At 38.8% G+C, this 58,034-nt stretch overlaps 5 protein-coding genes and 1 long non-coding RNA gene across 7 annotated transcripts; 2 read left to right on the top strand and 4 right to left on the bottom strand.

Moving 5' to 3' along the window:
• Positions 1–605: 605 nt before the first annotated feature.
• Positions 606–7,777, bottom strand: LOC135612487 (autophagy-related protein 13a-like). Its single transcript, XM_065108853.1, has 3 exons — positions 6,325–7,777; positions 3,568–3,743; positions 606–1,325 (listed from the first exon to the last, which is right to left on the bottom strand). Exons 1-3 carry the CDS (start codon positions 7,567–7,569, stop codon positions 1,016–1,018), a joined length of 1,731 nt encoding a protein of 576 aa, XP_064964925.1. The 5' UTR covers positions 7,570–7,777; the 3' UTR covers positions 606–1,015.
• Positions 7,778–9,766: 1,989 nt separating this feature from the next.
• LOC103985096 (RING-H2 finger protein ATL74-like) lies at positions 9,767–10,456 on the bottom strand. The gene has a single exon (XM_009402707.3). It carries the CDS (start codon positions 10,417–10,419, stop codon positions 9,928–9,930), a length of 492 nt encoding a protein of 163 aa, XP_009400982.2. The 5' UTR covers positions 10,420–10,456; the 3' UTR covers positions 9,767–9,927.
• Positions 10,457–29,720: 19,264 nt separating this feature from the next.
• Positions 29,721–33,447, bottom strand: LOC103985002 (protein CHAPERONE-LIKE PROTEIN OF POR1, chloroplastic). The gene is made up of 5 exons (XM_009402606.3): positions 33,308–33,447; positions 33,045–33,208; positions 32,853–32,956; positions 31,564–32,008; positions 29,721–30,117 (listed from the first exon to the last, which is right to left on the bottom strand). The coding sequence occupies exons 2-5, from the start codon at positions 33,194–33,196 to the stop codon at positions 29,967–29,969; spliced, it is 852 nt and encodes a 283-aa protein (XP_009400881.2). The 5' UTR covers positions 33,197–33,208; positions 33,308–33,447; the 3' UTR covers positions 29,721–29,966.
• A 1,702-nt stretch (positions 33,448–35,149) lies between these two features.
• On the top strand, positions 35,150–36,959 carry LOC135612485 (GATA transcription factor 6-like). The gene is made up of 3 exons (XM_065108849.1): positions 35,150–35,416; positions 35,604–35,956; positions 36,054–36,959. The coding sequence occupies exons 1-3, from the start codon at positions 35,266–35,268 to the stop codon at positions 36,807–36,809; spliced, it is 1,260 nt and encodes a 419-aa protein (XP_064964921.1). The 5' UTR covers positions 35,150–35,265; the 3' UTR covers positions 36,810–36,959.
• A 1,534-nt stretch (positions 36,960–38,493) lies between these two features.
• LOC103985000 (uncharacterized) lies at positions 38,494–47,859 on the top strand. Of its 2 annotated transcripts, XR_001977869.2 has the most exons (4): positions 38,494–38,572; positions 40,240–40,421; positions 46,000–46,443; positions 46,551–47,859. It is a non-coding gene; the product is annotated as an uncharacterized LOC103985000 (long non-coding RNA). The 2 variants fall into 2 exon arrangements; XR_001977868.2 differs by lacking the exon at positions 46,551–47,859 and having other exon boundaries at positions 46,000–46,518.
• Positions 47,860–48,138: 279 nt separating this feature from the next.
• Positions 48,139–49,607, bottom strand: LOC103985095 (salt tolerance receptor-like cytoplasmic kinase 1). Its single transcript, XM_009402706.3, has 2 exons — positions 49,084–49,607; positions 48,139–48,979 (listed from the first exon to the last, which is right to left on the bottom strand). Exons 1-2 carry the CDS (start codon positions 49,535–49,537, stop codon positions 48,288–48,290), a joined length of 1,146 nt encoding a protein of 381 aa, XP_009400981.3. The 5' UTR covers positions 49,538–49,607; the 3' UTR covers positions 48,139–48,287.
• Between the last annotated feature and the right edge of the window lie 8,427 nt (positions 49,608–58,034).

Below are 58,034 nucleotides of genomic sequence, written 5' to 3'. Positions count from 1 at the left end.
CCTCATGGACTTTTCGGGTTCAATGTTTCCTTCCCGTCTATCGTGTTTCGTTTGTCTGACGGACCACATGATTTTTTTGTCCAGGAAAAAAACCACTCGTTCGGAGAGAAAATGTGGCTGCGGAATCAGCTAATAATGTACGAAAACGTTTTAAGGGCGAGACCGCAAAAAACTGATTCAATATGCGTAGAGTGATTGATGGCGGTGAAACGTAACACCAAAGCCACACAACTCGTTATTTAAGTACAAAAAGATTTATGGTAGGGTATGGTACCGACAGACATAGTCGGATATGACATGGTATGGCATCGTGTGATTGGTATTGACATGGTATAGCATTTATAGGAGAATATGCACACGATGAATTATTACAGTATGGCACGTTACGATATGTAACGTTTCTTTGTGTACTAGCATTATTATAGAAGAAGAGAATACCGAGGAATGCTCGTACACGAGCTGAACTGATTTCACCCATCGGCATCGGCAAACATAGCAAGCACTACAAGAACAAAAATTCTAGCAATCGAAATAAACGAACAGCATGGGAAAGACCATGCCAACAGGTAACCACCACTATCAGCCATCACAATGGAACACATCAGTATTCTCAAGCAGTCATACGGTTTGCTATAATATATAACACACACACACACATACACACTTCCTGCCACAAGTTCCAGCAAACGGGAACATTACGAAGCAAGTATGCTCGCAGGGTTAAGTAGGTATGATGGTGATGACAAACTGGAAGTTTTTTTTAAGTTACACAAATGAACACATACCATTCGGCATGAGACGGTCTATTTACAGATAGAGAATAATCTTCTGTTATGTGAGAGGAAGGAAGAGTCGTCTCTAGGAGATATCTGATGCAAGCCTGTGATTCCGTTAAGAAGGCAAGGCAACCGAGACTCGACTGTTATGTACAAGGTTGGAGCCTCTGATAATGATCACTGTGCCTGCGACTTTGCACCTATGTATGATCAGCAACTGTTTGTCTATCGATCTTAGTTTAGGATAAGGTTTCACTACTCTCTTTTCTTTGTTTTACAGAGTCCTGTAATTTAGCTCCACTCTTAGAAAGTAGCAAGTTTTTCATCTCCTTGTAGCTTTGGAGCTCCTCCAACGCATCACATGCTTTCCTCGACATCACAGAACTGCTAATGCTAGCTTCTCCATTTGGTTCCAAAGACTGCATCGAGCAACTCTGATCTTGGCGCAGTGGTGCTGCGGTTTTCAACATGTGGACGAGAATGCCAACAGCTGCCTCTTGTGATTTATGAGAACCAGAATTTTCTGATGCTTCCTTACCATCAAGACTCCTGTCAGTGAAAAGAAAATGAACTTTTATAAAAACTGGATTATCAGCAAGTAGAAATATTGCACACAAAGCCATAGAGCAAAGGTCAGCATATGAGATAATAGCAAGGATCAAACATGAACGGAAGTAATGGCAAGGATCAAATGTACAACCACCTGAAGATTCTTGCCTAACGCATAAAGAACACATAGATCTTGTATCAGTTTTCTGCTAAATCTACAAGACATAAGACGCAAGAAGATGACAGGCTGTCTATCCATCCACTCAAGGCAAATGTAATATTGTCATTGATTATGAATTGCCACCAAGTTCTCCAATGCTAGATACAAACATGCGGATTTATCAGCCTGTGCGACAACTCTATTCTACAAAGTGGCTGGTTAAATTATGAAAAGTATCCCAACTTGTAGTGACTTTGGCGCACTGCATTCGGAAGGTCCTTGTTTGTCTACCTTCCCCTCCCAGTCCTCGAGTTATATATAGCCAAGGTTTTTAAACACCATGTGTCTTGCCTCTCCTATTCATTTCCATGATGTCAAATGGGTGATTCAAGGTATCTGTGATTTCTGGGTCTCTTAATCGGGTTCAAGAAACTATATGCAGCACTTTAGTTCAAATGATCTAATGGATATTTGCAACATTCCTACATGATTCATCGTACAGTTTCCTCATCTGCCCTGGACCTGCATTCAATAATCTAATGGATATTTGCACATTCCCATATGATTATTTGCACAGTTCAGCTATGTGTTCCGTTTATCTACTAATTTGGCATCTGGAAACCACTAATCATCCTCAGATATATATAAGCACACAAGTATGCTCGTGTCAAAATGCACAAAGTACTGCAGAGGTGGAGAGACAGCATTACATAATACTAAAAAAAATTTCTTCACTAAAGTTCCAGACTTGATTTTGCTCTCATTAAACAAGCTCAAAGCTTTCCAATTTGCACAGTATGTTACACACCCAAGTAAAATTTCTAACTCCATGTCAACTTCTTTTCATGTTATGCAGAAAGAAAGAAAAGCTCCAAGGCAGGTTTCAGAAGGTAGGGATCATATTGTAAGTTGTAACTATCAAGAAACAGTTCACTGTCTCACAGACATTGGTTTAAACACAGAACCTAACCCACCGAATGAATATTCACATAATTATCAACTTCTGGATGGAAGAGGGAATATAGTGAAATTCCATAAGAAGACATTAATAGTATGGGACAAAAATCATATGGCAGAAAAAGCAAAGGTAACAACTTAGAAGCCATCTACAATCCCACATAACCCAGCCAGAAGGGATGCCTCTCCCCTTCTGAGTTTGATCCCCCGTTTATGCAACTGCACATCAACAAATTGGTAGCCTAAATAAGGTCACACTGAACCATTAATAATAGCATATTTTTGTTCACTAACTTCAGTTTTTATTGTGTACAAAATAGATTAATTATCAGTAAAGAATCATTAACATTTGATTAAAAAATATGTTGCTAATTTTGCATATTATTTCTTCTGCATATCTAACTATAATCAGCAGAAGTTGCGCAGAAGGAAAAGGAAGTCAACTACAACACTTGTTGTGCCTCATATCACAAAATTGGACTGAGGATTCCACAGTGTTAAATCTAAAACGTTGAGCAGAAGTTTCTCAGTGGTTCAACTGACCAAATCAATTGCTCTTTTAACAAATAGGCCAAAACAGCTAATAAGAACTTCTACATAAATATATAACTCTAAAGTCAACCAATTTCAAAAATTCATAGCGTTATAGGCATTGTATGAGAAGGTACCATCGTAGAAATATCTAGTTCAAAATCTTCTTGAATCATTAAGGAAGCAAAATTGGAAAGAACCTAGTAAACGGATACAACACTCTTGCCTCCCATAAAAGCTCAGAACAGCTGATACTAAAACTAAACATCAGATGACTCTAGTTCTATATATTCTATCGGTCTTGTGTTAGATTGAGTTTTTTAGATAACCAAAACTACTAGCCCTCTGATACAGCAGAACAACTTTTTTTCTCCCTTTTAATAATTTCATGATGATGCAGTATCCCTGCAACATCCCAATCAATCTATAGAGAACATTTTCACCAGTTTATATTTGCTATGGGCATCAAATCAAAAGATAAGGAAAAGTTAGTCTATTAGGATGCAATAGTCAATAAAATGACTCATAATCTGTCTACTTCAGATAGGCTAAATCACCATAACAAACAAATCAGAAACAACAATAGAGATGTACCTTGTTTGAGAATCTGATGTGTCAACATCATCAAAAGCAAACGGATAAGAGAAATCTTCATCATCAAGATCATCCTGAATTGACTGTCGGCTTGAACTTGAAAAACCATACCCAGGTGAACCACCAGAAGACAAAGCAGAGAACCTTCCAGAATCATCCCGACCATCCTTGATTACCTAAAAGGAGACAAACAAATTTAAAATAAATAAATATTTAAACTTAACAAACTATCTAACTCAAGTAATTCTAGGCTGAGTACATTCAATCAAATTTACGAGGGTACAAAATATTACAGACCAGAATCTTCAAGGAGTAACAATTACAAGCCCATTTATAATAAGGTAGTCAACAAATTTGGGGTAATGCTCAAGTCACAATAGGAAAATTTGGCTATCAAAGACAAAAGATGCATCTTTTGTTAGGGATGTTCTAAATGTTAGTCTGCTAAATTGTTAGAGGAAGTTGGGTCGATAGCCTATGATTCTACTGAGATAATAGATATTTTATATCAAACTATCACCTTACTGCTCTCAGTTTATGCACAATAGACATGTATCATTGTATCCATGCAATTTCCTGGGGTATTTTGAATCTTTCTCTAGCAATTTCATATAGAGCTTAAAATATTGCACTAAAATGATGGTTTCATGTAGAACCTTTTGCTGACAAAAGCATTGCCACTACAACTAATCCTGCCCAATGGTATATCTGCTGCTGAAATAAATTCATATCTAGATCACATAGCTTTCATCAAGAAATCTGAGAGAATCTGTGTATAACTTGATGAGCTTGATAAAGACATACTAAAGCATAGTACAATTTTCTGTGCAATTGTGCACCGTTGTACCGAAAGTTTTAGTAAAAGATGTGATATAAAATAACAGATACCTAGGACTTGTTAAAAGCTATAAGATAAAAGTATGATTCTAGTGTAAAGACATGGCTTCCACGAATTAAAATATGCATACAGACACAAATATTGAGATTCAAGATGTATTTGCCTTTAGCTCTATAAGTTCCTCGTCGATGACACAATGGAACCCCACAATCTCAGCCCCCAGTCATCCTATCATTTAATCCTCAAAGAGAATACTGCCATCAAACAACAACATCATGTGATCCGCCAGCTAGATACTAAAAAATTATGGTCAAGATCTTATGCTCGTAGAAGGAATCAATGAGGTAAATTATGTTCAAATCAATCTTTCTTATGTTCCTCTGTTCGTTGTATTTTGGCCTTTGCCCAAAGTTGATGGTTTTGGCTAAAAAGGAGAAGAGGAATTGAGTCATTGTGTGCCAGCATATGGTATACATATTTGCAATATAATGTAAACATTAGGCCCATGGTAGAAGTGGTTTAATCTGGTAAATGCCATACATTACAATGATAAAACTGAATCTCAGTAACATGATTTATTGTAGCATATAATGTGGTGAAAGTCAAATTAGAACATGATATTAAATGGTGCCTCCAATGTAAAATTCATTTCTAAAAATTGTTTTGGGTACCTTGGACCAGCACAAGTATCTCACAACTCTCTTCAACTTTAGAAGTTACAAGAACACTTTGAGAAGTATTATTGATTGACTAGGAAAGCGCTGCTTAAGTATGATCTTATATCCTTCAGACGGCAATCAGTCAGTGATCTCTCGGTCAAGGCTCAATAAAATTGCCAGTTCTGATAACATACAATTTCCTAAAGAATAGGTGGAAACTTTTGTAGAAATGTTAGACTTAGATTGAATGAAATTGATCGTTCTAATTAGAAACTAGAAAGGTAGCAGTAGCACCTATTCCTGGAATAGGTAGTGATCTCTCAGTAAATGCCCAATAAATTTGCCAGTCCTGGTAACATACAATTTCCTCAAGGGGTAGAAGGCTCAAGAAACATTAGACTCAGAACGAAAGAAATTGATTGTTCTAAAAAGCTAATTAGAAGCTAGGAAGGAGCAGCAGCACCCATTCTTGGAATAGGTTGTGATCTCTCAGTCAATGCCCAATAAATTAGAAACCAGAAAGGTAGGTAGCAGTAGCACCTATTCCTGGAATAGGTAGTGATCTCTCAGTCAATTCCCAATAAATTTACCAGTCCTGATAACATACAATTTCCTCAAGAAGGCGTAGAAGGCTCAAGAAATGTTAGACTTGGAACGAAAGAAATTGATTGTTCTAAAAAGCTAATTAGAGGCTAGGAAGGAGCGGTAGCACCTATTCCTGGAATAGCGCCAGCTAACTCCACCATTACATACATCATAATAGCCAATTCCAAGATTTAGGGTCAAGGATAGGAACACCCTAGTATTTAGACCAACTTAGGAGTCCCCTTGCGCTGTAATATCAACATCAATCAAACCTATTGACCTTAGAGTATGAATAATTGTCAACGGACATCAATTGCTTCAGAAATTCTATGAAGTCTGAATTTCTAACCCATTTCCATGCAATTCAACAAAGCAAAACTATAATTATTTTCCTAAATTGAACTTGAACAAACACTGCTCCAAGTTTTACCATTCTGAATGAGAAAGAAATAATGGAAGGGAGTGCCTTATCTTCTTGGTTTTATTGTTTGACAATTTATAGCATCTAAATAATAGAAAATCGAGAGAACCCTCCATTAGTGGTCGCTAAAATTTCAAGCATCTTTCTGTGCATAATCTAAAGAGAGAGATTCAGCAACTTCAGGTAATAAACTTCCATTAAATTTGAAAAACACGTCATAGAAACAATGTAAAACATTTGAAGCTAGCATGTACCTTATAAGCAGCATGCATATGCAAGTTTGAGTGGATATCTCCTAGACTAAACCCGTCAGGTTTTCTGAAGGATATACTCTTAGAAGGAGACTCCCGAAAAGAGAGATCCGTCCTTGTGCTCCTTGGAGATGGAGGAGGGAAAAGGCTCTTGAATGGATCTGAGAAGTTGGGACTGCGGTGCATCTGGTTGTTCTCTGTCGCTGGCAATGGTATGCTCACTGGTGATGTCTCCGAATGCAGTCTAGACAGCTGGGAATTACCAACACGTGTTGGAGGAGAAGGGGAGGGCGACGTCGAGCACGGTGGGGAGAGCTTAAACTCGCCAAAACCTGAACTTCCCTTCCTCTCCATCGATGACCGCTGGTTTGGCACCAGATGCCCATAATGCCCAGGCAGTAGTTCAGAATCCGGAGGCCCAGGAGCCGAGCTCAGAGGATGGTGCACCATCGACGCACTGTTCCAGCTATGCGGGCGGTCGAATGATGGAGCCGCCACCGTCCGGATGCCTCTCGGCGGGTACTGATACACGATCGGGTGGGACATCCGATCGGGCAGGGAAGAAGGGAAAGGTCTCATGGGATCGGCAGCCGGGCTACCGACGTAATCCGTGATGATCAGCGGCGGTGTCGGCAAGGAGACCTCTAGATTGAAGTTGGTGAGGCTCGGCCGGTACTGCACCGACACGACGAGGTGGCCTAACATGGTTTCCACCGGCGCGAAGCTGTATTGTTTCAACTCCGCCTCTTGCGCCCTGGAGAAGGGCGCCGCAAAGGATAAGACCTTGTGGCAGAGGTCATAGTTGTAAGGTTGACTGGAGGAGCACAGCAGGCGGAAGATCCGGTGCACCGGGAGGAGCCGGAGCAGCGTGTAGATGGATCTGAGCAGAATTGTGCACTTCTTATAGGTCCTGCGGAGGAACGAGCCATCGTGGGGGTGGTGCGGGGACGCGGCGGACCAGGGGGCCGGGGGGACGCACCGAGCTGTCCAGCGCTCGACGATGACATCGGAGCAGCCGCGCCGGGTGAGGAGGATGTCGAAGACCAAGGGGTCCACGACGGCGCCATGGTGATCGGCGGGAGAGGAGTGGTCATCGAGGGCGAGGTGGAACCACCGGTCGTTTTTGGGGGAGGCGGGGCCGGCGGCGGCGTGGTGGAGGCGGGGGACGCGGGAGGCGACGACGGCGTGGAGGGTTTTGTGGAGGAACCTGGTGATGATCTTCCGATCGGATTCGGACGGCGACGCCATGAAGAGGGAAGGGCGACGGCGTTTCAGGCCAAGATTAGGTCATCCGGGAGGGGGCCGGCGGTCAAGATTCGGTCATCGGGTATCGGCGCAGCCGCGGGGGGGCAGCGCCAGGAGGACCGCATAATTATAGCAATACTAGTAACAGGAGGAGGAGAAGAAGAAGAGAGAAGGAGATGAGGATGATGGGGGAATGGGAATCGGGTGGAAGCGTCGTGTACGTGATTTATACATGTGCGTATAATATGTTGGAAACCATATTAATTTAGCTGAATACAAAGGAACAGAGAAGAGAGGAGGGGAAGACTGATTTGGAGTCTAATCTATCGTTTGATTGGCCCCCAAATTTGATTGGCAATGCATGGAATGATTGATTGGTGTGTGAGTCGTGTTATCGGGTCGGATTCAAGCAGACGGTTTCCAACTCGAATCCGATTATCTATAAGACCGGATAATGAAATTTGTCCCCTTAATTAGTGTGCGGATTTAATGTCATTTGATCCCAATTTACTGTTCGATATCCAAAATTCTTTGGCATTATTATCCATAAACCAAACCCCAATGTCAAGAAAGTGGTATATTCTTCTTCCGCTGGTCCTCTATTTTTGTATATTAGGCTCGATGATCCACTATCGACACAACAAGTACATTTAAATTATATATATATATATATATATATATATATATTGGACACTTATTTACTATGCTAATCCTCTATTTCTTAATCAAATAATCCCTTTTTCATTGAGGTTAAAAGTCATTCTCATATCAAAGAAATAATTGAATAATATCTAAATTATCTCCACGGACAGAATAAGAATAAGTTTCCATTAGCAAAAGGGCTAAGAGTAGTAAGAATCTATCAAAATTCATGCCAAAGATTAGACATAGCAACAGAGCCACAATTCTTAGTGAACAAAATACCTTGGTTGATGGTTGTTATTTCTTATCAGATTACCAAATAAATACTGTCATTACCAAAAACATGTCGTAATAAATATAAATTATAATTACCATACAAAATAAAATTATAAACATTATGTGGATCAAGAGAAGATCTCATTTTGAAAAATGTGGGTTTTAAAGATTGTGGAACATCAAAAAGTCAACTATCCAACAAAAAAAATATGTTAATGGGAGCACTAGAGGCTATGATATGAGTAAATCCACTAGCATGGTTGCTCATAGCATGAAGAAATAATCACCGACTCCTAACCTTTCTTTTTATTATTATTATTATTAGGAATGTTGCAAAGAGAAACAAAAAGCATACTTAGCTACAACCATATTAGTTCATAAACTCCCACTTTTAATGGGACATGAATGCATTCTTTTAGCATGTAGAGCACATTTAGTAGACTAAATTTCAGCATTCCCTTTGTGAGTAAATGGGGGAAGCTCTGTTGATTATGAGCTTATTGAATGTTTGTTTCATAAGTAATCAAATCATAGCACCAAAGTGCTTAAGTGGAAAATGCCTCTCCTTGATTGATATTTTTTAAAGATTTTCTAACATTAATTTTTTGATTGGTCAAGTTGGAAGATGTCAATAAGATGTTTATGAGTAAAATTTTATATTTATTTTAAATGATTTGTTTTTTTATTATTATTACAAGCATCATATCATTAAACAAAATACACAAATGAGGATATACAAATAGGGTGATATTGGATCTCATACCCTTATGGCCCTTGAAATATCTAGATTGACATGAATATTAGATAAAAGCTGAGGAGGAGAATAATGTGTGTGATTAGAGGAATTGTTCTTCCCATTAGCTAGCTGATCAACCGAGAAAGCTACACGAGGTTTCGAGTTTGGTGCGTCGATGGGTTGAAGAAAGACGATCACCGACATGCACGCTTTACAGTCACAATTAATGGCTACTATCTTTCCATGGGAGAGTGGCGATGTGGGTGACTGAGATGTGGAACCGGCCTCACAAGGTGTCTTCTCCTTCTCTTTCTTTAGTCTGCTTTTGGCTGGCTATATCAAGAACCAGAGTTGGTTTGATGGGGGAGCATGCGGAAACCTTTTCCCACCATCCAAAGGCCCAAAAGAGTTGACTTGCAGTAAAAGATCACAAAAAGTTGATGCCTTCCTCCATCCTTCATGAATTCCTCGCTGCGTACCCACTGACCTTCCCCCTGCCTGGAAAAGTAAGTGCCTGTGTGGTTTGATGCTGCAGGAGAGAAGAGATGATGATGATGCTGTTTATGATTCATTTCAGAGTTGGTTTCCATGCTAAACGCCGATTACATTAAACATCATATAAAACTCCTTCTAATTGATGGAGCTCTCGGTCGTGATACATAAAAGCTACTGCATGCCCGATCTCGATCTGTGCATGTGTGGCCATCTCACGGTTCCGGCGGCGGCGGCGGACGGCACTCGGTCCGGCAGGTGGGGCAGGAGGAGCGGCCGACGAACCACGTCTCGACGCACTGCGCGTGGAACCCGTGGTTGCAGGCCGGCAGAACGTGGACGCGGTCGCCCTCCACCAGCTCCGCAAGGCAGATGGCGCACTCCGGCGCGCCCGCCACCGCAGTCGACCTCACGGAGAACACCACGGGCCCCGGGAGGAGCTGCTGCGGTGCGGCCGTTGCCGTCCCGGGCTTGTCCGCTTGGGCGGCAGACCGGGGGAGGCAGCGGCGGCGCAGGAGGCGGAAGGCGGCGTGGAGGGCGAAGGAGAGCGCCGCCGCGCACACGAGCACGACGAGGATGCTAGCCATGTTGGCGTCGAAGTCCTTGGCGCCAGAGTACGGCCCCCAATTGTTAGGCGGCGGAGGTGGTGGGGGGAGAGGATGAGGAGAAAGAGTGGTGGCGGTGCTGTTCTGCACCGGAGAAGACATGGTGAATTGGAGAGAAGACGAGCAGGTAATTGGTTTGGTGGGGACAACTATATATAGGATGAGGACTGCGACACATGACAATGCATCGAGTGCATGTCAAAACGTACATCCGTTCCCACGCATCGGGATGTGCGTCGTCTACGTCTCTGTTGGTGAGATCCGTGAAGGAAGCTGCCTTGTTCAGAAAGGGCCACAAAAGTTCTCCGAGATGTAACTCCGCTCTCTGTTTACGGGAGCTCAACGTGTTGCGGAAAGAAAAGAGAGATGGCAGCATCAATGGACTGTGCACTCTCTCTGCACATGGAGGATGATCATCTCCGGCTTCTCGTTTTAGGAAGGCTTGCGTTGGTGCGTGCGTTCGTGCGCTGTTGCTCTCTTCAGTGCCGATGGAAGCTTCTTCCATTTCTATTCGTGGTGGTCCTCTGCAGTTGCCTTCGGTCTCCACTTTTAACTCGGAGCAGTGCACCACAGCCCACAGGATTAATTCATAGCAGTGCAGGATTAATTCTAGATTATGTTTGATGATCATTCAGAAATGGATAAATCATATTATGTTTGGAATCTCATTTTACCATCTATCTGTTTGATATGAAATTCAGAACTGACCTAGCACTTGAAATGACAGAATGAAATGGCTCGAGCAGGAAAGAACTATCCGTGGATGGAGTCGAGAACTCATCATAGCATGGAGTAATATCGATCTTCATTCATAAGTCCATGAATTTATACTTCTCAATATTGTTCTTCCTGATATATCACGTTAGAAGATGCTCTCATTAGAAATATCGATCTTGGGCTGAGTAAAAAAAATTACTAGTAAGAAAAATGCTTTATAATAATATTTATAAATTGATTAAAAGATAAGACATGAGAGATGCATAGTTGACTCTTATTATGAACAAAATAAAAATTAAAAGTTATATGTTTCATTTGAAAGTGAAATATTATATATATATATATATATATATATATATATATATATATATATATATATATATATATATATATATATGATCTAACAAATGATTTCTATAGCAATCATTTAATCCAACAAAATTCAATAATTATAAAAACAATGACCCAATATTCAACATTCATAAAAGATCTCGTAATAGAGCATTTTTCTTGAAACTCTAAAAGATTAAATTGTCACAAAATAAAATATAGCATAAATACTTATAAATGTTATGTCATCTTTATTACCTACTCAATTGACATAAAAAATAATAATAAAGTAATAAAGAAAGTCTTTTTGAAGAAATAAGTTATAATCAATAATGCCCTTTAAATATCCAAGAAGAGCTCGATAGCTATCCAATGATTGAAAGTAGACTTATATATAAATTAAGATAACTTATTTATTATATTATAAAATGTTTGAACTAATGAATATCGAATACTATAGACTACCAACAACTTGATGATACTCAATGGTGTCATTAGAATTAGCTCCATCAAATGAGGTAAGTGGAATACTTATAGATATTAGCATAGTGATAATATTGATCGTACGTATTTTGGTATGATTAAAAAGGTCATGAATATACTTATATTGAAAAAGAAATAGACCATCTTCAAGAAAATTCTTGTTTCCAAGCCACAGATCTATAGGTTGATCTGATTCGATTTGGGTATCGTGGTTTGAATTAGATTATCTCAAGTCAAGTCTGGTAGCAATCGATCAAGTCAAACCTTATTGAATTTATGAATGAATATAACCTAAGTGTAATACAAGTGTAAAGTCAATCGAAACTTCTTCACTATTAGCACATGATTCTAGGTTATTTAGTATCATTTTTTAACTTCTTATGATTTTAGGATGAATAAATTTTTATATAGGGTATTTTTGGGTTGAATTGGTGATAAGTATAACTTATTAATTTTTTTATCAATCTATCCAAATTTCTTCCAAACTACTACAATAAAATAATAATATGTTTAGTATAATTTTTTTTATCTTTTTATAAATTTAAAATAATTAATTTTTAAAGTAAAATATTTTTGGGTTGAAGTTATAAGCAAGTGTAACTCAAGTATAATCTTTTGAATTTTCATTAAACATATTTAAAGTTCTCTAGAACTACTAGAGTGAGATATTAATATGTTTAGTATCATTTTTTTCTATTTTTGTATGAATTTATGATGATTAATTTTTTAAATAAGATATTTATGTGTTGAAGCTACGATGGAGTATAACTCGAGTATAGTTCGAGTTAATTTTCATCAAACTAATCTAAATTTCTCTAGACTTATTAGCATATTATTATAAGATATTTTATATCATTTTTCAAACATAGATCCATGGGCTGGTTTAGTCCGGTCTAAGCATCATGGTTCGGGTTAGGTCAAGTCAAATCGGATCGGATCGAGTCCGATCACAATGGATTGAGTCAAACTTTGATGAATCTATGAATGAGTGTAATATGAGTGTAACTAGAGTATAATTAAAGTATTTTCATCAAACTGATTCAAACTTTTCCGGAACTACTAACACATGATTCTAAGAGATTTAGTATTTTTTATGATTTTAGGGTGAATAAATTTTAAAATAGGATATTTTTCAATTGAATCGGTGATCACATGTAACTTGTTATTTTTTTTATCAAATCTATCTAAATTTCTCTAAAATTACTGGGGTGAGATGATAGTATGTTCAATATTATTTTTTATTTTTTTTATGAATTTAGGATGATCAATTTTTGAAATATGATATTTTTGGGTAGAATTTGTGATAGAGTATAACTTGAGTATAATTTTTTCGGAGCTATTATGGTGAGAAGTTAATATGTTTAATATCACTTTTTTTTATTTTTGTATGAATGTAAGATGATTAATTTTTTAAATTGGGTAGTTTTGTATTGAATATGTAATCAAGTGTAATTCGAGTTAATTTTTATTAAATTAATCTAAACTTCTCTAAAACTATTATCATATGATTCTAAGATATATAGCATTATTTTTCTCAATTTCTTATGAGTTTAGGGTGATTAAATTTCTAAATTGAGTATTTTTAGATTAAATATTTAATCGAATGTAACTCGAGTTAATTTCAAACAAACTAATCCGAACTTCTTTTGAATTATTAATACATTATTATAAGATATTTAACATTATATTTTTTTTAATCAATTTAAGATGATTAAAATTTTTAAATAAGGTATTAACCCGTAGATAGTACCACTGCAAGTCTAAGCGATATTGATACCGATTGGTATTGATATGGACCAGTTTAGTCGGACCGATACATATCATACGTATTGTAATATATCGGTATTTGAAATTAAAATTAAATAACAAATGTTAGTGTCTTATCCGAGTACAGGAAGATGCATTCCGTACGAGAATCCAACATCATACCGACCGAAAGGAGTTGAAATGCGAGTAAGAGAGAGAGAGAGAGAGAGAGAGAGAGAGAGAGAAAGAGAGAAAGAAAGATAGGCGATGGACGCTGAGGTTTTCGAAATTTGATTCTTTATATGCTACCCTTAATACATTCTTAAATGTGTGCTGCAAAGTGTACGTATGCCGGCTGGTCCCGTTGGCTTGTAGAGGTATTCCCATTTACTTCAACCAGAACTCTTAATAGCATCAGTACGTGTTATAAATTGTTCAAATTATTTGAAAAGGTGTTTTCTTTTATTTTTTGATAGTTATTTTTCAAAGGTCATGTCTTTTGAGAAAATAGTTATAATTTTCAAAGGTCGTGTCTTTTGAGAAAATAGTTAATTTTCAAAGGTTGTGTCTTTTGAGAAAATATCTATAAATAGCTATTTGGGGGTAAATTACAGATACAACTCTTTCATGCTCTTTTCTTTATTCTCCAAGTGATTGAGTTAGACATTCTCCAATTCCTCTCTGAAGATTCTTTATTGTTTGCTCAATACAGATCTTCTAAAGGCTTGTCATATCCACTAAAACTATTTGCATCAAACCCAGAGCAATCTTATTGAGAAGAGGGTGCAAATATCGTTTTTAGGAAAGTGTTTATACACGTTTCAAGTCTAAATATCTTTCCTAAAGTATTCTTGATCTTGTGTTTGTTATTTGTTTCCATAGTGGGTTTTATCCTCTTCTTTGTCGTACCTCTTTTTTCCAACAATCTAAAAACGATATCTTGTGAGTTTATTCAAATTCACTATGGAGGCTACAAATACCATCAAATTATTGAATCAAGATTTTGTTCGTTTGGATCGTTTTGATGGAACGAATTTTACCCGTTGGCAAGACAAGATGAAGTTCATGTTGACTGCTTTGAAGATCTTCTATGTGCTTGATCCAAATCTTCAACCAATTCCTGATCCAACCGACGATGACACCGATGAAATCAAGGCTGAACAAAAGAAAAGAAATGAAGATGAAGTCATGTGTAGAGGACACATTCTCAATGCTCTTTCGGACCGGCTTTATGATCTTTATACGGTGGAACCATCTGCAAAAGCAATTTGGAATGCTTTGGAATTCAAATATCATGCCGAGGAAGAAGGTACAAAGAAATTTTTAATTTCTAAATATTTTGATTACAAGTTTGTGGATGGCAAGCCAATCTCGGCACAAGTACATGAGTTGCAAGTCATTGTTAATCAATTGAAGGCTGAAAAAATTGAACTTCCTGAACCTTTTCAAGTAGGGGCTGTAATAGCCAAGTTGCCTTCATCTTGGAAAGGGTATAGGAAGAAGATTTTGCATGACTCCAAGGATATCACTTTGGAGCAAATTCAAAAACATCTTCGAATCGAGGAGGAATCGAGGATGAGAGATAAGAGTGAGAACTCTTTTTGCAATATAAAAGCAAATGTTGTGAATCAGCCTAAGAATTCCAACAAAAGCAAACAAAACAAGGAGAATCATTTTGGCCCTAAAAGGGATCAAAGAAAATTTAAGAAGCCACGGAGTGGAGGCTGTTTTGTTTGTGGAAAACCTGGTCATTTTGCTAGGGATTGCAGATTTAAAAAAGGCCAGAAACCAAGAGTCAACTCCGTTGAGGGAGATGATAATATAATCGCTACGGTGAGCGAAGTGAATGCCATATTTGGCAAGGTTTCTAGTTGGTGGTACGATACTTGTGCTACCGTCCATGTTTGCTATGATAAGGGACTCTTCAAGACTTACAAAGAAATCACAGAAGGGCAAGAGATTCAAATGGGAAATGAAGTTCGTTCTAAGGTGATTGGGAAGGGAAATGTGGAACTCACTTTCACTTCAGGTAAGAAAGTCACTCTTACTAATGTTCTTCATGTACCGGATATGAGTAGAAATTTAGTGAGTGGGAATCTCCTTAGCAAACCTGAAATTAAATCTGTATTTGAATCCGGGAAGTTAATTCTATCCCGTAATGGAACTTTTGTTGGAAAAGGCTATTCCGCTGAGGGAATGGTCAAATTATCTATTGTTAACAATGATTCTAAAGTTAATAAAAATGTTGCTTCTATTTATATTGTTGATTCTTATTCATTATGGCATGATAGATTAGCACATATTGGAATTAGCATGATTAGAAGAATGGTTAAGTGTGGCTTAATAAATTGTCATTTTGATGATCTTAATAAATGTGAAATTTGTGTTAAATCAAAGATGATGAAGAAACCCTTCAAAAGTGTTGAAAGATATACTAATTTGTTAGATTTAATACATTCTGATATATGTGAATTAAATGGCATATTAACGAGAGGAGGTAATAGATATTTTATTACTTTTATAGATGATATGTCTAGATTCACATATGTGTACTTATTGAAACATAAAAATGATGCTTTTAATGCTTTTAAGGCATATAAAGCAGAAGTTGAAAATCAATTGGGGAAGAAAATTAAAGCTTTAAGAAGTGATAGAGGAGGAGAATACTTTCCTAATGAATTTAACTTGTTTTGTGAACAACATGGCATAATTCATGAATGTTCAGCACCTAGAACACCTGAGCAAAATGGATTAGCAGAAAGAAAAAATAGAACTTATCTAGAGATGATTAATGCTATGTTGTTGCATGCTAAATTATCTTATAATTTTAGGGGAGAAGCTTTATTGGCTGCATGTCATATCTTAAATAGAATTCCCTCTAAAAAGAATAAGATCTCTCCATATGAGTTATGGAAAGGAAGACAACCTAACATTGATTATTTTAAAGTGTGGGGGTGTCTTGCATATTATAAGAATAATGATCCTCAAAGGACAAAATTGGGACCTAGAGGAATCAAATGTGCATTTATAGGCTATGCCTCAAATAGCAAAGCATATAGACTTCTTAATTTAGAGTCTAATATCATAATAGAATCTCGAGATGTGGAGTTCTTTGAACATTTATTGATTTCTAGTAATAATGTTCATCCTCCAACTAGTGAAGAGTCACTAGTGAAGAAATCTCAAAAGATTGGTGAGCAACCTAAAATTCCTTTGATTGGACATCAATCAAGTTCACAAGAGGTTGGAGAGCAATCTTATGAATTAAGGAGAAGCACTCGTGTACGAAAAGCAAAAACATTAAGATCGGATGAGATTGATTCTCAAAGTATTTCTTTTTACCTTGTAGAAGGAACTAATGAGAGAGTATTAAAAACAATTCCTCTTGTTTTACAAGTGGAAGATGATCCTAAAACATTTAAAGAAGCTATGGCTTCTCGTGATGCTGCTTTTTGGAAAGATGCGATTAATGATGAGATGGATTCTATTATGTCAAACCATACTTGGGAACTTGTCGATTTACCTTTTGCCTCAAAACCTATTAGTTGTAGATGGATATTTTGTAGGAAGTATCATACAAATGGTACTCTCCAAACGTTCAAAGCAAGGTTAGTTGCTAAAGGATTTCGACAAAAGGAAGGAATAGATTATTTTGACACATATGCTCCTGTGGCTAGGATCACATCTATTAGAATTATTTTTGCTTTAGCATCAATTTTTGATCTTTATGTTCATCAAATGGATGTCAAAACGGCATTTCTAAATGGAGACCTCGATGAGGAGGTATATATGGAACAACCCGAAGGTTTTGTTCTACCGGGAAATGAACATAAAGTGTGTAAACTTATTAAGTCATTGTATGGTTTAAAGCAGGCTCCAAAACAATGGCATGAGAAATTTGATGCAATAATTCTTTCTAATGGATTTGTTCATAATATTACAGATAAATGTGTTTATCTCAAAACTTGTGATAACTATATGGTGATAGTTTGCCTTTATCTTGATGATATGCTAATAGTGAGCAACAACATAAAAGGTATTGTAGAAACAAAGAGGTTTCTATCTTCAACATTTAAGATGAAAGATCTTGGGCAAGTTGATACTATACTAGGTATCAAGGTAAAAAGAAATAGTGGGGGATATGTTTTGAGTCAAACTCATTACATAGAGAAAGTACTAGAGAAATTCAGTCACTTAAAAATCAAAGATGCAAATACCCCATTTGACCCAAGTATCAAATTAGTCAAGAATGTTGGAAGAACAGTGGCTCAATTAGAATATTCAAGTGCTATAGGAAGTCTTATGTATGCAACGCAGTGCACAAGACCTGATATAGCATTTGTAGTTAGTAAATTGAGTAGATTTACTAGCAATCCAAATATAGAGCATTGGAAGGCTATTGAAAGAGTTCTTGGGTACCTTAAACGAACCAAAGATTATGGCCTACAATACTCAAAATTTCCTGCTATTTTAGAAGGATATACTGACGCAAGTTGGATATCGAGTTTTGGAGAGAACAAATCCACTACTGGTTGGGTGTTCACCTTGGGAGGTGGCGCTATTTCTTGGAAGAGCAAGAAACAAACATGTATAACTCACTCAACTATGGAATCGGAATTTGTTGCTTTAGCCGATGCAGGAAAGGAGGTTGAATGGTTGAGGGACTTTCTATTAGAAATTCCATTGACTTCTAAGAGTGTGAATTCAATTTCTATACTTTGTGATAGTCAAGCCACTTTAGCTCGTGCATATCGTGAAATATATAATGGAAAGTCAAGACATATAAGTCTTAGACATGATTATGTGAGGAAATTAATCAAGAGTGGGATTATTTCACTCACATTTGTGAAAACAAGTGAGAATTTGGCTGATCCATTCACCAAACCTCTTACAAGAGAAGTTGTAAGATCAACATCAAAATGGATGGGGCTAAAACTCCTTGAATAAAAGATCCACCAATGATAGCAACCCTACTCAACATTATGAAATGAGTAATGAAGAGTTCAAAGGGTAAGAACAAGTCATTGATATGTGGAGTGGTTCAGCACTTTGAAATATTTTATGAGTCCCATCTAAAGATGTTAAAGTGCTGGTTGTCACCGAATGAGGGTTGAGTTAATTATACTCTTAATGAAGTTCAGTCAAGTTAGGACAAGTATCTCAAAGAGTGACAAAGATACTATAAGAACTTCACCTATATGAACTTAGAAGTAGTGCCGCTTCGATTGAGAGTTGGAGTTTCTCTCATAAAAGTTCATGAACTTGGATGAGCCCAAGGCCATATTAGGGCTAAGCGAGATTTTATGAGGAATACAAGAATGTTGTATTTATGTGTGTAGTATCACTGGTGTTGTCATGAGGAATAACAAATTCAAAGCTTTTATGCTATTTGGGATTTCGACTTCACTTTGTGATGCTTACACTAAGGTAATATTCAAATCGAAAGATATATTACTTTATTCATAAATACTATTTAATCACTTGGAGAAAATTTTAAATTTGAACAAGTGGGGGATTGTTATAAATTGTTCAAATTATTTGAAAAGGTGTTTTCTTTTATTTTTTGGTAGTTATTTTTCAAAGGTCGTGTCTTTTGAGAAAATAGTTATAATTTTCAAAGGTCGTGTCTTTTGAGAAAATAGTTAATTTTCAAAGGTTGTGTCTTTTGAGAAAATATCTATAAATAGCTATTTGGGGGTAAATTACAGATACAACTCTTTCATGCTCTTTTCTTTATTCTCCAAGTGATTGAGTTAGACATTCTCCAATTCCTCTCTGAAGATTCTTTATTGTTTGCTCAATACAGATCTTCTAAAGGCTTGTCATATCAACTAAAACTATTTGCATCAAACCCAGAGCAATCTTATTGAGAAGAGGGTGCAAATATCGTTTTTAGGAAAGTGTTTATACTTGCATCAAACCCAGAGCAATCTTATTGAGAAGAGGGTGCAAATATCGTTTTTAGGAAAGTGTTTATACACGTTTCAAGTCTAAATATCTTTCCTAAAGTATTCTTGATCTTGTGTTTGTTATTTGTTTCCATAGTGGGTTTTATCCTCTTCTTTGTCGTACCTCTTTTTTCCAACAGTACGTGCAATTGTATTCTGATATATTGCTTCTTTCCAGCTTCACTCGACTTACACAAGTCATTTTCTTCTTCTCGTAGTGCCGGAGCGCATCTCTACGGTGCGGTGGTGTGCGACATCTGAAAGCATAAAAATCTATAATATATTATATTAAAATATAAAAATAATTTTTATGTCAGGATTGAAAATCAAATACTTAAATCTAGTTTAACAATGCGTACCTTTTAATGTCATATGTTCAAAAATTTCTGTTTGATCTGCAAAGCACCGTCTTTAATCCAAAATCAAAATCAATGAGAAACTAGATTCTTTCTCATTTCTTCTTATAAAAAAAGATTAACTATAGGTCCTATCTATTTATAAGTGAGAGCAGGGGGTTTAGGATAAGATATTAGGATATTTTCTCTCATCAAAATTATCTCATAACGAATTATACTTTAAGTGAATTTTTATTATATTGACTAAAATATTTCAACAAAATCTTATTAGTTATATTATATATCTTATTCAATTATAAAGGATCATAAAAATCTAAATACATCTTAATGTGCCGAGTGTCTTCTGAATTTGGAGGGTTGAAATCTGGATAGAGAAGAGAAGGAAAAGAAAGCGTGCTCTAATTACCGAGGAGACTAAGATAATACTGATGCAGTGCAGTATCACAGAGAAAAAATAATAATAATAATAAATTAAATATTGACAACTAAATTGGATCGACGAATACCTGTTTGTATCTACTGATGTAATTGAAATTTGATTCCTTGCATATGCACGTCTGTGTATAATTGAATGTACACACTTACATGTGTACCTATAAATGTGTTCCATTATATAGCTTTATACGCATGTCGTTGTCGTATGAGCTTGTTTTGACTAATTGAAATAAGAAATATGGGTTTGAGTGACATTCAATCTTTTTAAGGACTAAGTTTGAGCCATACATAGATTTTTTTTTTTAATGTTTGAAATATTAATTTTATTTTATAAAATAATAAAATATTCATATTTCATGTGTTATAAAATCTACTGTGGTTAATTATTAATTAATATTGTGCAAAAGTAAGTTATGATTTAGTGTCTTTTTAATTTTTATTTTTTACTAGACATACATTTATTGAGTTATTTGAGTATGATGTATCGTATATTTAAAGTATAAATTTTATTTTATTTGACACGTCCTACGATGAATTTTATTTTATATGACTTGTGTTATGAGATATAGTCAAATAATCAATTATTTAATTTTATTTCTTGTATCAAAAATTATGAATCATATTTTTGGTTTCCTTATAGATGTATAATGATACATTGCTGACATGAGACTTATGTGATTGAGCATTTATATTTATTATATATCATTTTAATTTTAAATTAAGTTCTTGATAGTTCTCTTATCATAGGCGAATACACTATTATAGATTTAGCAAACTTTTAGATCAACGAATGAGTGACATTTTAAGTCCACCGAGGCAAAGACAAGACAAGAATATGTTTTATCTGGTGGTATCCTTTGTAAGAGAATTAGAAAAAAATACTTTTTGCTAAAATAGTTTTAGTTTCATTAATATTATGTGAAAAATAATGTGCTATCATTTTGTGAGAAATATATCCTTTGCATAGTAAACTCGTGACTCGACATGTGAAATAATATTTAAATCCATCAAAAATGTTATCCATAAGGTGGGGTTAGTTTAACATGTTTTTGAGTTTCATAAGTATTTTATTTTTTAAATAAATAAACATTATTATATATATACATATATATATGTATATATAATATGACATGTGATATAAAAAGAAGATGGAAGATTAAAAATAAAAAAAAGCATGATGTATGATATGAATTTGACCCTTCTTATGTGATGTGCAATAATATGATGTGTTCTTTATTATTTGACATTTTGACATGTAATTAGAATAAATGTTTGAATAATTATGTGTTATGTATGATTGATATGATTGCTTTTTTTTTTGGCATCAACTTATGATCAAATAATTATGAATCATTTTGTGTCATAAAAAAATTATAATTTTGTTTAAAGATAGCATAGTATCGGGAGTGAGAGCTAGAGGATTGTTAAGGTGAAGATAAGTTTGATAATGATAAATATATTATTTTTGAATAAAAATATATAGATCTATAAAAAAATTATCTTAATTAATGCACTAACTAATCTTCTCATAACATCAGTAAAATTGATGAAATCATTTTGTAACAAGTTTTACTTTATGTTTGAAGCATAAAATTTATTTGCACTCGATAAGGTTTTGATTTGAATGACACTAGACTAAGTCTCATGTATCATTTTGTAACAATACATTATATTATTTAGATATTACTGCTAATCATTTAAAAAAATTTTAAGGCATGGTTAACAATAGAAGGCTCAAAAATAAATTTCTATAAATGCTTTATGTAAAGAAAAAATATTTATTTTATTTGAAAACTTGATTTTTGGATCTAGTAAATATAAGATGAATTGGTGTAGGGATAGTGAATCTCTAGAACATATTGGACATGAAAAATTTAGTATGAGTACTCTGGATGCGTGACACTCTAATGCACTCCGATGCAGAAGTTAGATGTATGAGATAATTTATGATTGATCGAGCACCATTGAGGAAGGACCTAAGCTAAAGAGAGTAAATAGAACCCAAATTAGTGGGTTCTCAATGTTAAATCTTGGATTTTGAAGATGAAACTAATTAATAGTATTTATGATTTGATCTATGTTTTGAGTGACGTAGGTAGCTTCGATCAGGGAGAGACAATTAAAGCAGGAAGAATCATGTTGGGTCGGAGAAAAACATGTCAAAAGATTGGATGTCGAGCCGAACGATCGGTCGATGTATCGGAAGAAGACTTCGGGGCATGGGTTCGGGCATCGGGCCAAGAAGAGCGGAAATTGTACTAAGAAAATCAGAATTGTGGAGGTCAATTGGTCGATTTGACAATAGACCGCAAGAGAGGACGATGCGCCTAAGAATCGGACGAAGCGTCGATGAACCAATGACATGTCGGACAACATGATTCAAGCTTTGTAATAATTGTCTAAGATCGAAGTAGGTTTTAATTGTGCAGGATTAACTACGATAGTGATCAAGGCATAAAGCAAAATGAAGTCCCGGAGTCAAGAATGAGATTTCATTGGGAGTTCGAGAGTTCGTCGAAAGTCCGGACGTTCATCAAAAGTTCTGTTGGAATTGAACGTGAAGTCCAAGAGCTTGCCAAAAAAGCTTCTCTGAACTCGCCAAGAAGATCGTCATAAAGTCCAAGAGCTTGCCGAGAGTCCATCGGAACATTGCTAAGAGATCGTCAGAAGTTCGTCGGAAGATCACTAGAAGAAACATAGACTTACCAGACTTATTTAGCTTATTGTATGCCTTAAATTTCGTAGTTAGCATATAATTAGGAAGAAATTGAGCCAACCCAATTAAGGGTTAGTTGGGGCCAAGTTTGGGCTATGTTGGGCTAAGTTAAAGGCCCAAACAAGGACCTAACAGGTGGCACCATCATGGCACAGCCTCCGAGACTCGTCAAACGGTGGTACTGCTAGTCTGGGCAGTGGTACCTCCTAGACACAGTCTTCTATGCGGTGGTACAGCCCAGTGCAGGCGGTGGTACCGCCCGCACCCTAAAATTTTAGGGATTGAATTTAGGCTCTAAGATTTGAAGCTGTTAGGATCAAGAGCACTAAGAGGGGGGGGGGGGGGGGGGGGGGGTGGGGGTGAATTAGTGCAGCGGAAAACTTTTGACGATTAAAACTACATTCGTACGATAAGAGCGATTTCGATAGAAAAGCCGATTCGTAAATCGCTTTAACTTGTGATCAAGCAAGATGTAGTTAAAGTAAGTCTATGAAGGCAGTTTGCAGTTATGATGGAAATCAGAATGTAAGCGTAAACTGAAATATGATGTTCGTACGATAAAACTGATTTACGTCTAAACACCGATTCAGAAATACTGAACTTTGAAACACGATCGTAAATACGCAAAAGGCAGTAAGCTATTGAGGAGGTTTGTAGTAAAGATAATATGCTCAAAGTAAATGCAAACCGAGATTTAGAGTGGTTCGATCAATCTTGACCTACATCCACTTTTGCCTTCCTCCACCGACGAGGTCATCGACGTCCACTAGAAGCCTTCCTCCAATAGGCGAAGGCCAACCACATTTTTACGGTTTCACTCCTTTTGACGGGCTTAGGAGACAACCCTTACAGAATTTTCTTTCCTCTCTTGATAGATCAAACCTTGGAAGAAAAGAGGAAGGAGAACTTTTAACTCATACAACACTTTTGAGCTCTAAAAATCATAGAGTAAGATCAGGATTTCAGTTGCTTTTGGTTGCACTTTCATTGTTGAAAGAGTGGGGTATTTATAGGCCCCAAACCACTTTGAATTCCGAGCTCAAAACTGTCATCTCTCGGAATTCCGGGGTTTGGCAGTTGCACCGCCTGGTAGAGCTCGGAGACTGAGCCTCTAGGCGGTGCCACCGCTTGTCAAGGGCGGTTGCACCTCCTACCAGAGCTCGGAGACCAAGCTCAGGTGGTGCCACCGCCTGACTGGGGCGGTTGCACCGCCCAGCCAGAGCTCGGAGACTAGACTAAGCCCTGGGCAGTGCCACCGCCGACCCAAGCGGTGCCACCTCTGGCCAAGTAATTTGGGTCCGAATGGGCTGATCCATTTGGCCCAATTTGGGTATGTCAAGAGCCCAATTGCCCCAAGATTAAGTTAATGGGATTACCTCCTATTTCTAACTTAATCATCGTGCTAACTATGAATTTCTTAAGACATTTACTGCAACTTGCTCCAGTGCGTCAATCGCTTCTTCTGGCGAGCTTCCGGCGAGCTTCCATCGATCATCCGATGAACCTTCGGTGATGCTCCTGCGGACTTCCGACAAACTCCTGGACTTGCGACGATCCACTTGGCAAGTTCCAACGAGCTTCTTTTGGCAAGCTCCTGGACTTCTCGGATTTGTTCCCGTAGAACCTCCAACAGCCGTCCGGACTTTCGTCGAGATCTCGAACTCCCAACGTGATCATAGTCTTGACTCCGGCGTAACTCCTACTGCATGTCTTTCTTTCATCATAGTTAATCCTGCACACTTAAAACAAAACTTCGATCGAGACAATTATTCCTAAGCAATTAACCAAGTTGTCCGGCATGTCATTGGTCCCTCAACGCTTCGTCCGATTATTCGGCGCATCGTCCTCTCTTGCAGTCTATTGCCTAATCGGCTAGTTGACTCAGCAACTCCGATATCCTTGGCACAATACCCGCTCTTCTTGGCCCGTTGCCCGAGTCCACGACCCAAAGCCTTTTGTCGATACGTCGACCGATCCACCGGCCCGACGTCCAATCTTCTGACATGTTCCTCCGGCACAACAAGATTTTTCCTGCTTTAATTGTCTCATCCATATCGAAGTATCCTATATCACTCAAAACGCAGATTAAAACATAAACACAATTATCAATTGATTTCATCATCAAAATACGAGATTCAACAGAAGCCACTTGGGGTCTATAAATGCCCTAGTTATTCCTGCATGGAGTAATAGGAAAAGTGAAGAAAAACTCTATGTTTTTAGAGTTGAAATCTCTTGTAAAGTATAAAGTTCCTCCTCGTAAAGTTTAGAGACTATTCTAAAAGAGAGTGTGAGGGAAGCTTTGTAAAAAGGGGGTGTAAAGGTTTTCTCCCGAGCCTACAAAAGGAGAATAGAGTTTTAAGAAGGAGGTTGATCTTCATCTATTAAAGGAAGATCGTTAGTGGATGTCGGTGGCCTCGACAGAAGATGAATCAATGGAGTAAATGTAGATCATGACGACTGAACCACTATAACTCGGTTTGTATTCACTTCTTACAATTTATATTTACTGCAAACTGACATTCTTTACTTATTTTACATCCACTACACTTTTTCGTATGCTTTCAAGTTAACATCTTCCGAAACGGGTTTAATTGCAATGAGATTTTAAACTGATGTAATTTTTATCGCTATACTAATTCACCCCCCTCTTCATAGTACCGACTCGTTCTTAACACTCAATGGATAAAATATATGGATTTATGGGTGGGGTTGATATTTTAACGAATAATAATATAAAGTGGCTCATGAATTTAGGGAACCTAATCAATAAAATTGTTGGAGGGTAATACATAAGACTAAAGTGATTTATAAGGAAAAATATATTTAACAAAATCAACATGACAACACATAAAAATTGTTTTAGATCAAAACATTTAAAGACACTTTGATTAGTTAAAATCCAAGAAAAACACATGATTTTGATTTTGACAGTTTATTATTGTTTTAATCATTGATAACTTATATACTTAATAACACATAATTTACTATAGTAAAACTATATCCAAATAGTTTATAAAATAGTAAAATCATATTAAGAATTAGAGTGAGCATGTGATTAATAAGATAAGTTGATGTAACAAATATATGAAACTAAAATTGAAGATATAAATAAACTTGAGTAAGGAGTATGAGATAGTGTTTGGATGATGTATTAACGATAACATTCTATAATCCCATTACAATCTGGAGTATCTTGAGGGGTGAGAAAATAAAAGATTTTATTGGTTTCAAGAAAATTATGAAGCATTTGAAATTCACCATCGTTATGGAAAAAAAAAGAAATAATAGATCATTCAAAGAACTTTTCAATAATAAGCTTGAATTTAGAAAAAAAATACTTTAGATTTTTCCTTCATGGGAAATAATCACATATATTTTATGAAATGGAAGTAGTTAAATGAATCATTATATTATATTGGTGAAGGACCCTATATATTAGAATATATAAGTTCAAAAGGTGAATTACTTGTGAGAGATAATAAGAGATTATATAGAAAATATAATTTTATATATTTTATTATATTTATATGAATGATATGAAAACGGATAACAAGAGGATAATAATAAAAGTAAAATATAAGAATGAACAATATGATTTAAAACCTTAAAAAGGAAGGATGCCCTAATCGTTTAGGTCAAAATCGATCCTTGATGGGGATTAAAGTAAAGATGGATTTGGATAAAGATGGTACAATAATTGGTCACTTATAAATTTCATCTCTGTACCCTTGCATGAGATGTGTCTTTATATTGAGATTCTTCGTAATAAAAGAGTTAGAACTTAATAAAAAAATTATTAGAACATAATTTAGAGATAAATATTATATTCTTTATATCAAGTGCAAAAAGACTTAAAAGGAAGAGGAAGGTCTGTAGAACAACTTATTTTGAGACTTTTATCATTACCTCTCATGATATTATCTAAACTATCATAATCTTCAGATAAATTATTCAAATCAAACATAACAAGCTTTAAAATCAACAAGTCAATTTAATGGGGTTGAAAAGAATTGAATAATAGAGTAAGCACATGATGGTAGTAATAAAAACTGAGTAGGATATGTAGAAGAATATTTAGAATAAGATGGATATTAAGACTAAAATATCTATGAAATAATAACTTACAAGGAACAATATTTTTTAGCAACATCGACTTGCATGTTACCTTGAGAATGATTATTTGGACAGTTGTTTTACTAGTTGTGGATCTTTCTTTTATTGTTAGAATTAACTTTATTAGCAAAATCGATGATGATAAAAGCAATATCAAAAGATGGTGACCATCGCTTATGATAAGCCTAGATTTTTATGAAAGTATATTAATAAATTCTTTAAAAGATATAAAACTATTACAAGTACAAATCATAGTCATGATTAACATATATTGTTGTAAGTTTTGACTTATACTTCGTGAGAGTGTTTTATAGAGGCAACATATAAAATGACTTGAGGAGAGATAGAACAATGATAGTACTCCTAGAAATATGATATTAATGGATTAAAAAATATATATTTATGACTGACAGCTTAAAGATTATTCTTTTTAATAGTATGTGGATGGCAAATGATAATATCATTTATATAATTCATAAGATCATCTAACCAATTAAAAGAGAATAAAATTAATTATGCCATGAGGTGTAATTTATGAGCGTGACAGGAGGTTGGGTTCCAATGTTAATGAAGACATGAAGACAAAAGCATTTAGTGTTTGGAATTACGTAAGATAGCATATGCAAAGCATCTCCATCTTACGCACGTCATTATATTTCATTCGTAAAAATGTTAACTTGAAAAGCATATGCAAACAAATTTAATCCCCCCAAAAATAAATTTTATTTTCCTTCATCGAGCTCCAAAACACGCTGCGAAATGACGAAGGCGGTGACGGTGGCGGCCGGCGGCGCCGCCTTGATCGCTGTGTATGACGTCGCTCACGTGGCGGAAGTGGTCGACGCCACAGGGGATGGCGATGGGCCCCTTCTGGTTGAATCCGTACTCCTGGGCCGCCGTGTCGAGGAGCTCCGCGAAGAGGGGGTGGTCGAGGTACGCCACCGGCACCACGAATCGCCGCTGCTCCTCGCCCTCCTGCCCCACCCTGACCGCCATGCACCCCTTGGGCGGCATCTCCGCGGCCGCCTTCACCTTGGCAGCACCGAGGCGCGGCATGCGAGGCTGCAGGAAGCCCAGCGAGCGAGGACGGCGATGGCCTCTGATCTCCTAGTTGGTGTTGCCCTGGAAGAGAGACGAGCGAAGGCTAGAGGGAGAAGGGCCAAGGATCGGAGCTGGAGATGGCGAGGCGGAAGAGGGTGAGGGAGGAATCACGGAGAGAGTTGGGAACGTTGGACATAGTCAGATGTTCAACAATACTTCGAGGAATGACGACGTTGTTGCAGCTGCTCGGCAAAGAGAGAGGCTAACGAGTATTTAAGATGGAGAGAGAGAAGGGGGGACGCAGAGGAATAGTTCCTCGTGTGGTTTTGGTGGAGAGGAAGGGCTTCGTTTCCTTCGCCACCAAGCGTCGAGGTGGCAACGGGATGAGAAGCTGCCGACCCCTACGAAGTCAAAACGGTTGGTTTTTCCGCGTCTTCGACTCCGTCGTCGGCGCCGGATAAATCCCAATGCATGAACTGAGGCGTGAGGTCAGCGCCAAGCCAAGCTTAGTAGTATACGTTTGCGCTGCACGTGCGGTGTGGTCAGCGATTAGACCTGGCTCTCTGGAACAAAGAAGAAGAAAGGCATCGGCTGCCGCACTTGGTATTGTTCTTTTCTCACTGAACATTAGGATAAGAAATAACAGAATAAATTCCTTTCCCTCATTGATTCTCGACTAGCTTTATTAATTAATATACAAATAATTTATTTAAATAGAGAAGCGTGCGGGTGAATTCAGGCCACACAACAGCCGCTAAAAGTCAACGCTTTTGATTCTTTTCCATTATCAACTTCCAAAGACAAATATTAAATAAGGGCAACAATATATATATATATATATATATATATATATATATATATATATATATATATATATATATATATATATATATATATATATATATAATGAAGACGTTGCTAGCGAATAGTAGGTGTGAGAAACGGTATTTAAATGCAGATTCTAACTCCATCTAATCCATCCAATTCTGATTCAAATATAGGATCCAAAAATAAAAAACATATGGTTTTTTAAATCTTATATTCTGATTTCTTGTTCTTTTGAATATGTCAAGGATTTTGTCTTGAAGTGTTCTAAAAGAGCCATGTTTTAAAGGACGATGAAACCATCAAGATCTGACATTACATTCAATTGCTTGTAATTACAAAAAAAGAATAGGAAAAATGTTAAATAACACATTTCAAAAGAGACAGAAGAGTTTCACAAAACAAATCCAAGTTAAGTTTCAGAACTCATCTACTAGCAAAGGAACCAACACCACCATGAGAAAACAAACGAAACCTCATCATAGCTTGCACCCGAAAACTTCTGTCGCTCAATTATGGCAAAACTAAGTCAAGCAAATCAAACCCTCAGATAAACTACGAAATATTTCAGTCTTTAAGGAACTTACGAAGATTGGTCATCTTAAAGATGAGAACACCATTTTCTAATTTCCTTCTTCCATGCAGAAAGAGAAACAAAAGTGAAACAAAGTCGTTGGATACCTATGGCAGTAACGCAAAGGCATGGAGGACGCATTTTGATAACTCATAGAAACAAGGAGGTAAATGTACATATCTAAGACCAACTACAACAAAAACAGCTGACATGCTAATCATGTTTAAGAGTATGCTAGGAGCAAAAACCACATTTATAGATAGCCAAAACAGCCAAAATTAAATGAGCACACTGCATGTGCAGAACCGCATGATGGTATATTTACTCACTTCCCTAGGAGTAAAAGGATGCCAATGACATAATTACCTGAGATAAGTCGAAGAAACCCAGAGAAGAATGTAACTCAACAGAGAAGTGCTCACCTCCAAACTCCTAGGGCCCTGAAGTAATGGTGGCATTACAGAGACCATCAAGAATGTGCCCAATAGCCATGAAGCAAAGAAAGCTCCAATCCTGCATGACTAAAACAGTCAGCATTAATGGGAGAGAGAAACTTTGTACTAGTAGGTGGATAAATGTGCAAAACATCCAATATCATGAAAGTTACGTCTACAACAAATGTGGCAGATAGCACTAGTTGAGTAGAAAAATGTCACCACACAACAATATATAGAGAATATACCATATAATAGAATTATTACACTTGTCTAAACCTCCAGCATGGCAAAGAGATTTTGGAAAAGGGAGGACAGATAGGAGAACATCACATCTGAAAGATATGTCTTATGAGAGCAAAATTTTTCAAAGGAGGTTTACCTCAAAAACCCAAAGGTCAATTTCTCTTATACCTATACAACTTGAAGAGGCCTACAAGCATATTTCAAACTATCACTAATTTATTATACGTTAATCAATTTACACAACATATCTATGAAGAAGTAAACAAACCAACAATGGATGTTTCTTAATGTTTAAAATATTTTGCTAGTACCTATACTAGATCCTTATCAGACCAGTACATACATATGGCACAACACATCTTTATACATCAAAAAGAAAATTAATTATTTATAATAAGCTGGTTACCAATAATACCTCGATATTTCAAACCATGGTGTCTATAATGACGGAGAATTTGTGCTTTGATTTTACATATTTCTCCCCAAGAAAACACTATTTTTTTCCAGATGTCCAAAATATTACACGATCCACATCTCCATGCTTAACTTACCATCTAATAAATGTTATGGAGAGTCATATTAATAATTTAATCAACAGATCCATTTAGTACAAAAGAAAATGCTTTTTCAACAAAAAACATCGAACAAGGAACTTTCTGCAAGATGAAAATTGTTTTTATTAAAAGCAAACATTTTGAATGCAAATGTTGATATTTGCTTTTATAATAGAAATATATCCTATTAAACACTCGCATAAAGACATTATCCCTCCAAGAAAGTGGAAAAGAAAAAAGAGCTTGTTACTCGAATAAATGGACAAGAGATCATAGCGTACCTAACACTGAAACTTAACAATGCATTTACTTGTCATAAATTTGTCACACTCGATATATATAAAAGGTTTAAGCCATAATATTCAGTATTTCAGCTGGTGATTTACCACCAAAACAATCTATAAGGTAATGCATGTGCCAAGAGAGATTTCTTTCCAAATAAACGATAGTGCACATAGACATCTCTATTGGATACATGCTGAAGAGTGACATAATGAAGTGTCACAAAACTACTATGTCAAATCTAAAAAGTCAAGAGCAGAAACACTATATAATTCCTGCAACTAACATAAAAACAAACAGATCTTCTCATCTAAGTTTATGAACAAGTTATAGATAGAAGAAAGGTACTAAAGAGACTGTCACCAAACAGTTGATTTTTAAGACTATTATATATCATGCTATGCAGAATCCACAAAAGTTCAATAATGAAACTGAAAACAGACCCATATAAGAATGCTCGCAAGCCGTTCTTAAGCCTGTCATATATGAAATATATGGATGCTATGAGCGAAATGGCCACTTGAAGTGTTGGCCCTTCTTCCGTTGGAAAGAGAACAGTGAGTACTCCAAGAACAATGAATGCAGCCGCGGTCTTCAAGATGATTTTCATGGATGGAGCTTCAAATCTACTTGTGACAGCCTTGACAACACGTGATTGTGTAACCTCCCTTACTTTCTTCTTCAAATTTATTTTTGGACTCCTTCTATCATATAAGCTCTGCATAATTATCCTGTCATGGGCTGATTCAATTGCATCGACACTTGGCTTATGTCCAGCATATTTTTTCACTAAAAAGTTTCTAGCAGCCTGAATTTCTTCTTCAGATGCTTCTCTGCTTATTCCCAGCCGCTTATATGGGTCTTTTACATGAATCCTAGGGAAGACAGCTGCAGAAAGAGATAATTAGACGTTGGTTAAAGAGCATAAGACCACTCAACCGGAACTACAGATTAAATGAGTGATGTACACAAGATAATAGACCACAAATCTATGATTTATACTTCTGGCACCAGGTTCTCACAGTCCATATCAGCTACAAATGTCTCCTTTCTTTGAAAGCTTTAGGAAGGAAAATAAGCTTTACACACCTATTTTATCAGTGCTAGATACTGACCAAGGGATTGATACTGGTGTTAACAAATCAAATATCCACATTGTTGTGGCTTGTCCATAACGTTCACGTTGGAAACTAGGCAACCTAACTACTTCAATAAAATCGAGCTACTACATATTGAACAGAGGATTGATAGTAGTGTTTAAAACGATGAAATATCCACATAGTCCAATATAGTCATATTGGAAACTAGGCAACACTTGCATAAAATGGAACAATCACAGCTGGTTAAATCATCCTACAGCAGATAATGCGTTAGAGCAGTTATCTAACACTGTTTCAACACAGTAACAATTACAAGATAGCACACATAAAGCTACTCACAATTAAGCAGATAAAGTCATAAAGATTCAGGAAGGCTACCAATTACAAGATACCATTTATGAGAAGCTGGATGTTTTCTGCGTCACTCGCAATATGCTGCCACCATGTGGAATTCATGTTCACAAAGTAAGAATTACAAATTAAAAATATCAAGCTATTCATGATAGAATAGACAAGCCTACTTAGGACAAGCATAATGATTTCTGCATTACTCATGACATATTCCCACATGTCGAATTCAAGCCAAAAAGGAACCGTAAAGCAACAAAGGAAGAAAGGTAAAGACATCTTACAAGGTGAATCTTCAGCCATATCACCAAAAGATGCATGCACCAATTTTTTGGTTATGCGAGGCCTTCTCAAAATGTACACTTCAGTTAGAGAAGTTCCATACTTGCTGGCGCAAAAGATGGCATCTTTAAGAAATCTACTCGAATAATTGAAATTAATGGCTCCCAAAAAATAGAAAATCATTCATGCATTACCTGTCCTTGGAGGACAAAAGTGTAATCCTGTCTTTAAATCTTAGATTGCAGGGCAATGGTGAAGCTGACCGACAAAAGGAATTTGATGCTCTTATAGGCGTCACGCAACAGGAAATCCTCGACGGATTAGAAGACAAACAAGACACGACCATATCTGCCAATTGCTGTAACAGAAGTCCTAGAATGAGATTTCAAAGACGAACAAAAGGCATACGCTTTGGCATCGACGGCGAAAGCGGCGCTGGAAGAGGGAGAGTAAGCACCTAGGGGAGGCTGCTTCTGAAGTTGACGGCCTGGCGCTGATGCCGAAGGACCAGGGGAGGCGGCGATGCGCAAGGTAAGACGCCGAGCGCGTTGCGAGGAATCCCTAGGCCGGCGCCTGAGGATAATTTTGATACTGGACCCGGAGTGGAATTTGAACGACCATCCAACGGATCCAAATCCGAAACCCGTTATATTTCGGATCCCGGCTCCGGGTATCTGGATCCGCGCAGAGGCTCCATGTCCACAAACCTTCGGATTATATTTAGGCGTTGTACATATTATATATTACGAGGATTTTTTTTTCCAAACTATTTCAAAATTAACATACATACATACATATATATATATATATATATATATATATATATATATATATATATATATATATATATATATATATATATATATATATATATATGTGAATCATCAAATATATCCTTCTCTTAAATATATGCTACTATTTTAATCGATTGCGAAAAGCTTGACACGAGGCAACATGTGAAAAGGAGTTGGGAAGAGGTGCATGTGAGATTTGGTCTCTGAATCCTTTTCCAATATTTGTTTAGGGTTTGGTTCAATTTTAATTTCCACCGCCCCTCACGTGAATTGGGCCACTTTGCCACTAATTTGGGCGGCGTCTGGTCCACCTGCCCGGGCAACGGTCGCGTGACGCGCGCTCGGCCCGAGCTCGGGGTAACTAAACGGACTAGACACGTGTCTGGCTGTTGCGTGGAGTCTACGTCTCGAGTCACGACGTCACCGTACGTAGGATGCGACGCTGATGATGCTTGGCGCATCAAGATTGGTGATAAACTATAAGCCCATTTTGCAGGATGAACTTCAAAACTTGGTATGTTTTTTAGATAAGAGATAAATGATAATGATGAGATTTAAACTCAAGATTTTACGAGAATTTATTAACATATTTATTAGCTAAATTAATAAAATAAGATAATATTATCTTCTGGCGCTGCACGTGTCTACACGTGAGCCTACTGCTGATGACGTTTAAATTTCGAACACCTGCGGTCCTTCGAGAGGGTCGACGCTGGCGTGGGTGGACCAAATGGAGCCGCCGGTTCCGAAATCGACTCGGACCGCCCACCACGTGACACTTTGTTTGACTCGGCATAAGCCGCCCGGTTCAAAGTTATTCTCATTCTTATCCGAAATGACCTGCCTGCCCCGTCTAAAGGACCCTCGTCCCAAAGGAATTCCGTCGAAGTGAAGTGGTAATGGAGTAAAATTACTGGAGGAAAGCCGAGTCAAAACGATATGACGAGTAAAGTGCCAGCCGTCGCGCCAGCAAAACGCGTCATCGAAGGAGATTTATTCAAAAAGGAAAAGAAAAGAAAAATCATGTATAGAAGTTTCAAAAAGGAGAAACGAGATGTCCTTACTAAGATGCCCTCGAAATTGGAACAAAATTACTGGATGGGGGGGGGGCTGGGTGTGGAAAAGAACAAGGTAGGGGTAATGAAGAGCTGCAGGAGTACGAATGGAGTCCCATCACCGCAGCAGACGCTCGAAAGGATGAAGACAGCCTCGGGGCGCAACGCTGGGCTTCTTCTTCGCTTCCGCATTTGATTCCTTCTCTCTCCTCTTTTGTCCGGATAATAATATACACGGTTCGTAGATGACACCAATCCACCATTGGCAGTGGCACTCCCGTGGTTTAGGTGAAGAAGGATGGGTAGAATTGAACATCGAACGCTAATCTTGATGAACTACAGGTCACATTTGAATCAAGTCTCACCGCTCGTCACTGGATTTCAATAGAAACATTAGAATTAGCAGTAGTTTCTGAGACAAGAGCGGGTGAAACATAAAGAAGCAAGCGCGTCCTGGAATTTTGAGTTGGCCATTAAACTGAGAGAAAAGTAGTAGTAGAAAGGGTAAACGGGGACGAGGAGGAACAGGGCACTGGTTCCGCCCACGGACTTGTGGCAGCCATTCAATGCACCGCCGAACGCTCATCCCTTGTTCATCCAGCTTCGAGGCGGCCTCGTCTCTCTTCTTTGGCCCTTGTTCCTTCGATACGCTGCCCCTTCGCGCTCCCCGGCCCGCGCCTGTCCCGCCCTCCGCTTGCTCCCACTCCTCTGAGGTAGGTTGAAACCGGAGGAAACATGATAAAAATCTCATCTTTGCTGGAATTGATGGTAAAGATGGACTCTTTCTTCTTTTATTTTCCATCTCTGCTAAATTTCATCCTAGAGTCCGAACCTCTCGTGTTTTATTCTTCTTTTCGGCGTTTAAGAATGGAGGTTTTAGGAAAGTTTGGTGGGTTGCAGGTAGAGGAGGGAACCGACATGGAAGCTCTGAAGCCTAGTTTAAGGATGGAGAATATGTACGCAGCGCAGCAGCTGCTGCAGGACCAAGGGGTTTTGAGCGAAGAGGCATGTTGGGTTGTCGAGCGGGGGAACTATTTGGGCGAGGGTTTCGCGGTCGACGACCTCCTCAACCTTGGAGAGTTCGCGGAGGACGAGATGAAAGCGGAGGAAGCCGAAGTGGGCGGGAAATTCGAAACGGAAGCCGGAGCTCAGCAGACGGAGCCGGAGCGCTGCAGCTCGTATTCGTCCCCTCCTTCCTCCTCTTCGGCTCTCTCCTTCGAGCTACCGCCGCCGCCGCCTCTTTCAGATATCTTTCCAGTGAGTCTTCTCCTTCGGAAGGGTTCAAAGTTGGGATTTTTATATTGAGGGACAGATTGTTGATGCATTCTGAGTGCTGCTGTTTTGCCGTCTGCAGGCGCATGACGCTGAAGAGCTGGAATGGGTTTCTTACATCATAGACGACTCCATCACGGAGTTCCCCCCGCCGTGCTCTGGGGTTGCACCCCTCGCCCGGCATGAGAACCGGCACCCCCGCACCGCCGCACCGCAATGTCAACGGCCCTTCCTTCTGGGCCCCAGCGTCTGCGCCCTCTCTACGGAAGCCATGGGCATAGTGAAGGCCAAGCGGAGCAAGCGCTCGCGCAGCGCCACCGCCGCCTGGTCAAAATCCGGCCCTGTCCCCTTCGCCGACACCTCCTCGTTCTCCTCCGCCGACAACAGTACCACCACCTCCGCCGCCTCTTGCTCTTCTACCTCATCATCCTCCCCTCTCCTCGTGCACGACCAGCCCGCTGGCGGCTTCGACCAAAGCTTCCTCATTTACGGCCACCACCCGCCGCCGCGCATGAAGCAGACACCGAAGAAGCGCGGCCGAAAGCCCAAGGTCCCGCCGTCCGCCGCACCCGCCGCCATCGGCGAGCGGCGATGCAGCCACTGCGGTGCCCAGAAGACGCCGCAGTGGCGGGCCGGCCCCCTCGGCTCCAAGACCCTGTGCAACGCCTGCGGCGTCCGGTTCAAGTCCGGCCGCCTCCTCCCGGAGTATCGACCGGCTTGCAGCCCCACTTTCGTCAGCCACATGCACTCCAACAGCCACCGCAAGGTCCTCGAGATGCGCCGGAAGAAGGAAGAGGACCCCATCACCGCAGCCGCGCCCCCCGTGGTTTCCTTCTGATTCCGGTTCGAGTCTATATGTCGGACTCCTACTTCCGTAACAGTTTGTCTGTAACGGCTTGTTTATTGGTAGCGGTTTAGATGCTTTGGGTTGTATGTTTCTTTAGCTTCTGTAGCTTTGGATTTACTATTAGCATCTTTCTTCCTTTTATTGGGCTATACACAGTGAAACTATTAACTAAAATTTCTACGTTAAAATTCATTTGGAGCTCATTAATCCACCATAAAAGAGTCACCTCATGAGCAGTAAAGATGATATCACAACTCATTTTGCATGTGATAGCACGGTAACTCTAAAACTACCTCCTTACTGCAGACCGACGCAGATTCCATCGTCTAGCTTCTCCACCAGATTACATTTGTTTGCGTACTTCAACTATTCCCAGTTTCTCCACCAGAGTGTAGCAGAAGAGGGTGATGCTTGACCTGCAGCTCGGAGGAAAGCTCATGGTGTGATGATGATTCCTGGATGGCGAGCAATGTGCAGCAGCAGGTGGGGGGGTCTTACCACCATCTTCTACCTGAAAAGCTTCGAATGGACAGCGAGACTGCCTGCTGCTTACCAGGTGATGGATGATTCGTCTCAAACACACTGATCCAAGAGCTCTTTTGGCCCTTCCCTGTCGACTGCTTTTGATGATGGAGATGTAGCACAGCCTAGACGTCGCATTTGCTACAGCTTGTTCTATATATATATATATATATATATATATATATATATATATATATATATCTGTGTTCTCCTCTTCAGTAACTTGCAGCTCTACTAGCTGCAATGATCATAGGGAGGTGTGCTATGAGTCACACAAAGGCTGATGTGCCGAAAGATGGCGTACGGCGTGGGTGATGGTGTTCACCTTTTCTTTGTATTGGTTTCCCTTTAATTTCTTTTCCTTTTCTTTTGATACAATTACAATTTTCGTATTTGCACCTCCAAATCTAAGTTTAGTGTGACAGACTTCGATTGAATGCTTTACCGGCAAACATCAAGAACATATGCAACCTCATCCTCCAATAGGATGTATCCTTTACTGCCTTTGTCTGTATTCTGCTCGTCCCTGTACGAGTCATTGCTGCAATGCCAATATTCCTCTCACAAGAGATTGAGAGGCTGTGGACTCTTGCAATGATTGCATGCACCATCGTCCAAAGCAAGTCGTCCACTCAGGACACTTAAATCTAAATAACACTTTCCTCAACTTATTATGTTGGCATTAAGGAGTCACAAAACACTGTTGATAAAGCTACAATGATGCATTCACCAAAGAGAGAAAAAAAAAAGATATTAAGTTCGAGGGGAGGGAAGAACAAAAGGAAGTGGAAAGAGCAGCAAACTAAAGTGAACCAAATGATGTTGTCACACTGGATTCAATTAATTGGATATATTCTACATTGTTATATCATAAACTAATACAATTTTGTTAGTATTTCTTATCCTAAACAAACTTCTGTAGTGGAAATAATGCATCAGTTGACAAAAAAGGTCAATAATACATCAATGGAAATGCTTCATAAGGCAGACGTTAATACCAATATTCCACGTGTTGTTGAATTATTGGGTATATTCGGCTTCTCTATGTTTGTGCTAAATAGCCGATCCACGGAGTAGCATTATCAAACGAGAGAATAATTATGGGCCGTCGGATTGCGAATTCCATAGATCATAAAGGAGTTTTGTGGGGTAGTGGAGATTGATCGTGAGGGTTCGATGCCGACCCCCATCCTCTTCTCCTGCTTCTTTCCAATCGTCTGCGTCTTTCTCAGGTACGAAAACTCTCGCCCTGAATTTGGAAGCCTTTGAGTCTTACCTGTTCAGCGGATCTGTTCCTTACGGTGGAAATGTGGATCGGCAGTCGTGGATAGATTGATCAAGGTATCCGAGATTTCATTGCGAGGAAATTGATTAGAAATATGGGGTTTTTCTGGGGATTCATTGCTCCGTGTGATCATTAGGCGCTTCTCTCGGTGATAGACATGGAGGCTTTATATCACATTTTGGTTATGGATGATCAACGGACCATCCTTAACACACCCCGGTCCTCAAAATCGGATTTTTGAGTGTTGGCTAATATGAGACCAGGTGGAGTTTGTGAGTTTGGGGGTTTCGGGTGTTAGCATGGTCAGGGCTTTCATCCAACTCAATTTAATTTAATTAGGTTGTGGCCTTGCAATTGATGTCGTAATTAGGGAGGATAAATGATATGAGTGCTCCAGGATCTCCATATGCTCATGTAGTGGACTTGTCTTCCATTGGCTTCTAAGTTTCAAATGGTATATATTGAGGTTTTTGTATCAGTCCTTGCCAATACAGATTGATCATTTGGATCAGGTCCCAGAATCAGATATCATCTAAGTTTCAGTTCTATCCAGGATGAACATTTTTTGTTAAAACCATTGGGAATCACTGGTACAGATTGATTTAAACAATAAAAACCACTGGGAGCATCAAAATATATCCTGATTATTTTTTGCCACTAAAAATTTTTATTATTTAGTGGCATCTTTTAATTAAAAATTATCAGTCCCAGTTCAAATTGCCAAAACCATTAAAAACTGGATTTAGCCCAAACTTGCAAAACCACCAAAGTTGTTGGAACTGTCACTTTATAAATTTATATATCTTGGTCTCCTAGGTTTGAATTGCTTGCAAATTTTGAAAAGATGGCCTAATATCAACAAGTTTCGAGTGTCGACATTGTTCTAGCAGTAGATAACATGAGGTTACTATTTCGGGTGCTTTTTAACTTGGGCATAAAGAATCTATGCAAGGCAGCCAAATGTCTGAAAAATATAAGGTATTGGTGTAGGAGCAATGCTGATGGAGGCTATTATCAACTAGAGAATTTCAAATTTTATTTAGACTTGAAGGAATGCCCAAATTAATGCTTCTTGAAATTTTTGCCCTATCAAGCTTGTTGGTCCCTGGTAACATAAATAGAGATTTTCAGTCCATTGGCAATGCTGATGAACATGCCTAAGGTGCAAGGCCCACTGAGGCTGTAATCTTCTGCCTCACCTAAACTAAGCCTCAATGACTTTGAGAAGGCATATGCGCCTCATAATAAAAAAGCAGACCTATGGTTCTGATGATACTTAGAATTGGATTTTCTTTGTAAGGACAAGATACTTATTTATTCTGTTAGGATTTTCCAAGAGTTGAAAATAAGAGAAACTCACAAAGGGACAGTTTGCCTTCCACTTCTTTTAGCTAGAAGGCAAGAAACTCATCTTATTATGTTGTTGCTACTCAGCCGTTTTTTTTCATTAGCTTTTTTTTACTACTATTAATTAGTTTGATAGCTTCTTAGCCATCCCTCCTGATTTTTAACCTTTTGTTTTAATTGTCATATTTGCTTATGTTTGCAATTCTGAAGAACAGATTTTATTCAAATAGCAGTTGGACTAATATGAATCAATTACATGATGGACAGTGGATGCTTTTTCTACTGCTATATTTTGAGAAATCCTAGTGAACTAGAAAGAACTCAAGCCTAAGGATCTTGCAGATGTCATAAAGACTTGATCAATGAGCTTCGGTTACCTGTTTCTGATTGAGATAACAAGTGGATCGTTGTATACTTGGACAGCAGCATGAACTTGCTTGGTTATTGCAGTAAGCTCTAAACTGTCCTGATTCTATCAATCCTAACTTCTGCTTTAGTATGTGCTGCATCTTGTGAACATCTCAACCAGTTATCTTTCACCTGAACATCTGGCGCAGGCTCATTTATAAAATTCATGAACGAATTTAATGCATCAAGCATAAGATACCTAAAGTAGGAAATCTCCTTCCACCATATCAAGTTGATTTAGAACAGAAAGAGAGAAGTAGAGAAAGATAGAGAGAGAGAGAGAGAGAGTAAGAGAGGAGTTAGATTAGTTTAAGATGTCTAAAGTAGGAAATCTCCTTCCACCATAGTAAGTTGATTTAGAACAGAAAGAGAGAAGTAGAGAGAGAGAGTAAGAGAGGAGTGAGATTAGAGATTAGAGAGGAATGAAAGAAGTTAGAAGAGAGAGGATATAATTTTTTTTCATTTCAAATCTGAAGTGTCTTATTCATTGACAAGCTCCGGTAGGGGCTTAGGAGTCTTAGTACAATCAATGTAAGCAATGATTCCCAAGAGTAACCTCTTAGGTAACATATACGTCTCTTAGAAACTCAAAATGTGATTTCGATGAGACCTAAATAGCTTTAAGATAATTTATTACAGCTGAGAAGAAAAAGAGTGCACTTAGTACAGATGTAGAGTTCCAAGGTTAGCACATAGAAAGAGCAAAAAACTCTTTAATTTTTCACACAACTCTTAGAGTTTATAGGTCAACTAATTAATAATTTTTTAGTTGATTCTTTTTTGTAGAATAAACTCTTATGAAATCCTTTATAAAGGTATATGGTTCTCCGTCATTCTCTCCATGTAGAAAAGAACTCGATCTCGACGAGTGATCTTGCAAGATACTGGTTCAATAAGTTTGACACAAAGTTACGAAGTTCTTTCAAAGTAATTCAAGTAGCATCAGAAGCTAGACAATCATGTCACTTAACAAAAGTGTTGTGTGATGATAGTAGCAGACATAACTAGGTGGTCATAAAAAATAACCTCCATGTTATCCTTGTGTCATGGGAGAGTCGGTGCTTTCGGAGGATTATCACCTGCAAGAAAGGTTTTTAATCTCGTACCATATTAACGTATCGAACCTTGCTCAGTACAGTACAGTATGGTATCGGAGTACCAAGTGGTATGCCAAGGCGTACCGAGCGATATGCTAAGATTCTAGCGATCGGATGCAGGTTGGTTCAACCATAGCGACCATCAGATGTGGGTTAGTTGACTTGACACAATCGGTTAGGACCCGTGACCCGCAAGGTGCTGTAAGACATGGGATCGGCCCCGTCCAACCCTTGGGCCGCGTCGATGCTCTCCATCACCTTCCATGTTGATACCTACCGCTTGGTTGCCCTCCTTCGTCGTTGTCGCGTCCCTCCCAGCGAACTCCGTCACCCTCCCACGCACATGTCCGGCCTCGAGACGCACAACCCCATCCCTCTCCATCACTTTCTCCTTTCTTCTCTCTCTCTCTCTCTCTCTCTCTCTCTCTCTCTCTCTCTCTCTCTCTCTCTCTCTCTCTCCTCCCATCACCTTCCGCATCGACGCCCAATGCTTAGTCTCCCTCCTTCATTGCCGCCACGTCCCTCCCAACAAGCTCTGTTGCCCACCCACGCACCTATCCCATCCCTCCCCCTCGCTTTCTCCTTCCCCCCACCCCTCTCTCTCTCTCTCCTACTCCTCCCATCACCTTTCGCGTCGAAGCCAGTCGTTTAGTCACCCTCCTTTGTCGCCACCGCATCCCTCCCAGCGAGCTCCGCTACCCTCCCACGCACCTATCCGGCCTCGAGACACACAATCCCACCCCTCCCCCTCGTTTTCTCCTTTCCTCTCTCTCTCTCTCCTGCTCCTGCTCCTCTCTTATGATCGAAATGATGGGTTCTGCACCCTGACTCCGAGATCTAGGAAGAAGAATTGTATTGGTAGCGAGCGGTCCACATGCCGATAGGCTGGTGAACCGGTACATCTCACTTGTATCGGGTTGCACGGTGCGAAATAAAAAACGTTGCTTACAAGAACACTGGTAGACAAAGGAGGCTCAAAATTATCATGATATGGAATTCAATCCTCCACATTGAGAAATGGACTAATATTTAAGTCAAAAGGCAAATCAAGCATATATGCATTAGATCTCAGTTTTTAAATAATGGGGAAAGGATCAATGGCTCAGGCATGCAACTTCTTAAGTGAATTTTTGGGGAATCTTTTAGGGTGAATGTGAACCAAGACATATAATCACCAACTTGAAACTCTTGACTCTTATAATATGCATTGACAACAAGTTTGTAATTTGAATTGCTCAAAGCAATTTGATGTTGAATCTTATTATGATATGTTAAGTAAAGGAGTGAGCTAATTCTAGGACAACATCAATGGTACATTGGATTTTCTATAAGGGTGGCAGTTTAGGAGGTAATTCCAAAGATATGACATCAAAAAATTCATTTAACAAACATTTAACTTCATGAGTTAGGTCAAATGTAGTGTAAGGACTAGAAATTTTTCTAGCAATGGTGGCCCCATAAAACTTGTCATTTAAACTCTCTACTTTAAAAGACTTGGGGTCTCTATAAGTGGAGATCCTTAGTGGTTAGGGCTTGTGGAAGGGATTTGAGAGTTCTTGATTTGTCATTTTTCAATGGTTTCGTTGGTTGCATGATGATGTTTTTACCTTTGTACCGAAAGACAGATGTTTTCTCTCTCATGATTGGTAACATAGAGATCATACAACCAAGGTCGACCTAGTAGAATCTGGGCAACATTTATTAGTAGAACATCATAGTAAATCTCATCTTTGTAATCACCCATTTTGATTGGTAACAAGCATTTCTCAATCACGCATAAAGTGATTTTGCCAGCTTAGGCTATTTTAAATGATGTCCAATATGACTCTACCTTAAGGTTTAGTCTTTTGATAGTATATTTTGAGACTATGTTCATAGTGCTACCCCCATGTATAACAAACTTGCAAGTTCTCTCCCCGCTTTAGATAAAAATATGGAAGCTACTTGTGCTATTTTTTTCATTGGAATCACTAGCAGTAGAGAGAATGATGCGGATAACATTAACATGGGCTTCTTCAATTTCTAATTCATTTTCATCACCCGAGTATGGTTCGGACTTAACTACTTGATCTACTTCCTCGATTTGATTCTCTAGTTCTTGTTTTAAAGTAACTGTACGTTGAAGACAATAAAAGGTCATATGGCTTCTATTATGATAGTAGCAATATTGGATTGAAGAGAAACTAGTTTGAGAATTAGTGATCGAATGAGTTGAATGATTCATGGTTAGGACTAGGGATGTTACTTTTGAGAAATTTTTACCACCCTATTCTTTTTACTTTAAAAAAAAAATTATATTCTCTCTAGCTTCCATATCATGGCAATTCTTGGAAAATAAGATATGTCTATATACAGCTTGTATTCTTTAATGTATAATATCTAGTTTCATATACGATATGAGAGAAAGATCAAGTCTTTGGGTCAGAAGATTTTCACATTTACCAAATCCCATCTCATCAAAAACATAGTCAAAAGATATCATTTCACGCCATTAATTCCCATCTCATTTATGTTTGTAGTTTAGCACCTAAAAACTTCTTGTACAGTATCAGACTTGTTTCTTCACCATTCTGAAAACAAAGACTTGGACGGCTGAGTTGCTGAATTGAGCAGCTCACTCCATGGTGGAGAAGAAACAGAGTAGACTAAGACATGGATTGGAATGAAGGCTTGTGGTGATGATCTGTATATTACACCGACCCCATGAGTTTACTTGGCAAGCATCACTTTCTCTGCTCATCCTGTTGTTCCATATGGGGTAATAGAGCAAATGATGGACGAGACACCATGTTCTTTATTAGAGAGAAATTTTTCAAAGATTAGCCTTCTGTCTCTTTGTTATCATGTTGAAAAGTCATCGCAGATAAATAGACGTTAAAGGAGTATTATTTCCTAAACAAATTCTCCTACATCTATATATAAATATTAGTTTATCAAGAATATACAAGAAAAGAATCATTCATTGGGGCTTTAGTAGCGAACTCCCTTGTCATCAAGTCACCAACTTCCTTGACCTTTTAAGATTGGACAACTGCTAGCCCCCGTACATGTGGTCTTATGACTTTGAGGAGACCTGTGTTTTGGATAAATAGTCACTTAGGCTTAGTCACTATGACCCCCTTTGCGAGGAGGCACCCTCGAAGTTAATGGAGCTATTTTTTCCAAGTTTCTCAAGATAGCCCGAATAGCTTGAGTTCCATAGAGAGGGTTGTATCTACTTTAAATGGATTTAGTCACATTGGGCATGTCGGATGCTTTTCTACTTTAAATGGACATACCACGTATAATGAGGATGCGCTAGTGACATTGGGTATAACTGATGCATTATGCGCAAAAGAGATGTTCTTGTTGCATTTGGTGCTTTATATATTTTTGTATTTTCAATGGATGAATAATGAGTAAAGGGTTTCCTTTTCCTTGTGTGAAGCGCTTTGAATGTTTTGTTTTGTATTGGACAAACACATCATGTGCAAAAGAAATGCTCTAATTATGTTGGGTGACATGACGCAATTAGATCTTGCGTGTATTTATGTTATTAGTTTTAGTACAAGTGATCAAGGGAGGAGGAGAAAGAGAGAGATATATCGAGAGAGATGGGAAGAAGCCACCGTCGTTGTTGTCGGAGGAAGACGTCGCCACTATCATCAAAGGAAGACGCTATCAATGTCGTTAGAGGAAGACGTTGTTGCTACCATTGTTGTTAGAGGAAGACACTGTCAGGGAAGAAGGCTGCTATTGTCATTCATTCGCCAATGGGAGGAATTCTGTCGCTATGCAAAAATGTAGTGGGAAAGAGAGTTTCTCTTAGGGTTCTTTCTCGCACATGGTTTTCGGCTTTCTGCGATAGATAACTGGTTCAAACAAACTAGTTTTCTTGTGTTTGGTTCGACTCAATCTCGATAGATAATTGGTTCAATCAAACCTTGGTTTGACTTAGGCTCGACCTAGCCTAAGTTGAACCAGGCAATCGCTCGGCCCACCCAGCACCTAGGCTTAGGTGATTGCTTGGACTATGCCTGAGTGAAGATGCCCGTCCAACCCAATAGCCGGGTTCTTGGGCCTCGTCTCGTCTCAGCTCACCCGGGCACTTGGGGGCAAGAACTTAGTAATTTACTGTGATATGCTAGTTTGGTTTGTAGGGTGTCTACCTCATGTCTTTCTCATGCATTGACAAGCTCCATTATTTATAGGGGTTTGGGAGCCTTAGTACAATCAATGAAGACAATGATTCCCATGAGTAACCTCTTAAAAAACTTGTATGCCTTTTAAACACTCAAAATGTGACTCCTAATATATTTAAATATTTTTAAGCTAATTTATTATAGCTGAGAAAAAGAAAAATGGTGCACTTGATACAGAAATAGAGTCCTAAGATTAGCACCTAAAAAGAACAAAAGACTCTTTCAATTTTTCATACAACTCCTAGAGTTTCTAGCCAACTAATTGATGATTGTTTTTAGCTGATTTTTTTACCTAGAATAAACTCTTAAGAAATATTTTCCATCAAAAACTCTTCTTCTAGGAACTCTTGCTTTACCAAAGGGACAGCACAAATGAGATGGACGGTATTTAGATACTCTCAGGTTGCTCAACAGCATTGATGGCCTTGCACTGATGAATTCTTCTGGTTTTAGTCCTTGGTGCTTTTGCAAGATGAGGAAATTAGGACACAGTTGTTCCGTGGGAAGGCGGCCGTATTAAAAAGAGATACAAGTAGTTGAAACATGTGCTTTGGAGTTACATGATCTGACTGTGTCAGTTGCGAGGAAGAAACCAAGCAAAATAGCAATGGCATTAACCAAGAAGAGAGAGTTATTGCACCAAAGAAGAGCACTGATGTAGAAAGACAAAGGTGACAAGAGTGTGCTATCAGTTGGTCCCACAGGGCAAAGAGGCTCGGCACTTCATTGTTACCGTCCCCTACTCTCTGATACCATGGCAACTGATAGCAGCTCCTAGAATTCTTGTATGTGAAGTTTGCTGGATCTGTTACTTGATTTGGTGTTTCTTAACAGCTTATGTCAAGGGTTTACTGTTTCTACTTGTTCCTCTTTGGTTTGCATCATCTTCCAGTGGAGTTCTCATTCGTGTGTCACCCTTTTGGGCAACGTGGAAGGCGACGCGGTGATGGCGCTGTCGGATTTCGACTACCCCTCCACATCCATCTTCATATGCCTAATGGATCCAAGTGATGAAGCAAATCCAGCTCAGGAGGCAAGCTCGTGATGGCATCCTCCATATCCATCTTCATATGCCAAATGCAAATGGATCCAAATGATAAAGCAAATCCAGCGCAGGAAGCAGTCTCGTGATGGCATGCAAAGCGGGGAAGAAGCACGTGAATGCCTTTGATCCTGAGAGTGGCTTATCGTTGAAAACCCCACATGAACTTTCACTACGGACGGAAGCCTTCCACGTTACGCAGATGGCTTTTGCTCCTCATCATTTATCATCTTCGTAGCCTTTAAAAGCAGGGAGGGAGCTTTGGAGCTGTGTGAGCTGCAAGTCATACCACACATCACATGACAGGTGGGCCGAGTGATTAGATGGCAGGAGCAAGAGTGGAACACTGCTCGAGTCTTGGCTTCCTCTGCTGTGGCACCATTATTAAAGCTGAAGGATGGGAACTGAAGAGAAAACCATGTGCTCGCATGTACGCCACATGCATCAGCTTCCCTCCCCATGGACAGATGAAGAAGATAACTTCTCAAGGGTGGCGCCGAGAGTTTTAAGTTGGAAAGCGACGCTTCGCGGTGTTCCAGCTGTGAAAGAGCAGCTGGAAAGGAGGAAGACTTCCTGTGCTTTGAGCTTAGCCGTCGTCAATGGTGGGTCTCTCAATCTCCAAGTAGCTTGTTTCCTGTCCGTTCTTGGAGTAAAACCAGCAAGCTTTTAGGATTATCGGTGACAGTCATCAGATGTAGGTTGTCGTTCCGAGGTACGGAGTATGAAATCAATCATGCTCGTTTCACCTGCTCCGTTATTGTTGCGAGGGTGAGAGATGTTTGTGAGTCACGAGAGTGTACCCTTACTGCCAATGGACAGAAGGGTAATGTAATGAGAGGTACCACAGCCGATGTCAGCATGCAACCAACGTGGGATGTTCTCCCCCATCAATCGCGATTATTGTTATTTAGCACTGCCTGCTATTTGATCTGTCTATGGATCATTTAGGGGATCGATGAGCGTGTTTCTTACGTGTAACGAAGGAAAAAGATCCACCTGATGGGTGGAGATTAATACTTGTCATTGGAGCTCGTAGCAGGCATCATCCTGCATTTATTTCTCGTGTAGCTGATGAAGAAATGGCAGCCATAATGCCTCCTTTTATGGATATGATTGACTGATATATCTCATATGTACGCCTATAATCCAGCTTCTTGAACGATGGTGTATGTCCTTAACATAGTGTTACTTAGCGTAGCTGAAATCATATCATGTCTTCGTACACCATAATCATGTCACCATGGTGAATTATACGATAACAGGAACTTATTAGCATATAGGTATCTAAGATTGACGTTTATACATAATTGACTACAACCAGTGGTGATTGCCGACAACGACAGGAAATGAGGCAACGAGGAGGCCACACCTGCGACGTGCCAACCAAGTTGTTTCCAAGGAGAAGAGAGGAGGCGAGTGTAAGGCACAGAAAAGACAAAAAAAGTCAAACGGGAATATGCTGACTTCAACTGCGTAGTATACATACAATATTTTTCCACCTATTTCCTACGTGTAGTCGACGTTGTATAAAGTTGAGACGACGAAAGGCACGAATCAGAACGGCGTTTCTTTTCTATTGTTTGACTTCTACGACATGTCGCTCTTGCCGTCGGATTTTGACGCAACGGCTGCGATGGAAGACGTCGCCGCGTCCCGCAGCATCCTGACCACCTCCGCCATCGAGGGGCGGAGGCCAGGGTTGTCCCCGACGCACATGGCCGCCACCGCCGCCGCCGCCTTCGCCTCCCCGGCGTCGTACTTGCTGCCCAGCCTGGCGTCCACCGCCTCCGCCGCTCGCCCCTCCGGGTCCCGCAGCACCGGGCCCACCTCCGCCGTCAGCCGCTGCCGCTCCCTCTCCGAGTCGAACGCCTCCGCGCCCGTCACCAGTTCTAGCAGCAGCACGCCGAAGCTGTACACGTCGTTCTTCTTGGAGACCATCCCGGAGCGGAGGTAGTAAGGATCGACGTAGCCGGGGGAGCCCACCACCATGGCGTCGGCGGAGCGCGGCGGCGCCACCGCCGCCGAGAAGCCCACCCGGGCCGACCCGAAGTCGCACAGCTTCGCCTGCAGCCGCCCGTCGAGGAGCACGTTCGCGGCCTTGACGTCGCCGTGCACGACCTGGGGGTCGCACCCCTCGTGTAGGTAGTCGAGCGCCTGCGCCACCTGGTACGCGATCGTCATCCGTCGCGCCCACGGCAGCACCTCCCCGCCGCCGCCGTGGAGCTTCTCGTGGAGACTGCCGTTGGGCACGTACTCGAACACCAACACGCCTTCTTCTTCTGCGATTGGGAAGGGAAACCATGAACGAATCATCAAACACGTTGAAAGCGTCGAGAGAATGAGAGAGAAGAAGATGAGATGGGCGGCGGGCAGAGGCACGAACCGCGGTCGTCGCAGTAACCGAGGAGGCGAACGATGTGGGGGTGGCGGAGGCGGAGAAGAACGTCGAGCTCCTGGCGGAAGGCCCGGTAGAGGCGCTCGCTGGGGTGGTGGAGCTTGAGTGCGCCGAGGGAGGCGTCCCCGAGGCGGGCGAGGTAGACGGTGCTGGACCCGCCCTCGCCGATCACGGCGGCGGCCGCAAACTTCCCGGTGAGCGACTCAATCTCCGCCCACCCGAACCGCCAAACGGCCGTCCCCTTTTCCTTCTCCTTCTCCTGCTCCGTCTCGGTCTCCGGTCCGTCGGCGACGCGACCGAGCTCCAAGTCGTCCAAGTCGCAACACGAGTAGCAGAGCGGTATCCTCCACCTGCGGAACATCCTAACGCAGGCGAAGGAAAGAAAGATAATAGACGAGAAGACGGCGGCCAACACGAGGCTTATGAGCAAGGCGAGATGCATCGTGAAGAGAGGGCACAAAAGAAGAGGCCGATGAGAGGGAGTAATAGAGGAGAGTGGCAGTGGGAGTATATATATTGATAGAGAGCTACACACTTCATCCAATCGAATTGATATGGTGGTCACATTGGAATAATGAAAGAGAGAGAGAGAGAGAGAGGGAAGGGTATGAAGGATAGAGTGATGGGCAGTGGTGACGATAATTAAAGCTTCATGTGATGAATAATTATCTTTCAGTGATGATCAACTTTTGCTGTAGAGTTAGAAACAAACAATCACAATCACAATCAAATCATAAAGAAGCAAGCTGGAATTAAAATCGAATCGATAGCATGATTTATATTGGTTTCAAATCAAATTATAAACCTTTGGTTCACAATTAATATATATAAAATTTTTTATTATTTTAAACTATTCTGATTCTGATTCTGATTCCGAAATCAATCTTTATAGGGTTGGATTATAATTATCAAAATATAATAATTAAAATTATAGATTCAGAATCTCAACGTCAATTCCGGAATCAGCATAAGGTCTGAGTACATATTATATGTCGAATAATCTGTGAGGGAATGAATCCATCGAAGAAACACAGGTCCAACCACTGCCATTTCTTTAAACTCTTTGGTACAAAGAGACAGCAGACGAGAGCAGGGTTTGTACTTCAATGTTCTTTCCTCTGCATTCCCAAGGAAGGAGCGAACGATTAGGTGTCTGCAAATGCAGTACATTATTCATCGGAAGACAGTGTGATCCTGGCATGATCGAATCTACTGGTGCAATAGAATGAATCCCTGCATCTGTAACCTTATGTGAGCAGTTGAGAGAACATACGTGAACAAGAGTGAGAAGCTCTGCATATTTATTATAGTAGACAGAGAGCATATGAAGCTGGAAATCTTTCGATAAAACCAGCAAACAATGTCTAATTTCTTACAAGATGATGATGTCTGCAGAGTAGAGTCAACAGCCAAAAGAACATGTCTTCCTTGAGGTCAAACAAATGTTGTCTGCACCTACCTAGTCAACGCTCCATGCTTCCTATAGAACAGAGAAGATATATATATCATCCTGGATATGTTAAAGAGGTAGGTACCATACGAACAATGCTTCCTAGAAAAAGCTTGTTAGGGTGATTAATCAATCACTAGAATATATGTCATATCTATTGGCTTAACCTTTGATTTGAATCCGGATCTGCCAAGGAAGAATGTAAGGTTCAAATGCAGATCCCATTCCTAATAATTGCATCAGATTTTGTGCACAGTATCGAATCGAGATTGAAGATTGATATGCTAATCTAATAACATTATTGGGTAGAATGTCATGCATCTTCTCTGCCAATTAAAGACTGATGATACGTAGATCCTAATCATAAATATTCAATAATTCCTGATATATGTCATGTTAGAAACCAATATTCTTGGAATCAAATATGATATACTAAATCTTTTCTAATGAAAGTCCATGACATACAATATTATTTTTGCTCATGAGATATTAAGTATCAAAATAATCTTTTTTGATAGTACAACTCTTATAATAACTTGTTTATAGTCTAAAATAGATTTTTTACATGAAAAATGGGATGTCGAATTAGAAATGACCAAATTCTTTTTATTCATCCGAAAGAAAAACAATCTTTTTTGGGGTGCATGCAAAGGAGAAAAATGAATGTATGTAGCATCTACGTATACAACTTTCATGACTTGACATATCTAAATCAAAATAAACACATAAGAAAGATAGATGCAAGAAGTTTCGGAAGGTGTTGATATTTTTCTTCTGGTAGGAAGCAGTGTATACTTTTTAATTGATACTATACGAGAGGTGTCCGCGACAGACAGGAAGAACATATTCCTGTCTCCCGTGCACAATAATTTAAAGCAAGAAGAACTTATTCCTGGCACGCACCTACGTGCTTCCGATTTAGAGAACATATGGGGACTCCCACTGACACCGAGAAGCTCAAATTAGGATAACATATGGGAATCAGTGTTGTGATGGCTGATAGGCTGCTTTGAAGGACAACCTCTTCGACTTGTTGTTGATGGATAACATGTAATGTAATGGGGGCTAAATCAGCTGAACGAAGTCTAAATTCAAATCAACAAGATCACTCACTGCATGGGGGCTTCATTCTGCTGATAAGAAACTTGTAGGAAGGATTAGTAGGCTGTGGAGTGGTGAAATATCGATCAAATTGAGATTAAAAAAAAATATTAGAAAGGCATAGAACAAACATAGGTATTTTAATATGATTTGACACAAACGTCATTCCTATCCTATGCAGAGAAAACCTAAAGAATTTGTCCCAATACGTAACAATAATATCATAATTCTAAAATTATCCTTATCGATCAAAAGTTGACGAATGTTGGCCATAATTAACTTCGGTTCCTCTCTTCGGTACGATCGCTACAATAAACACAATGCTCGATCGATGACCAAAGGTCACACCGGAGAAGATGTGACATCGGAGACGAGGATGAGAAACTTTGGTAGTGGGAGATATCTCTCATGAGAAATTAGTTTGGCAAGTCTCATAGTCCCACATCGAGAAAATCAGACTTGTTGTCTCATATTGGAACTATAAATAAGGGTCTGAGCTTTGAAGTCAGATGCATCACAAGTGGCACCACAAGAAAAACCTAAGTGTTTGCTTTGGTTTAAGTCCATACTCAGTTAAATAGTTTAGACTTATAGTTTGGTTTTTCTTGTTTAGTATTTTCAGGTGTTTTATAGCCTAGGAACATCTTCCTAAGGCATTTGTAATTGTCACTCTTTTGCAGTAGTAATTTGCTCCTCTTTCGTCCGTGGATGTAGGTCAAAGTCAATTGACCGAACCACGTATATCTGGTGTTCTTGTCTCGCTTTTATTCTTTCTGTTTTATTGTCTTGTTGGGTTGTCAAAATTACCTTGTGGTAAATTTCCTAGGGCTAGCTCTAACAAACTGGTATCAGAGCTTGGTTTCGGGATCTTTTGGCAACGATGACAATAACAAAGATTGTTATCGAGAAATTCGACAGAAATGTCAACTTCGGCTTGTGGCAACTCAAGATGGAGGTCATTCTGGTTCAAGATGGAGTTGATTTGGTACTACAGGGAGTCGAGAGCATTCCAGATGATATGTCAAAAGAAGAGCTTGCGGGTGTGGATAAAAAGGCCCGATCAAGCATCATTCTAAATCTCTCTAACGAGGTTTTACGGGAGGTAGCTACGGAGACTACGACTAAGAGCATGTGGGACAAGTTTAAAGCCTTGTACATGAAGAGGACAGTGGAGAATCGTCTCTACTTGAAGCAAGAGTCTGTATATGCTTCGGATGATTGAAGGTACATCTATACTCTCGCATCTTGATAAGTTTGATTCTTTAGTTATGGATTTGGAGAATATAGATGCAAAAATTGATGATGAGGATAAGGCTTTGTTACTCTTGTGTTCTCTTCCCCAATCTTTTAAGCATTTCCGTGATACTTTGATTTATGAAAAAGAAACAGTTTTGTATCAAGAAATTAAATCTGCACTGAAATCTAAGGAGCAAATAGACAGGAATATCACTGGGGAAAGTAGAGAGAATCAGGCTGAGGGTCTGGTTGTTAGGGGGAGAATGGATAAAAGAGAATTTGATAGTAGTAGATCTAAATCTAGATCTAAATCTAGACATAGAAATTTGGAATGCAGATATTGTCATAAAATGGGGCACATTAAATCTGATTGCTTTAAATTAAAAAATAAATTAAAACAAAAGGAAAAATTTATTGATAAAACTACTGAATCCACTGAAGTTAGTGTAGCAACTGATGAGATTGTTGGAAATATTTTTTCTGCTATTGATGACAGGATGAGGTCTAAAAATGAATGGATTTTAGATTCGGGTTGTTCTTATCACATGTGTCCCAATAGGGATTTGTTTTCCATATATGAATCTTGTAATGGTGGAATTGTTTTAATGGGCAATAATGTCGCATGTGATGTTGTTGGTAGAGGCACAATCCGAATTAAAATGCATGATGGTATTGTGAGGACGCTCACTAATGTTAGACATGTTCCTGATTTAAAAAAGAATCTCATCTCTTTAGGCACCCTAGAGGCCCTTGGGTGTAAATACACAACTGAAGGTGGAGTTATGAAAATTTCTAAAAGTGCTCTTATTGTTATGAAAGCTTGTAGGTCTGGTAGCTTGTATATTCTGTAGGGAACTACTGTCACAGGTTCGGTTGCAGTTTCGTCATTATCATTGTCTGATTCTGACATCACCAAATTATGGCATATGCGTTTGGGTCATATGAGCGAAAAAGGTTTGAGCATATTGAGCGAAAGGGGTCTACTTTGCGGACAGAGTACTGGGCCACTTGATTTTTGTGAACACTGCATTTTTGGAAAGCAGAAAAGAGTTAGCTTCACTTCTCCGGCAGTTCACAAAACGAAAAGTACTCTTGACTATATTCATTCAGACCTTTGGGGTCCAGCTCATGTTCAGTCTAAGGGTGGTGCTAGGTATATGTTGACTTTCATTGACGATTATTCCAGGAAAGTTTGGGTTTATTTTTTGAAGCATAAAAATGATGTTTTTCTAACCTTTAAACAATGGAAGACTTTGATTGAGAAACAAACAGGTAAACATATTAAGCAGCTTCGAACAGATAATGGCATGGAATTTTGTGAATGTGACTTTAATGAATTTTGCAAAAATGAAGGAATCGTTCGGCATCGCACTATTAGGATGACGCCTCAGCAAAATGGTGTGGCCGAACGTATGAACAGAACACTCTTGGAGAGAGCAAGGTGTATGATCTCAAATGCAGGGTTGACAAAGGACTTTTGGGCAGAGGCGATTAATATGGCCTATTACATTGTCAACCGCGCTCCTTCTGCAGTACTTAACTTTAAAACTCCGGAGGAAGTTTGGTCAGGTACTCCTACTGATTACTCTGATTTAAAAATTTTTGGGTGTCCAGCATACATGCATGTAAATGAAGGAAAATTAGAGCCTCGAGCTAAAAAATGTATTTTCTTTGGGTATGCTTCTGGGGTGAAAGGATACAGATTATGGTGTTCTGATCCCAAATCCCCAAAATTTGTAATCAGTAGAGATGTTACTTTTGATGAATTGTCTATGTTATCTTCTAAAGAGGATTCTACTAGTTGTACAAATGATAGTGCGCAGAAGCTTATGGAGCTTGAGATTGGTAGTTCAGATTCTTTTAAGTCGAACTCTTCTACTCAAAGAATGCCAGTAGGTGGTCCCGAGTCTACTGACGCAGATGATCCAGAGGAAGAGCAATATTCCATAGCCAAGATAGACCACAGAGAAATATTCGACCACCACAAAGATATGCAAATTTGGTTGCATATGCTTTGTCTGTTGCAAAAGAGACAAGTGAAGTTGGTGAGCATACTTCCTACTCAGATGCAGTTTCTTGTGATAATTCTGCTAAGTGGTTGATTGCGATGAATGAAGAAATTGAGTCTCTCCATCGGAATAGAACTTGAGATCTTGTGAAGCCGCCTTCGGATAAGAAAATTGTTGGATACAAATGGGATATCATTGCTGAGGGAAAGGTCCTTGTTTAGAAAATTCATACGAAGGACAATCCAGTTGATATGCTTATGAAGCCTCTTCTGGTTTACAAGTTCAAGCAGTGCTTCGACTTGGTTGGTGTTCATTGTTGGTGATTACCCGTTGGGGCTTTTATGAAGAAGGTGGAGCAAGTTTTGTTGGGACATGCCAAGGTGGAGATTTGTTGGTTTGGCAAGTCTCATAGTCCCACATCGGGAAAATCAGACTTGTTGTCTTGTATTGGAACTATAAATAAGGGTCTGAGCTTTGAAGTCATATGCACCACAAGTGGCACCACAAGAAAAACCTAAGTGTTTGTTTTGGTTTAAGTCCATACTCAGTTAAATAGTTTGGACTTATAGTTTGGTTTTTCTTGTTTAGTATTTTCGGGTGTTTTATGGCCTAGGAATATCTTCCTAAGGCATTTGTAATTGTCCCTCTTTTGCAATAGTAATTTGCTCCTCTTTCGTCTGTGGATGTAGGTCAAAGTCAAAAGTGGAGTAGGTCAAGATTGACCGAACCACTCTAAATCTCGGTTTGCATTTTCTTTGAGTATTTTACCTTCACTGCAAACTTCTCAATAGCTTACTGCCCTCTACGATTTTACGAACGAGTTTCAAGGTTCAGACGTAAATATGCGTTTAGACGTAAATATGCGTTTAGACATAAATCTGCGTTTAGACGTAAATCGGCTTTCCTCGTACAATCATCATATTTCAGTTTACGTTTACGTTTTGATTTCAATCATAACTGTTTACTGCCTTCTGCGATCTTACAAATAAGTTTCTAAGTTCAGAATTTTCCGAATCTGCGTTTAGACGTAAATCGGCTTTTCTCGTACGATCATCGTATTTCAGTTTACGTTTACGTTTTGATTTCAATCATAACTGCTTACTGCCTTCTGCAATCTTACGAACAAGTTTCTAAGTTCAGAACTTTCTAAATCTGCACTTAGACGTAAATCGTTTTTTATCGAACGAACGCAGCTTTCGTTTTAATCGCAGAAAGTTTTTCGCTGCACTAATTCACCCCCCCCCCTCTTTGTGCTCTCGATCCTAACAATTGGTATCAGAGCCCGGTATTTCTCATTTCGGACTTACACCCGAGAGAAATGGCTCTTCATGGCTTTCAAGAGGGCTTTTCGATTTTTCGTCCACCGTTGTTTAACGGATTGGACTACACCTATTGGAAGACCCGAATGAGGATCTTTCTTATTTCTATGGATGTTGAACTTTGGAATCTTGTCGAAAACGGTTTTTCAAAGTCTTCTCTTCCAATGATCGAATGGTCGGATTTAGAGAAGAAGCATTTTTCTGTAAACGCAAAGGCTAAGAATGCCTTATTTTGCGCTTTGGACAAAAATGAGTTCAATCGGGTTTCTTTGTGCGAAACGGCTTTCGATATTTGGCGCACTCTTGAAATCACGCACGAGGGAACTAGTAGAGTCAAAGACTCGAAAGTTAATACTTTACTGCATGATTTCGAGCTTTTTCAAATGAAGCCAAGCGAAACCATTGGTGACATGTACACCCGTTTTACGGATGTCGTCAATGGTTTAAGAGCTCTTGGCAAATGTTTTTTGAATTCTGAACTTGTTAACAAGATTTTGCGTTCTCTTTCTAAGAAGTGGGATTCAAAAGTAACGGCTTTACAAGAAACAAAAGATTTAAATATTTTTTCACTTAGAACTAATTGGTTCATTGATCACATATGAAATGACGTGCAATGCACGTGAAGAACTTGAGAACCACCTTCCAAAGAACAGGAAGGATTTGGGACATAGAACATTTGAAGACCACTCGAGCATAAGCTCAAGTGATGGTGAACTTAAACTACAAATGAAACAAAAATTAAAAAGTAAAAAGAACGGAACTACTTACTTTGAACGCAAGAAGAAGAACAAAAATTGGGATGAATCGAGCTCCTCCGAAGACGATGAGAAAATCAACAAAGGCGAGGTGGCAAACTATGTCTTTACGCCTTTCAACGTTGAGGTAATCAAAATGCCTTTAATTTACTTTGAAATTACATGATGCTTTTCATAAAGCATTTTTCTTTTTTATTTAATTTTCTTGAAAATTGCATGTTTAATAATTTTATAATGAAAATACAAACAATTAGGAATCATGCTTATCATTCTAGTAATTTTGAAAATAATCATGAAAATTATATGTTTATGATAAACAAAATGATTTTGATTAAAAATACCTTATGAAATTATGCTATATGTGGTTGAGAAGTAATAATGTGTATCATGTTGATTTCCATTGTTATTTCTCGATTTTGAGTATATGAAATCATGTTTAATTAATGAGTATATAATTTTGAAATTATGTATGATGATTCTTGATATTTATGGATTATCGATTTTCATGATAATAACAGTGGCTTTAAAAAAATTGATGCATGTTTTCATAAATGAAAAGGCATGCTAACATGAAATCGACCACTTAAAATGAAACACTTAAAAATTGAAAAAATATATTATCAATGAAATCATGAATCTATTTATGTTATAAATTTTGTGAGCCATAAAAATGATTTTGATGATTTAAATTTGAAATGAGTTTTATCAAAATCATGATCTTGATTTATCAAATTGAATGAATTGAAAATGAATTATGATTTTTCTCTTGAATGATTATGACTTGTATTCCTTGTATTCATGATATGATTTTTATGCAATTATTTGTATTCATGAAATATTTATCTCATCACCCAATTATTTCTTTTCAATATTCCTCAAGTGATGATATGAATGCATGAGATATTCATGAATTTATTTTGATGTATGCAAATGAGAAGTTTCGATCATGCATGGTAGGATGCAATGTGACAAATTAATACCATGATGATTTGAAATATTTATGATTTGGAATGATGCATATGCTTTTTATTATGATAATGTATGATGTGTATCATGAATACTTTAAATG

This window comes from Musa acuminata, chromosome BXJ2-5 (assembly GCF_036884655.1).
Source record: "Musa acuminata AAA Group cultivar baxijiao chromosome BXJ2-5, Cavendish_Baxijiao_AAA, whole genome shotgun sequence".
NCBI lineage: Eukaryota > Viridiplantae > Streptophyta > Magnoliopsida > Zingiberales > Musaceae > Musa > Musa acuminata.
This window is presented reverse-complemented; position numbering and strand designations above follow the sequence as displayed.

Excerpts from the sequence above, each read along its gene's own strand:
- LOC135612487 (XM_065108853.1), bottom strand. The coding sequence starts at position 7,569 with ATGGCGTCGCCGTCCGAATCCGATCGGAAGATCATCACCAGGTTCCTC. Across the intron at positions 3,744-6,324 it reads ATATGCATGCTGCTTATAAG|GTAATCAAGGATGGTCGGGA; the intron begins GTACATGCTAGC and ends GTCTCCTTTTAG. Across the intron at positions 1,326-3,567 it reads ACATCAGATTCTCAAACAAG|GAGTCTTGATGGTAAGGAAG; the intron begins GTACATCTCTAT and ends TTTCACTGACAG.
- LOC103985096 (XM_009402707.3), bottom strand. The coding sequence starts at position 10,419 with ATGTCTTCTCCGGTGCAGAACAGCACCGCCACCACTCTTTCTCCTCAT.
- LOC103985002 (XM_009402606.3), bottom strand. The coding sequence starts at position 33,196 with ATGGTCGTGTCTTGTTTGTCTTCTAATCCGTCGAGGATTTCCTGTTGC. Across the intron at positions 32,957-33,044 it reads CTTTTGTCCTCCAAGGACAG|CAAGTATGGAACTTCTCTAA; the intron begins GTAATGCATGAA and ends CTTTTGCGCCAG. Across the intron at positions 32,009-32,852 it reads TATGGCTGAAGATTCACCTT|CTGTCTTCCCTAGGATTCAT; the intron begins GTAAGATGTCTT and ends CTCTTTCTGCAG.
- LOC135612485 (XM_065108849.1), top strand. The coding sequence starts at position 35,266 with ATGCACCGCCGAACGCTCATCCCTTGTTCATCCAGCTTCGAGGCGGCC. Across the intron at positions 35,417-35,603 it reads CTCCCACTCCTCTGAGGTAG|AGGAGGGAACCGACATGGAA; the intron begins GTTGAAACCGGA and ends GGTTGCAGGTAG. Across the intron at positions 35,957-36,053 it reads CTCTTTCAGATATCTTTCCA|GCGCATGACGCTGAAGAGCT; the intron begins GTGAGTCTTCTC and ends TGCCGTCTGCAG.
- LOC103985095 (XM_009402706.3), bottom strand. The coding sequence starts at position 49,537 with ATGCATCTCGCCTTGCTCATAAGCCTCGTGTTGGCCGCCGTCTTCTCG. Across the intron at positions 48,980-49,083 it reads CGGTTACTGCGACGACCGCG|AAGAAGAAGGCGTGTTGGTG; the intron begins GTTCGTGCCTCT and ends TCCCAATCGCAG.